Source organism: Piliocolobus tephrosceles, chromosome 1 (genome assembly GCF_002776525.5).
Source record: "Piliocolobus tephrosceles isolate RC106 chromosome 1, ASM277652v3, whole genome shotgun sequence".
Classification (NCBI taxonomy): Eukaryota; Metazoa; Chordata; class Mammalia; order Primates; family Cercopithecidae; genus Piliocolobus; species Piliocolobus tephrosceles.
The window spans coordinates 135,703,060-135,775,148 of NC_045434.1; the positions used below are offsets into that span (position 1 = coordinate 135,703,060).

Sequence of the window (72,089 nt, forward strand, 5' to 3'; positions counted from 1 at the left end):
AACATTTTTGAAATAAAATCGTTTTCCTGTAGCTTCAAACAGGTATGGAGATGCCTGGGTCACCATGTCCTCGGAAGAAAAAAAAAAACATACATAACAATTGACTGAAAATAAATTAAATTATCAGTCATTCAAATTCACATCGGGATTTCACATTTTCAAAAACTAGTTATTTGTTAGGATGGGAAGAAGAAATGTAGAAATACATTTTAATAATAATAGCTAAGCTTTGTGAGCATTTGCCGTATACCCTGTGTCATCGAAAAATCACTAGCAATGTAGACTCTAGAGACAGACTCTAATCCTGGCTGCACCACTTTTTGTGGGACATTCGGCAATTTCTAATTCTGAGCCTCAGTTTTCCCATTTACGAAATGGAATATTATAGGGACTGGCTGATAAGGTTGTGGTGAGGAACAAAGTGAAACACGTGATGTGCTAGGAACAATGTTTACTTCGCACAAGCAAGTATAAAATGTTAGCTACACATTTCATTTCACTCGCTCCTTTGAGGATCAATAAATCTTTGAGGGTGAAACTGAGACTTAGTACAATTCTCAGTGTCTCACAGCAAGTAGTAATGAAGAGAAAAAGTGAATGTGATTTTAACACCTGCTGACTCTTGTAATCATTTTGGGATTATATACTAAGTCAAATTAAATGTAATACTAAATGTTATGGTATTATTTGTTTATTTATTTATTTTTATTTTTCTTAAACTTTGCCAAGGGCTGATAGAAGTATTTATTTTTTGTACAGCGTGGTACTAAGAGTTAGATATAAGAAAATAGCATAATTATATAGTTTCAAATTACACCTAATTTTACTTCTCTAAAATGAAATAGCTACAGTGTTAAATTATAAATGTGTCTGCAGATTCCCTGAGATAGGTTATGACAAGAGAGCAGGGAGAGTGATAGAAGATACTGTTACAGACAGGGGGCAGTATGTCTGTCAGGACTGAAAACCATTTGCTTCGAAAGTGAGCACAGACAGGAAAGAAGAGGCTGAAGACTGAGCCTAGTGAATGTGGGGGACCCCAGCATTCAGAGGTCGGAAGAGGAGGAGCCAGTACAGGGGCCTCAGAAGGGCAGCCAGTGCCTGCAGAGGAAATGAGGAGCTGTGGGATGAGAGTGTTGTAGGGAGGAGGACGTGATCATCAGTGTCAAGCACTGCTGAGCCATCACTTCATATGAGGACTAAGAACTGATTGCTGGACTTGGCAGCATGGTGAGCCCTTGTGGCAGAATAAAGACAGCAGCTCCATAGAGTGGATTCGAGAAAGTGGGAGGTGAGGCAGTGGAGACAGTGAATATAGACGACAACAGGTTCAGAAGCTTTTCTGTGAACTAAAGAGGAATGGAGAAATAGGCAGTAGCTGGAAGTGGACTTCAGGACAAGACAGTTTTGTTTGTTTTAATGGGAACTATTATACAATATTTCTATGCTAATGGAAAAAAACCCAAAAATGTAAGAGAAAAAGGGGTCATTGCAGGAGCAAAGTCCTTGTGGGAACAGACCAGAGTGACCAGACTCCGTTGCCTAGTGGGGGTCGTCTTCGGAGCGGAAACACTTCATCATTTTATGGGGAAGCAGCACTTGGGTATTAGTGCACGGGGAAATCCTGCTGTGCCTCTTCCTAAGAGGTCAACTTGAGGAACTTATTTTACCTCTCTGAGCCTCAGTTTCTCCCTTTCAAATAGTGATAATAATGGTTACCTCTATTTTTTTAAGTGTTCTTAATGATTTACACTTTTTTCTTCTAAAACTCCTGGATTTTTAACACTCACTAGGAGAGTTTAATATTATGTCACTTTAAAAAATAAAAGTAAAAAATGAGCCAAGATCACCAAAAACTTGAAAAGTAGGTATAAAACTTCATATATTAGAGTATTATATTACCATTTGACTTGTGAAATGGGAATTTCCAGTGTCTCCCAGGAAGAATAAGTAACATGGAATGCTCTTGTCTTCCACATTGTAATAGAAACAATACTAAGGGATCTTTGTTTTGGCGTCTGTTCCAGATTTTCAGAAAGTGACCTCACATCCTAATACACACTTAGACTCTCAGGCTGAGAGAAGGTTGGGGGTGACAGTTTATAGGATGGGCTAGAAATTCCTTCAGGACAGGGACCGTATATTGACCACTGGACTTCGAGTACCTGACATAATTTAGATGCTCTGTAAATATTTGTTGAATGAATAAACAAATGAATGGATAAATAAAGTAGATTTGGTAAATGGCAAACTGGTATAGAAGTGCCAAGACAGGCAGTGCGTGGGGTCCTATGCATTGCAGAGACTCCAAAATAACCCTATTATGTACCTTCTCGTGTGTGTGTGCGTGCCCACGTGTATGTCTGCATGTGTGCATGGGCATGTGTGTGTGCACACGTGTGTGTGCGTGTGTATGTATATTTGACGGGGGGGAGAGAGAGTTTCTCTCTGACTCTCCCTTCCTCAGCTTGTGACGTGTACTCACCCTACTAATATTAGCAAGAATGCAGTGGATGGAAGTGATGCAGAGCCATCAGCTGCTCTTGTAGGTAGGGAAATCTGGGGACTGTCCTGCTGAAGCAAGTATTTTACAGGCTGACTTAGAGGCTTCTGTCCCCACAGGGGCACCAGGGCAGAGTCTCTTATCAGCAAGAAGGTTGTTGGAGCAGAGGGAGGAATGGTTGGGAAAGGTGGCCAAGCCCTCGATGAGGTCCCTCAACTCTGCAGATCTGGGACATCAAATAGGAGGGAGTTAGGGACTCTGAGCATTCTATTCACTTAAGTGTTCTTGTTACAGAGAAGGAAATGATGGAAGCCAACTTATCTCACCCCCAACTTCAGGATCCATACTAGAAAGCCAATTTAATAATTGTAGTGAGAAGTACATATCTCAGGAGGAAAACCTCCAAGGACAATGAAGTGGAAGCACTTTGAAAGCTCTAAGCACTATATACTGTAGATACAAATTACAAATTACTAGGGTCATTGAAGATGAATATGGCATCTACATTCTCCTTCTGGCATATTGCTGAACCCCACTGTCTAGCCAGAGACCGAAACACACTGGTCACATGTTTGCTGATGACACTTCCAAATTCAGAAACAATCAAAAACTCACTCAACATTTTAGATGATTGAGAGATTCAAGAGGTCTGAATCTCCCTTTTATCACAGACAGCCTGATTCTCTTTGGGTTAAGTAGGTAAACTTTATGGTGAATGACACCCTCCACTCTGTTCCCATCCCCTACTGCTCCAATTCTCTAACCACACACTCCCGGCAGGTAGAGGTGGTTTTCTTTCCAAACATTATCTTTCTGTATTTGCCTCTGCTTAGAGCAATGGATCTCTGGGGAAATCCTTCTGGGCCCTTGTTCTATTAATTTTCCATCTAGAGAGAGCTGATGACTATATGCACCATTTATTGAGCTCTCACTATGTACCAGACACTAATGCATGCATTTTTAAAGTTATTTTTTAAAGTTCTGAGATAAATTTAGATTAACAGAAGACATGCAAAATATTGCACCGTATTCTTACATACTCCACCCAGCTTCCCTTTATATGCATGCATTTTAAACTTTGATCCTCACAAAATCCAATAAGAGAGATATTTATTATTATTATTCCCATTTTACAGACTAGTCCTCTTACTAGTACAGCACAGCCTCTGGATGTGCTACAACCAGATTCCAGGGTGGTCTTTCATAAAGCATTTCCCTCTTAGTTTTAGCTGTTTGCTGTTGTACAAGACCTTCTTCAATGGTATAGATGCCCCTGCCAGGACAGGAAGTCTTCTTCCTTTCCCTTCAGCTACGTAAGAGGTAGCAAGAAATCCTTGAAAGGATCCCTTGAATTGAGGCTGATAAAATGCAAGGTTTTCTCCCATCAGAGGGTCAGGGTTGTTCTTACATCAGAGATTTGCATCTTGGGCTCCTTTTAGGATCACAGGGAAGGGGGTTCCAATTAGGAGAGTAAAAGGAGAGTCTGATACATGCCAAGGGTAAAATCAGACAAAGGGTCTGTGCATTTCACAGTATCTGTCAAATGTAGCTGGCTCTGCCATACTATAGAACTAAATAATTTTCAGTGACATAATCCACAGCAGTACATATCAATTTATCATTTATCAGTTGCCAACAATGTATCACTCTGAGTTATGTGCATTGCATTTATTATCTTATCTGACACAAGAATCCTAATGGTTAACTTATTTCCATTTTACAGATGGAGAAACTGAGACTTAGACACAAAAATACATGCCAGTGTCGTGCAGCTGGAATAGGGCACTCATGTTCTCTCTGTCACAACATTATGCTATGTTTTAAAAAGCATGGATAATTACTAAGAACTTACCTTTATTTGTTGAATGAGTGTTTCATCTTCTGGCACATTGGGGTCGATTGCAATGACAATGCCTTCATAGCCATTGTTGTTCAGCTGAATGAGTGAATTACTCAGGGCCCCTTCTAGAAGGTGAAGAATCAAGATGAACACAGAACTCCTAAATGGCCCCATTGCTGTACATCTCCCTGTGATTTCTCTCTTTGGAAAATGTGGGTTATGAAGGTGTCTTTCTTTACCTATATATATATATGTAGATATGAAAATAAAGACACACATTTCCAACTTATCATAACAATATCTTAAATTGTGTACTTGTAAATATTTCAATTTGCCTTCAGGTGTGCCAGATGCTGGGGTAAGGGTGGGGGAGCCCACATCCGGTTCCTTGGAAGTCTTCACAGGTGACAAGCAGCTTGGCCATTGATAGGTTTGTTTACTTCTTAGAAATGTTTACCCAGCCGTGGGCACCAACCCACCCAAAGTCACCCCAACCCCCTCCTGCCTAGGAACATCCAGACTGTTCTGTATATTCAATAAACATCTTGTAAACCATACATCTAGTTATCCCTCATGGTGGTCTTTACCACAATGGTGGTTTTATTTACCTTGACATAACCTCAACACCTCTTCATGCTCCCCTTAAATAAGAAAATATTCAATTATATTCCACATCCATTTGTACCAAAAGCATTAGCAAGTGATGTAGATATTATTGAATATTTTATAATGGAGAGTAAAGATAAAATGTGTATCTTACTTTACAAAGCATACTCCTTCAAATTCCTCATCAGACCTCTGCTTTCTCTATTCCATAGCTCCTACCAGCCAATAAAATTCCAATTAACAACATTAAATTATTTTGCCGAAACGAAATGTCCCTTGGAACATGAATTACGGACTGTCAGCAGCTGTATATATTCTTTTTTTTTTTTTTTTTTGTATTTTTAGTAGAGACGGGGTTTCACCATATTAGCCAGGATGGTCTCGATCTCCTGACCTTGTGATCCGCCCGTCTCAGCCTCCCAAAGTGCTGGGATTACAGGCTTGAGCCACCGCGCCCGGCCTATATTCTTTCCATTTGCCAAACCTCAGGTGAACCTCAAATTGGCCCACCATTTTCTTGTATTGAAATACTTGAAATATCTCTACATCCATAACTTCATTTTGTCTTCAGATGGTGGTAAGCATCAATTTCATCTTGTCTGTGCCTTTTCATAAAATTTAAATCAGTACTTTTTGCTAGCATAATCTTAAGCAATTAAAAGGGAAACACTGAAATAGAGTGGAAATACTCAATTATAACGTGGTTGTCCAGATGATCCAAAATATGCTTTTATATCAAAATATGTATACATTTATTATTCATACAAAATTTAAAAATTTAGATTCCAAGTTATATCAGACTCCAAATGTATGTGCCTGGGTTCCCTGAAAAAGAGAGCCTAAGGCAGGCATATGTGCTAAGAGTTTGAGAGTTTAATCCCAGAGCAGTGAGAATGAGGGAATGGGAAATGAGTCAGGCAGGGCTGGAAATCATTACTGAAGGAGGAGCATTACTAAGCCATGCAATGGAGAGACCCAGCAGGCCAGCCCACAGGCGCCCTTGCCTTCCTGTGTGGGATGTCTCCTGAGGGGCTGTGCAAAGAAACCACGCCTTGGAGCAGCCCTTTGGAGAGAGAAAGGAAAAGTGTTTGGCTCCTTCTTATCTTCTGCAGGTGATCATCTCCCCTAGACTTTCTGGCTGTGTCATCCAGCCCTTTCAGCAGTTGCTTAGAAAGAGAGACCTCCATGTCTTGGGGTATGTGAGGAGCCAGGGGTTACAAGAGGTTCCACCTTGACCTCAGGCAGTGGAACTGCTTGGACCTGCAAGGAGTGGATAGTGACTGAGGTGGAGTAAGTGACTGAGTGCCCAGTAGACAGATGGAACCAAGCAAGTCTGAGGAGGTTCAATAAGAAGAGTCTGATATAGTTCACTCTTTGAGCTGCTCAGATTCACTCTTGTACTTTCATGATATCTAGCTCCAGTATTATAATGTAGGATTTGCATTTCTCTGTGTGTGAGCACAAGCTGTCTCACTTTTTCCCTGAGAGAAGGTACAAGTTTAATCATTTACAGAATCTTCTTCAAAGTGGTGGTCAGTTGCAATCTGCTCAAATGCATGAGGCAAGAGGGTTATTGAAATAAATTGCGATGCCTGCTGCTACAGCTGGTCTCAAGACATTTATAATCTCCCTCCTTTATCACCTATTTCCCTCACTTTTACTCAGCATTTTGACTGATCTGTATTGTTTGTTCTCTTGTTGGGGTAATTCCACCTTTCATCCCTGAGTGTGGTCTTTAGTTGTCTTGCCCTTGTTGGCTGCAGCTGCTGCATTTCCCTGTGACAGGGGTCATCTGGTGTGACAAACCCAGTTTAAGTGCTCTCCAAATTTGCTTGGCATTCCCTGTGAGTTGGGTCTTGGCTGCTTGCTCAATGGAGAGTCTTGGCTGCTGCTAAAATTCACACATCTCCTAAAACCAGTGTTTCTTCTTAGCTTTCCCCAGAAAGAGATTCTAGTTTAGCATGGCCTTCACTGTGCAGACTGTGTGGGCAGCTCCTCCATTCTCTCCCGTGCCCAAGTCTGGCTTGAAATGGATGCGCGGAGGCTTTGGCTCAGATAAAGCACTGCACCATGGCACTGAGATCCGGCTTTGTCAGAGGCAGCCCGAATGGGCCAAATAACACAAACCAGAGGTGCAGGGAGTTAGCACCCTAAGGGACAAGCTTTCACCAAAGAATATTTCCAGCATTCTGGAAGTTTCTTTTGCATTCCCTTCCAGTCAATCCCCCCAAAAGATAATCGCTGTTCTGACTTCTATTGCCATATAGGTTAATTTTGCCTGTTTTTGAACTTCATATAAACAGAAATATGCCATATGTACTCTTACATTTGGTTACTGTGACATAACGTTTTCTATAAGAGATTCAGCCAAGTTGTTGAATATAACAGTAATATGTTCTTTTTCCATTGCATTCAATTGTAAAAATATACTGCGATTTACTTACCACCTGTTCTTGATGAATATTTGGACTATTTCCAGTTTGGGGCTGTTATGAATGAAGCTACCATGGATGTAAGCATTGATTTCAGTTGCGAATATACAAAGAGTGACATTGCTGGGTGACAGGGTATACATCTATCTAGCGACGAAGACTCCTTCCTTTGACCAAAACTTAAGTCAGGATCCTGAGTCTTCTCTGACTAGGTCTGACCTTGGGCTTCCCTCTCTGTCCTTGCAGAATCCAGTTTGAGCAAGAATCCTGCTAAGTCAGTTTAGGGAAAATCCCCACCTTTGGTATCTGACCATTCTTAGCATCTTTCCACCATGGCCTGCCTTCAGCAATAACCCTATTGAGTCAGTTTAGCCAGACATTTCCTTATCCTTGATGTTTCCTCTTAGGCATTTTTCATCCACTGACTCCAGCCTTCTCCTTGGTTATAAATTCCCACTTGTCCTTATTGGAGTTGGAGTTAATCCACTCTCTCTCCCCAACTGCAAGACCTTCTTGCAATGGTCCTTGTACCTATCGCCATGGCCCCCACCCCTTACCATCTTTAACAAGTATTTGCATGAAGCTTTTCTTTGATACTAGCTTATGTTGATCTCCCAAATACTTTTCAAGTGGTTGTTCAAGTTATTCCACATTCTGAGTACGTTGTACTGTCAGTCTTTCTAACTGTATCCATTTTCTTGGGAGAATAGTCATATTATTTGGTGGTTTTGATTTGCATTTTCCCTAATGACTAATGTTGTTAAAGACCTTTTTATATACATATTGGTCTTTTGTGAAGTGTCTCTTCAAGGTTTTTTTTACACAATTTTTAATTAAATTGTCTTTTTCTTATTGATTTATGGGAGTTCTTTATATGTTCTGGATACTGAGTCTTTTGTACTGAAAGATATATTGAAAATATCTTCTCCTAGTTTGTGGCTTGCCTTAAGAGTATCATTAGATGAATAGAGGTTTTTAATTTTAGTACAGTCCAATTTAATCTTTTATGTGTAATGTTTTTGTGTCATATTTAAGACAGCTTCCCCAAATTCATGAAGATATTATACAATGTATGATTCTAGAAGCCTTGCTGCTTGACCTTTAACATTTAGGTATACTGATCTATCTCAAAATATTTTTGTGTATGGTGTGAGGAAAGGTTCAAGGTTTTTGTTTTGTTTTGTTTTCCTCTGTGATAGCCAGTAAGCCAAGAGCATTTATTGAAAAGACCATATTTCCCCAACTTAATTACAGTTGTGCTTTTGTTGTGCTTAGGTGACTACAGATGTGCAGGTCTGCTTCTGAACTCTCTGTTCTGTTCCTTGTTCCATTGGTCTGTGTGACTATCCTTACCTTGATTATCTGGTAGTGTAAACAGTCCAGATTTGTTTTTATTGAAGACTATTTTGGCTACATTAGATGCATTTCAATATAAAATTTAAAAGCAGCTTGTCAATTTCATATACAAAAAATCTGGATTTTATAGGAGTACATTAAATTTATAGATCAATTTTAGAAAAATTGACATCTTCATGATATTGTGTATTTCAAATTATGGAGATGGTGTGTCTGTTCATTTTAAGTTTTATTTAATTTGTCTCAACTGTGGTTTATAGTTTTCAGGATAGGTATCTTGTGCATCTTTCATTAGATTTATTCTTAGGGGTTTTTCTTGGTGCTATTGTAAATGGTATTTTTATAAAATTCAATTTTCTAATCGCTTATTGCTAGTATATACACATAAAATAAATTTTTATGTATGGACCTTAAATTTTGTGAACTTATTTAATTCACTTATTTCTAGTATTTGTAGATTCTTTTGGATTTTATATGTATATAATTATGTCATCTGTGAGTAACAACCTATTGATTCTTCTTTTCCAGTATTTTTGTTTCCTTCTCTTATTGGACTAGCTAGGACCTTGAGTACAATATTGAATAGTGAAGAGAATGGATATCTTTTTTCTTGTTCCTAATCTCAGGCAGAAAAACATTCTAAAGAATTCTATATTTTACCATTAAGTATGCTGTTACCTAGAGATATTTTGTAGATACCTTTATCAGATTAAGAAAGTCTCTTTGGGCCAGGTGCAGTAGTTCACACCTGTAATCCCAGAACTTTGAGAGGCCAAGGCAGGAGGACACCTTGAGTTTGAGGCCAGACTGGGCAACATGGTGAAATCCCATCTTTGCAAAAAATACAAGAATTAGCCAAGTGTGGTTCCATGTCCCTGTAGTCCCAGCTACCTGGGAGGCTGGGGTGGGAGGATCGCTTAAGCCCAGGAGAGCCACTGTACTCCTGCAATCCTGCCTCTCACTCTCACTTTGAATAGAGTGAGACCCTGAGACCCTGTCTTAAAAAAAAAAAAAAAAAAAAAAAAGTATTTTTCTATTCCTAGTTTTCTGAGAGGGTTTTTTATTTTTGTTGTTGTTGTTGTTGTTAAATCATGAATAGGTGTTGAATCTTATCAAATGCTCTTTATACATCTATTAAGATGAGTATATAATTTTTCTTCTTTGTTCTGATAACATGACGAGTTACAATGACTGATTCTTCAATGTTAAATCACTCTTACATTCCTTGAATAAATCTTAGTTGATCATGATGTAACATCCTTTTCAATTTGCTAATATGTTGCTTGGGATTTTTGCACATTTGTTCATAAGACTGGTGTGTACTTTTCCTTTCTTATAGTGTCCTTGCCAAGTATCAGTATCAAGGATATTCTGAGGCTGGGCATGGTAACTCACGCCTGTAATCCCAATACTTTGGGAGGCTGAGGCAGGCAGATGACTTGGGTCCAAGAGTTTAAGACCTGCCTGGCCAACATGGCAAAACCCTATCTCTACAAAAAAAAAAAAATACTAAAATTAGCTGGGCATGGTGGTGCAGACCTGTAGTCCCAGCTACTCAGGAGGCTGAGGCAGGAGAATTGCTTGAAACCGGGAGGTGGATGTTGCAGTGAGCTGAGATCATACCACTGCACTCCAGCATGGGTGACAGAGTGAGACCTTGTCTCAAAACACACACACACACACACACACACAAGAAAATTAGAAAATATTTGGAACTAAATGATAATTAAAATATGGTGTATCAAAATTTATATGACAAGCTAAAGCAATAGTCAGGAGGAAATTTAAGAAACTAAAAAATAGTCTTACAAAAACTGTTGCAGAGTGTGTACAGACAGAATATAAATTTTTTTTTTTTTTTTTTTTTTTTTTTTTTTTTTTTGAGACAGTGTCTTGCTTTGTCACCCAGGCTGGAGTGTGGTAGAGCAATCTCTGCTCACTTCAATCTCCACCTCCCAATTTCAAGTGATTCTTTCATCTCACCGTACCGAGTAGCTGAGATTACAGGCCCACACCACCACACCTGGCAAATTTTTATACTTTTTGTAGAGATGGAGTTTTGCCATGTTGGCTAGGCTTGTCCTGAACTACCTACCTCAAGTGATCTGCCTGCCTCAGCCTCCCAAAGTGGTGGGATTATAAACTGTTTTCTAATTTTCATTGTGAGTTCTTTCTTAACATATGAATTATGTGGAAATATGTTGCTTAATTTCCAGAAATTTGGGGATTCTCTTGTTGATTTATTTTTGATTTCTAGTTTAATTTCTCTGTAGTATTAATATGTACTAATATAAATATATTATATATTTATATATATATATAAATATATATATATATATATATAAATATACACACACTAATATATTACATTCCTCTTTCTCCTGTCTCATAATCTGTTTTGCCAGGATGGTAGACAAGCTTCTGAACTCTGTTGGACATTAAATAATGTGCACATTAAATAAATTTGTATGCCATTTCTCCAACTAATCTGCCTTTTGTGAGTTGATTTTTCAGCTGAGCTTCAGAGGGCAAAGGGGATGTTTTGAGAGAGAAGGAAGGAAGAAACCAGTCAAGCAGGCAGTTAGGGTGGGTCTTCGGTTAAATTCTTTCAAACAAAAGAACAACCTGCAGACATAGATAAGGGAGCTTGCACAGAGGGGCTTGCCTAAGACATGCCCACAACCACACAGATAAAAAAGGCTACACAGGTGACTTTCCCAGACATGCCTGCAATGGAAAATTCTGTCTGCTAACACATGCACAGTAAGAGGAACAAAGCAATATGGAGTAACTCAAGCTAAGGGCCCACATGCACACTAGGAGGACAGGGTGGAGCTATCAGAAAGTTATGCCTTATGCAAATGAGACACCGAGCCCATATTGGTTTCTTATGAAAGCCTGTGCATTCAACTGTAAAAATGGCAATCTTCTGGGGCCCCTCTCCACCATTTATCTTCTTCATGTTCTTGCTTCTTCTTTCCTATGGTGGTGTGAAGTAAGATCATGCCAATTTAAAACATACTCCCTTTAGATGTTTGTTCTTTTATATTGCTTTTGCTACACAGAGCTAGGGAAATAGAAAGTAATTTCCCACTGTACTGGATAGCTTCCTTCTTCCTGGGTCCTTGAGGCAACAGTTGTCAGAAAGCAGCTTTTTGATAAGAATCAGCAGCTTGTAGCTGAGAGGGACTGGGAAATAAAAGTGGCCACCATCCAGGTCACTCTCCACCCATTTCGGGAACCATCTTGCTGATAAGAGCTACTCATTCTAAGGGCAGGAGGGATTTTTGGACCGAGGCATGGCTTTTGATCTTTGGGAACAAGCTCTAATCACCCCCATGCCTGTGTGTCCATGTCTTTGAGTGTTTCTCTATCACCGTGTACTCTGTGATGTGTCCCTTTCATACCTTATTTCATCTCTTTTTTGTGCCAGATCTGTGCATTACACTTCCTATAATGCATACATACACGAGAAATTGGATTTTTCTTTCTTTCAGAGCCTGCTGCTCATCTGACTTCCCTCTGCCTCTACTTCCTGTTTCCCTGCATTTTGCATTTGCGGATCTTAACACATAATGCAGCATCCACCCAACTTTGTATACATTCCATCTTTATTTTTCATGAGGTGGATTTTCTACCAGTCTTATACATCCAGTCCATTAAGATGATCCATAATGGATCCATAAAACAAAAAGATGATCCATTTGTTTTAAATGTATTTTTTCTTCTCTTTTGTCTTATCAGCTTTATTTAGATCTGGTTCACACTCTTGTTCTGTTTTCCCCCTCAATAAGGTCACTTTTTCTTTTCTTTGTGTATCAAATATCCTTGCCTCTTTCTCTTCCTCCTTAGAAAGCAAGGTTTCTCAGCCTCAGCATTATTGACATTTTTGGCTGAATAATTCTTTGTTGTAGGGGTGTTAGAGTAGGTAGCTAGGCAGACATGAGTAGGACTGGAGACAGACCCCCCACCCTCCACCAGGAATGTCAGGCAGCCATCAGGTGATGGTCAGGCAGTTGTTCAACTGTCTCTCTGAAATAATAATTGGTTGCAGCCAGCACCAGGAGAAGGTAGTTTCTCAATAGATAGAAAACACCTGAAGGTGGTGATTAGCAGCTTCCCAATAAGATCTCAGAAGCTGGGCAGGTGGACTCAAGCATGTGCACTAAGAGGCAAAATGGTGGAGTTTAACTGGTAAATGACCTTCCTCTAGGAACACGCGACTGGTAAGGAAAAAAATGCCTAAAATGAGCATGCACACAACTTTAGTAAACATACTGCGCATGCTCCCCTCCCAAGTGCTGGCAGGCCACTGTGAATGCAGACAGTCTGTCCCAAGAAAAACATCAAGGGAGGAGAGATGCAAAACCCCGGAACCATGCCAACGTATAAAACCCTAAGTCAAAGATCAAACAGGGCACTTGGATCTCTCAAGTTGCCCACTTGGCCCTCTTTCAAGTGTACTTCTTTTTGTTCCTACTCTAAAGCTTTTTAATAAACTCTTACTCCTGCTCAAAAACTTGCCTCAGTCTCTCACTCTGCCTTATGCCCCTCGGCCAAATTCTTTCCTTCAAGGGGGCAAGAATTTAGTTGCTGCAGACCCATGTGGGTTAACTGCTGTTAACAGGGGCTGTCCTGTGCATTGTAGGATGTTTAGCATATTTTAATTTTAGATATTTTTATTTTATGTGTTATTTTTGAGATAGGGTCTCACTCTGTCATCCAGGCTGGAGTACAGTAGCATGAACATAGCTCACTGCAGCTTTGACCTCCTAGGTTCAAGTGATTCTCCTGCCTCAGCATCCCGTGTAGTTCAGACTACAGGCATGTCTAATTTTTTTGATTTTTTGTGGAGAAGGATCTCATTTTGTTGCCCCAGCAGGCCTCTAATTCCTGGGCTCAAGCCATCCTCCTGCCTACGCCTTCCAAAGTGCTAGGATTATAGGTGTGAGCCACCATACCTGGCCACCATTCTCCATTTTTAATGAGTACTAAAAAAGTCACAATGTGCATCCTTAACTTATCCCAGTCTACTCTGAATTAATATTATACCACTTTATGTATAATAAGAGTACCCTTCAATATTATAATTCCATTTGTCACCTTTATGTTCATTTTGCCCTTATTATCTTATATCATACTTCTTCATGTTATTAATACCACAATATATTGTTTTTATTTCTGCCATAGTTAATTGTTTTTTAAAGGAATTGGGTAAAGCAAACCAACAGCATAGATACTTACCTACCTATTTATAATTTATTTATTTATTTGGAGATGGAATCTCACTCTGTCTCCCAGGCTAGAGTGCAGTAGCGCTATCTCAGCTCACTGCAACCTCTGCCTCCTGGGTTCAAGTGATTCTTCTACCTCAGCCTCCCGAGTAGCTAGGATTACAGGCACCCGCCACCATGCCCAGCTAATTTTTGTATTTTTAGTAGAGACAGGTTTTCACCATGTTGGCCAGGCTGGTCTCGAACTCCTGACCTCAGGTGATCCACTCGCCTAGGCCTCCCAAAGTGCTAGGATTACAGGTGTGAGCCACTGCGCCCAGCCTATAATTTCTAAAAACCCTTCAATGCTGTAGATCTATATTTCCATCAGATATCATTTTCCTTCAGCCTAAAGAAATTTCTTTGGTATTTCTTGCTGGCAAAAATTAGCTTCTACTTATCTACATTTTGAAAGACATTTTTGCTTGAAATCATTCTATGTTGACAGATTTTCTTTTAGCACTTTAAAATGCTATTTTATTGTCTTGTGGCCTCAGTTGTTTCTGATGAGTAGTCAGTTACCATTTGCATGATATGCCTAGGTGTTTTCTTTGTATAGATCCTATTTTAGGTTCACTTGAACATCTAAGATCTGTGGACTGATAGTTTAAATCAAATTTTTTTTTTTTTTTTTCAGATTGAGAGGATGCAGGTTTGGGGACTTTCCTCTTTGTGGTTGCTTCTTTTGGGATTTCCTTCCTCAATTTCCAACTATTCTGATACCCAGATAGCTTACTTCTGACTTGTCAACCTGGGAAGATGGCTGCTTTCGGCTTGAGCGCTATCCAGATGTTCTGAGCAAACTAGGGAGAGACTTTGGGGAAAAATTTGGTTAAATGTGGATCTCATCTCTATTTATTCTCCCCTTTTAAGGGTCATATCTCCTTCAGTTTCTACCTACTTTTGTCAGTGTCCATTGCTTCAAGAATTGTGTTCTACATTTTTTTTCCAGAATTATAATTATTATTTGTAAGAGGCTTAGTTTGATATGAGCAGCTTCACCACCAGTGTCACATTAAGTTTTAAATGTAAGCTATATCTAGGGGTTAACTCTTCTAAGAATAATTGCATTGTAATAAAAGATAAAGCATACACAACATTTTTTTTGGAAGACTTTCTGTTATTAACATGCAAGTACAAAGGTACCTTTAGGACAGTCGACGGTGTCCACATAAACAGTGACCTGCTCAGTGCATAGGCTGTATTAGCAGCTCTTAAAAATCCTCCATCCCTCACTTTTGTCTCTCTTCCATTGAGATTTAATCTTCCTCTACTATCCCTAAAAGAAGAGGGCAAAAAATGGGGGGATGTTCTCTTTACTTTCCAGAACAAATTTCTATCTACTACATAACAATGACTATTCTGGAATTTGAAAATAGTATCTGCCCATATTGCTTAATTCCATAGACTTCTCTTCCCTCTCTCAGATAACTATGCATCTGGCCCACAATCTTCCTCCTCTGGCAATCTTGGGTCAAATTGCTAATGATGTCACATGTATTGACATCATGGTATTCCACTAGTGACCAGTGAGCACATCATAGTTTTTCATTCTTTTTGGCCAAATGCCCTATTGTTTCTATTTTTGTTTTAATCAGGTATACAGAATCAACAGGGCATTTACTATGACTCTATTCTATTGATTGTTGGAATCTCTAAATCTGTGTTTTCCTACATTTACTATATCTTTCTTTTTGTTTAATATTTTCACTCCTTACAACCACTGAACAGTGTTTACCCTATGTACTTCATGAGATCACTCTTTCTACACTGTTATATTTGTTTGTTACTTTAATGTCATTAGAATCCCTTAATTTGCCTCTTACACTCACTGATTTCTGGACTTAAGTCCATATGTTCCATTCCTGTACCCACAAAATGGAAGACAAACAACAACAACATCAACAGCAAAACCCACCAGGTTTCTTTAAAGCTAGATCTGCTGTCCTGCGAACTTATCATGAAACAGTTAAATATCTCTAGGTAGAAACCCTGGCATCTGCCCACCCCTTCTTAAATAGGAGTAAAGGAGTAGTCTGAGAACCTGGCTCTTCCTTTGTATAGCTTTGCCATTAACAAGTATAAAACTTTGATTTTCCCAACCTTCCATTTTCCTGTCTGTAAAATGAGGAAAATATTCGAGAACTTGAAACCCACTACAATCTATCTCTGTGTTTCACTAGCCCAGTTTGAAACTAGAGAGAAGCAAATTCCATGCTAGCAAGTATAATAGCGATAGAGGGAGGAAGGACTGACTGCCAGCTAGGAATTGAGCTGCAAGGGTCTTGAAGCTTTCATCTGTGAAAATGCAGGCACTGTGAGACTTAGAAAGTAACAGGCCACACCCTGGATCAGTATAAACTACAAGGAGGTGGCCTGGGTAGAGAGAGTTGCTGGTTGTTTTTCTCCCTAGCACTGGTCTGAGTCTCTCATTTAGGGCTTCACACTGTCTCTTTCTTCCTGTCCCAATTCCCCACATTTCCCTCTCCATCACCCTAAAATATAATCTAATTTTTATTCTTAATTGGTCCTGGTTATAAAACTTAGATCTAGTCTACATTATTATGTATATTCTTCAATAAAGTTTTAAACTCTTTAATTAAAAAGGCAAATGATTTTATTGTTCGATAATCTTTTTAAAAAATAAGAGGAAGGAGTAAAACTAAAGAGGAAAGATGATTTTTATTTCCTTGTGAACTCTATTTCCCCCTTCCCCTGCCCTTGGTAAGTAACTCTTGATGGAGAAAGGATTCAAGACTCTTATTTAACCAAAAACCAGAGCCAGCTAATCATTTCCAAAGGTTGGTATCTCTCTGCTGACCTTTTCTTTGGTTGAAATTGAATAAAACTATATGTTCATATATGTATTAAAACAAACTCAGAATAACATCTTTTCTTCCTTAGTTAAGGCATTATAAGGGCTATAACTGTCATACAATAATACCCAAGGCAGTAACTTAGAAAGCTGCTTTGATGGGAGTAGAAACTTATAAACAAATAAATTCAATAGACCTTTTTTACAAAACTGGTATGAAGAGACAAGGGTAATACCCATTTTTTAAAGGTTACCTCTTACAGTGAAAAAAAGATCTCTGAGCACTAGCAGTGAGATTTCATCTGTAATATATGTAACAAAATAGCAAGAAGTAAAGAGCTTTGCAATAGGGGCTTCATATAGAAAATATAGCATGATCTTCAGTTGTAAATAAGCAACCTGTTCTGTGTAGATAAGGAGAAAAGAAAAATTAATCAAACTAACTAAATGATTGCTTCACATAGACAGTTATAATGCAGATCTACCCTCCTTTTCTCTACTTGGGGCTATTTTTCCACCTCAACAAAACAAACTTTTCTTGACACTGGTCCAACTTTACCCTTGCCTTTGCCTTTAAAGACATTACTTTAAAGAATAATTTTTATTATTTGTTCGTAGCCAAAGTCTAAGGGTTTTCTAATCTCCCCCCAAAAAGAATTGTTGGATCTACCATGTAAAAATCTTATCTGTATTGTACGAAAACTCAATGCATTTTAATACAGTTTTGATATTAATTTGACGTTGTTAGTATGTTTTTGTAGTCGAAGGCCATGGGTCTTATATCTAAGAAGGAAGACATTTTATATATTTGTTTATAATAATTTTGTTCCATTCTCTTTCTTATCTTCTCTCTTTTTCCTGTTTAAAGTATGATGTGTCACAACTATAATAAGGCAAATGATTCCTATCAAACCCATTGCTGTTAAAACTCCTTTCAATATAAGATAATCTCTGGCAGGTACAGGATCAGAATTGGGGGGAGTAAACAGAGATGCCTGGGCAATGTTAGATATAGCAGACTTTAAGGAGTTCCTATCCATTGCTCGTATTGCAACATAAATTCTGTGGCTTTCATGTGTTTCTCCATTTGGCTGATGTTCAGGTCCATTTGTGGAAATTTGAGGTGAGAACGTAAATATCTCCCTGATGCCAGCTTGCTGAGGATTTCGCTTTGATGTATTTACTAAAATAGCATTGTTAAAGTCATCTTGGATATTCTCTAGACTTTTACTCATTCTTATTTCATAGCTTGTAGCTGAAATTAAAAAACATAAATAGGAAAATTAAGTCACTTTGAGTATATTTTCTAGTTTATTAGAAATTACTAATGAGAACAGCAACAAAAAGTCAAAATATTTAGAAATAAACATAACGAGAAATATGAATACAAGCAAAACTGTAAAACACTACACAAGGACTCATTAAAACCTGAGGACTTTTTTTTCTGAAAAGCAAGATTCAACATAAAAGATGTTATTTTTTTCCTAAGTTATTTTGTAAATGTTATGTGATTTTTTTGTTGTTGTTGTTGTTTTTGTTTTGTTTTGTTTGAGATGGAGTCTCACTCTGTTGTCCAGGCTGGAGTGCAGGGGTGCCATCTCAGCTCACTGCAACCTCCTACTTCTGGGTTCAAGCAATTCTCCTACCTCAGCCTCCCAAGTAGCTGGGATTACAGGCATGCACCACCATGCCCGACTTGTTTTTGTATTTTTAGTAGAGACGGGGTTTCCCCATGTTGGCCAGGCTGGTCTCAAACTCCTGACCTCAGGTGATCTGTCCACCTCGGCCTCCCAAAGTGCTGGGATTTCAGGCGTGAGCCACTGTGCCCGGCCTGGTATGTGATTTTATTTAAAATCCTTCATTTCTGCTTTACTAGTCAAATTTATTGTAAATTCATATGGAAATTAAGCAATCAAATTGAACATATAAAGTCTAAAAATAGCAACGTGAAAAGACTAACTCTACCAGATATACAAATGCTATAATACCTCAATAATTAAAACGCTGTGGTACTTACTGATGCATGAATAGACACATCAAAAAATAGGCCAAAACACATTCAGAAGTTTAGTATATGATAAACGTGGAATTCAAATTAATGGGGGAAAAATAAAATTTCTGAATAAATGGTGTTGTGAAAATTGGGTAAAAAATTTGGAAAAAGACAATGGAGGTGGAAGCCTGAAAGTTAACATAAGCCTTAGAAAAGGGAAAGTAGAAAAAGGTACTCCGTCAGTGTTTGCCCAAGCAAGAATAAGAAAGCCCTGAATCAGGGGACTGGTCCCAGCCTTCCTAACAAAAATAATGGCCAGAAGTAGGAAACAAAAATGCACCAAGGTTTGCATGAGTTGCGCAAAAAATTCCCTGAAGCCTACTGATAAGTATATGAATAAATATTTACTACCCAACTTTCAGAAACAAATCACTTCCAGTACTGGGAAGCACATGCTCTGTAGTGCAGAGCCCATTTCTACTAAACAGATACCCACAACACATGGTGTTTATGCTCCTAGTCAAGATTTCTGAGTGATTAGTATCAGTGAGTTAGCCAGGGCCTCCTCACTCCGGGGGTAGGCAACACACTGTCCTTCTGGGACTCCAGGATTTAAAGCCTTATCAGCAACTCAGAGCTTTTCACAACAATCCTCTGTACCTTTTTCAGTTCTAAACCTCCAAAGCTATTTTCACTCAACTAGCCCCTGACCTAGTTATTAGAAATGCTGTCTTATGGAAAAATAGGTAATGAAATGAATAAACCTACCCTGGCCCTGATCAAAGTCTTCTCCGGGTGCTGTCCAAGATAGGGTCAATTCCTCTTCTACGTTTACAGCTTCCAGGTCAATAATTTTGCATGGTGGAAACACATCAGGGTGGGGGCCAGCTGGAACTCCCAGCACTGAAAAGGAGCCTCCTGAGCTGACTCGGCTAAAGCCCCATTTTTGCTCCTCCTCATTTCTGCCTACTGATTTCCTTGGAGCATTCATCTGAATATTACCTGAGACAAAAAAGAAAAAAAAAAAAAAAGGCAAAACGACAAATTACAAAGCTTCTGAATAGTTTGTTCTTGACACGGTGACACTTTCTTAAACCTTTTTTTATTTACTACATCTTTAGAATAACTGAGTATATTTGTACAATCCTTTGCTCACTAATTCATCCATTTATTCACTCAATAATATTTATTTTATTTTACTTTATTTTATTTTGAGACAGAGTCTTACTCTGCTGTCCAGGCTGGAGTGCAGTGGTATAATCTTGGCACACTGCAACCTCTGCCTCCCAGGCTCAAGCAATTCTCCTGCCTCAGCCTCCCAAGTAGCTTGTATTACAGGTGCCTGTCACCATGCCCGGCTAATTTTTGTATTTTTAGTAGAGATGGGGTTTCACCATGTTGGCCAGACTGGTCTTGAACTCCTGACCTTGTGATCTGCCCACCTTGGCCTCCCAAAGTGCTAGGATTACAGGCGTCAGCCACTGCGCCCAGCCTCAATAAATACTTATTGAGGGCATTTGTGCCAATAATTACAGACAAAACAGTATCCCTCATGGAATTTATAGTCATGTTAATCACATTAATAAACACATATTTACAAAGTATGATAAGTGTAAGAAGGAAGGAAGGCAGGATGCTATAAAAGAAAATAAAGTGGGTCTATAATTTAGAGTGGTATCAAGGAGGTAACATTGAAAGGCTTCCTAAAGGTTGAGTGGGAACTGACCAGGTAAAGAAGAGAGGGAAGAACATTCTAGGTAGAGTGAACAGCAAACCCCGAGGTAAAAAGAGGTTGCAAGTTAGAAAAGCTAAATTAAAAGCAAAGTGAATCATTTGAGATGAGGCAGGAGAGAAGTTTACACAGGACCTCATGGTCCAATGTGGTTTTAGATTTTAATGTTACATGCTGTAGGGAAGCAGGGAAGTGATAAAATTATATTTGCTTTCTAATAGAACACTCTGGCGCTTGGTGTAGAATGAATTAAAGCACAGCAAGCAACAAGGTGGCCACTTACCCATTCAACAGTCCAGATGAGAGAAGATAGCAGCTTGGGATGGGAAATGGCATGGAGAGGGGGGCAAGAAAGAGGCAGTTCAAGAGGTCTTCTGCAGAGGTCAGGCAAAAGCTGGTGATGGATATGAATATAGAATGGTGAAGAAGAGAAACCTGGTTTAAAATGAAAAAAAAAAAAAAAAATTCCAGGTTTCTAAAATGAGTAAGCTGGGAGGAGAAGCAGGCTAAGGAGAAAAAGACCAAAAATTAAATTACAAGGTTTGTGATTCCTGTAAAACATCTAATTCAAGATGTTAATGAGCCATGTAGATCTGGATTTTAAGCTTAAAAAAGAGATTTTAGCTAAATAATAATTTTAAAGTTATGAATTTGGAGGTTATACACAGATGGATGTTATTAAAGGCATACGAATTAATGAGATTAATAATAATTATTACTGTAATGATAAGTAGTATTTACTGAGTGCCTTCTATGTGCCAGGCACTTTTCTAAGGCCTTACATGTATCAGGTATTTAATTTTCCCAACATGGCTATGAAGAGGGCAATTATTACCCTTATTTTTTTAGATGATGAAACTGAGACACACAGAAGCTAAGTCACTTGCCCAAAGCCACACAGCCAGTAAATGGAGGAGCTGGGTTTCAAAGCCAGGCAATCTGGCTCCAGACGGGAAAGTAAAAAGGTTCAGACTCAGCCAACAGACTCAGCCTGGTAGAAAACGAGGAGCTGGAAAAAGAGCCTGATAAAAAATTCTGGAAAATGAGGTAATTAAGAGAGTGAGGTATCACAGAAACCAGAAAATGGCAAAAGAGGGATCAATTGGCTGTGTTTGATACTGGTGAGGTCAGAAAGAATGAGACTGAAAAGTAAACAAAAAGGATAGAGTCATGTTATGGAATAGTCCAAATGATTAGTTATAACTTTTTAAATACCTGAATAATATTTATAAAGAATCTGCATTTTTGGACATACAAATGCTTAGAAGTCTTTTTTGAGATTGTTTTCAAAGACTATAGCATGATATATTTCTGTTTGTCTATTATGCTTTAACCACTGCTTCCTATCAGGAACTATTATAATGGTGTTAAAAAGATAAGTATCTTCCATTTATTTTGCATTTTTTTCTTGAAGGAAAACAAAACATCTTCAGGAATCACTTAGTTGTCTGTAACATCCAAGTTCATATTATTTAGGAACTCATTTCCTGTGTGGACTGTTTGGGCTGTTGGCCTCTTTCTTTCAACTGCCAATAACTTTTTGCCTTTCTCTTGCCTAAACCTCTATAGAGGAAACACAGAAGCAGGAACTGAGAAATTAACTATTAGTAATTCTGATGAAACAAGAAAGAGGTCAACATAATGACTAAAATGAAGGTAGGTATAATCTGTGGACATTACCTATTGCCTTCCTGTTACTACTCCCCTACCGGGAATCACTGAGGACTGAAGAAACAGTCAACAAATTATGTATGGACTTAAGCATAAAGACTTTTGAAATTTTCTCTTTGTCTCACTCCCTGCCACCCCAGTACACACATACCCATCAGAGATATGTACATGAAATGATGTTACTCAAATAACAGTGCTAATGGTTCTTACCGTTTGCTGTGTAACCTGGTACATACATAGCATGACTCCCTGGAATAGAGTGGGCTAGTGTGCTTATGCTTGGAGAGTGATTGACATGCACTTTCAAGCTATATCTACCATTTACAGCAAAGGAGAAAAAATACCTCGAGTAAATTCCATCATTTTTTATAACATCAGCACCTGTATATATAAAAAACACAGTGTCAACACTTGTTATCATAGTAGATTACTAATATTTAAGTCATTAGAAATGAGATTTACTCCCCTTATTCTTTCTATATAAGGTATATGATCATGCTCTTATCTACTTTTTATATTCTCAGGTGATAAAAAATCCAATGGATCCATAATTGCTCCCTGTAATTTCTTACCTCAGAAAAATGATTTTCTAAAGGCGAATAAGTTGTACCATGCTAATAAAACATTTAATCATCACCTTTAACATTCTTGTTCTTATCACTGAAAATAATACCAGTTTTTTTAAGAAATCAAGCACATTCTTCAGGTTGCTTATAGTCATTGACCCTTTTGAGATGTTAAGAAAAGCTATTTTGTCCCTAGGAAATAAATATATATGCACACATACACATTTTCCTACAGTTTCAAGGGTTTATGAATGCCTTGAAGTCACTTGATTAAGGACCTTTAATAAATACAAATTTTGGTTGCTTATAAAATAGTGTGAAATTACTTAATTTCCTCGTTAGAGGGTATCTGGAACTGTTTTTCTAGATTCTAGGGGGCTTGATGACCTGGAGTTTGACAGAATTTGGTAGCATCTACTGTGCCTTGCTTCAGGGGGCATTCTGAAAGGTTAGCCAGTGATGTACTTCCTTCCTTTTGTGTTGATCTTCAGAGAGCAGTTCAACTCCAAGCCAAATTCATGACCCAGTGGCAGGAAGGCCGAGACCCCAGGGCAGCAAAGGGAAGTCCAGCTTAGCCCAAGTATAGATCACTTTTGCCATTCAAGTACAGGTGGTCAAACTGGGCAAGCAGCTTGTCCTCTATCCTAGAGCTCAATTCAGTTTTCATACCACACATACAGCACTGCACACCAGCAGTGTATCGTTGCTAAAGTGTCCCCACCATCTCCCTCTTCCCCACTGCAGAGGCAGGGCTCCTTAACATAAGAAAAACAGGAGTATATTTAAATGAAATAAGAAGTGCTAAACATTTTATTATCAAGGTAGATTTAGAATTCTTTTTTGTCTGTTGTAAGAAATCAAATCTTGACCATCCTGGCTAACACGGTGAAACCCCGTCTCTACTAAAAATACAAACAATTAGCCGGGCATGGTGGCGGGTGCCTGTAGTCCCAGCTACTCGGGAGGCTGAGGCAGGAGAATGGTGTGAACCCGGGAGGCGGAGCTTGCAGTGAGCTGAGATTGCGCCACTGCACTCCAGCCTGGGCAACAGAGCAAGACTCTGTCTCAAAAAAAAAAAAAAAAAAAAAAAAAAAATCAAATCTTGGTATTTAGTGGTTTAATGATTAATAAGGTTTATCTTTGTTGAGAAATTACAAAGAAAAATCTCTCCATATTAAAGTCACCACTGCCACCTCTTTTAATCACTGAGGCAGAAAGAAATGGGGAAAGAACATTGGCTTGGGAGACAGAGGAATTGGTTTGAAGGCCTGCATCTGTCACTTAGTAGCTATGAGGCTTCATATCTCTGAGCCTCAGTTTTCTCATCTATAAAATGGAGATAACTTATCTTGCAGGGTTGTTGTGATGATTATTTGCGAATATGCATGAAAAAGTACATTTTAAATCATTTCAGAGGTATAAGTTTTATTATAGTTCATTTACTGAGCAGATAAATACTGCTTCCATTATAAAAGTAAGTATTAAAAAACTATGTACATACATGTTAAGTATTGATTGGAGGGGAAACAATTTACATTTTGATGCCTGAGCAGTATTTTTTATTGTTTCTTTTTTTAGGGTATACATTTAGATAGCAAACAAATAAAATAGTTCCAGGGAATAATATAAAAGCCTATTGAGCTGAATCAGATGATTTTCCCTAGGAGAGTAGGCTCTGTTCTCCAGGCCAGCCCACAGGGTGGGGCAAGAGAGAAACATTCTGCAAAAGTGCTTTTTTGGACCATAAACAAAAATGGAAAGGTATAACCATGGATAAGCCATCAGAGCATGAGAAGTTCATTTGGATCCAATTCAATAGGCAAAACAAGAAGACTTCTCTGGTATCCCCCTGAGGTGGACTTGAACAAAAACCCTTTGAATGAACTTTTGTTTTCCTGCACATCATACATGATTGCCATGGCAAGATACTAATGGGCTACCGAACTTAAGACTCTTGAAAAAAGATTAACTTTGAAACAACAGGGCAAAAGAATATAATTTTGTTAGTAGATCAAACACTTCGGGCTGCCAACAGAGGCAGGTCTACTGCCATTCTAAGAATATAGTTTAGGAAAATAACCAAATAGGAAAGATGGAACAACAAAGGAATTTGTTTTTCAAAGGAGCCCAAGTGCTGCTGTTTACCTGGCTGGATGCTGTACCATCTATAATGTATGATGACCAGACTCTGAACACTGTATGTGCAAAATGAGAGATTTTGTCTATTCTGATTCCTCTAGGCTTGCAGGCTGGGTCTTCTTGGGACCAAATCACATATGTAAAAGGCAGTGGCTATGCTAGAAATGAGCTGTGCCCTCTCATCAACCCAGCCTCTTGGGTCTAGGGTCATCTTATAGGTCACAAGTTCAGTTTCCAATTTTTTCTTCACATCTGGGGTCCAAAGAGAAAAAGTGGGTTCGCTGTCACTGCACCTCCCTTCTGATTTTCATTTCCTACTTTAACAGTCCAGTCTGATTACTTCAGTGAATAATAAAGCTGGTGACTCTTAGAGGAATATAAGTATGTCATAAGGACATAGAAGCCTGTTCCCATATGACCTCATCAAATGGAAGCCAGGACCAAAGTGTCCAGCGGCTGCCTCCCACCCTTTGCTCAAACATAGACACTATGAGGAGCCTCACGAGGACTCTCTTTTTCCATGCTAACATGGAAATATCAGTGATTCTATGAGAATTTGAGAATATTGTAAGATTAAGAAAAATTACTGAACTGAAGGAATCTTACAGATAAGCTTAATATTGATACTACCACATCATATCACAAGAGCTGTTGAGAACATGATAAAATGTCAAGACATTCCTTGTTACCTGCTCCATCATCGAGAAGTCTCAGTGTAACAGGATCTCCAGTCTCTGGCTCAACTGTGGCAGTGACAGTGGCATTAAGAATGGGATAGAATCCCTGTCTCACATTGGCATAAATCATCACGGGCTGGGGAAAATGGAGGCTGTCTCTTTCCACAAAGGCTTCCACAGTGGCTGGGGGCACAGCTAAGTTGGAGGCACGAGAGGTCACTGCCACTTTCAGGGCTTGCAGAGAATGGTGGGTATTGTTCACTGTGTAAGTCCAGTGCCCAGGCTGTAAAACAAGTCTTATTGTTTTGGAAAGTGTGAAAAAAAATCAACCCTAATTCGAAAGCATACATCTAAGCTGCTGGAGAATTTTGCTCTTGTTTTGTTGATGTTACACTTTTAAAAATACTACAAAAAGATGCCAGGAAAAGTAGCATTGGTTAAGGGACGAACAAATTCATATTTACATGGCTTTCATAGCATAAGTCACCTTTCTTTCTAGGTGATTCTTTAGGAATTACACCTCAGATTTATTTGGAGTGAGGGAGGATACATCTTGATTCCCATTTTTAGAACATAACAATAATAGTGTCCAGCTTCAAAGTACTTTACAGATATTAATCTGAGCCCCTTCCCCAAAAAGGAGTTTAAATGTTTTTCATTTCTTTTCATAACTGAGAAAATTACATCAAATTAAGTGGACCACTATAATTTATGTGGATACTGTGGACTAAAAAGGCAACAATATCCTTCTTTCACTCCACTTCCCACAAAACTCCACACTCAGAAATCTCAATCAGCAAAAAACACATACACTCTTAGGGACCAAGAAAAGGACCTACTATTTTTAATAGGTCAGGATTATACAATATCTAATTTGAGTAATTTATAGAAATACTGTTAAACACCACTTTTGCCTATCTGCCTGGGAAAAACCGACAAAAGAAAATCTGAAAGTAAAAGACTAAAATTATAATATAGAAGAAATTCATCCTTTTGATTAAGCTATACTTTATATTGCTTTTTCCTGACTTCTGCTGCTGCTCCTTATCAAACCCCCAGAGGTAACAAGAGAAACACAACAAAGCAGAAGGAAGAACAGAAAAGCAAGGGGTTGTAGTGTAACTCAGGGTGGAGAATTAAGATGCACCACACCTTAGCCATCTTTCTTCATTGGGATTCATGAGCTTTACCATTTTCCATTAAGTCATGTTTCAAGCACCATGTTTTTTGTTTGTTTGTTTGAATCATAACATTAGTGACAGATGGATGGCAGGAACTTCCACATCAAAAAGTTATCTGAGCGCAATAAATGTTTCGATACAGGACATCTAATCCAGACCGAGAGTTCAGGCAAGGGGAGCAAGAAGTAGGTAAAGTTGTCCCTGGCCCTTATACACAGGTGTGAAAAGAATATGATGAATTTGGAGAAAATTTCAATAGGAGCAGAGCATCGAAGAAGTTAAGAGAGGAGCTTGGGTAGAAGCCAAAACATGAAGCGTCTGGTATGTAAGAGTTAACACTTGGATTTTATTCTGAAACCACCAACGAGGTTTTGAACAAGAGACACACTAATTTGTGCTTCAGAAGGATCGCTTTGACAGAGGTAAAGAATGGACTGGAGGATGGCAGTTTAGAGTCAAAGAGGCTAGTTAAGGGGCTGTCAAGAGGGTAGCAGGCATGGTGGCTCACACCTGCAATCCCAGCACTTTAGGAGGCAGAGGCAGGCAGATCGCTTGATGTCAGGAATTTGAGACTAGCCTGGCCAATATGGTGAAACCTCATCTCTACCAAAAAATGCAAAAACTAGCCAGGCATGGTGGCAAGTGCCTGTAGTCCCAGCTACTCGGGAGGCTGAGGCAGGAGAATCGCTTGAACCTGGGAGGTGAAGGTTGCAGTAAGCTGAAATTGTGCCACTGCACTCCAGCCTGGGTGACAGAACAAGACTCTGTCTCAACAACAACAACAACAACAACAACAATAACAACAACAGTGGTGAGTGGGGCAGCAAGTGAGGAGGCACTGAATTCAGGCAGTGCAAGAGTGAATCTGATCAACTTACAATTCTCCTTAGAACCATTAGTGGTTTCCTTTCATTTCAGGATTCAAGCCCCTGTTCACTTTACTGTTGTGCAAAGCTCTTGCTAATACAGCTCCTGTTTATCTGTCTAGCCTCACTACTCCCCTCTCCTTCCTTTGCCTACATCCCTACCTTATCGACTACCCTACCCTATTGAACTACTCTAGTTCTATGAAGTCATGTTCTTTTTATCTGAGTCTTTCCATGTGCTGTTTCCTTTGCCCAGAATGTCATACCCACTTCTGGCCCCGTTATTTCTTATATTTCCATTTTGATGTCTTTGCTTCCAGGAAGCATTCTTCCTCCCACCCTCTTGTGTGTTCTGATAGTATCCTGTTTATACTCTTACCATGACATTTTATTGCAAAGTACCTGGAACAAGACCCAGCACACCCAGTAGATGCTAAAAACCATATGCATTGCATGTATTCATATTATAAATTCTAAGTAGAGATTTTTTCTAAGCATATAGAAAAGTGTGTTTATATGGATTATGTAAAGAAACATGTAGGCTAGAAAAAAATTTAATTGTAATACTAGTGGAAATACTAATTTTCAGTGTTGAAGTATTTGATATCTAATATTTAAAACTGAGAATATACTTTAGTTATTCCTCTTAAATTTTTAAATATTCACAAAATGGCCTCATAAATTTAAAGTAAACTTTGGATATATTAAAACAAGATTTTCTTTACACAATACATTTAATCATGTGATTCAACTGAAAATCACAAACTTGGCAGAATGTTGTCCTTAGGAACAAGCTCATAACACCTACCTTAGCTGTTCCTGGAATCCAAAGACTAGCTGTCCGAAAAGTTAGATTGGTGATAAAATTATTTGTGTAGTATTTTCTTCCATCAGGATCAAATAACATAATCTCAGGAGGACCACTGGTCTGCCACGTAACTAGAAAGATAGTGTCATTGCCGACAGTGTTATCCACAGTCACCATGTTTTTCAATTGATGGTGAGGTTTAACATTTTCACCTGTGCTTTCAAGCTGTTAAAGAGAAGATATATATTAGAGTTTCTGGTGTATGCATAATCATTCCATCTTTTTCTTTTATAACAAACAACAATGAATTGGAAAAAATAAAAATAATTTAATTCTGACAGGTACTATAGTTATACATCATTTTTCATATAAAAATACTTTGCAAAGCAAAATATTGCATGTTATTTAAGTACAGTAGGTATAAAACATTTTTTTGTAGTTAATGGAAGTGTCATTTCATTATTCTTTAGTAAGAGCTTTTAGTTGTCCTCATATTATCTCTTATCCAAACCAACATTGGCCTCAGATCAGGAATTATAATAAGTTAGCTTTTAAAAAGTTTCATTTGTGAATATGCTTAAATTTTATTAATTTGTATATAATTTGTCCAGATCCTTTTACATATTTTGATAAGAAATACAAACTTGGGTTTTGGCTTGGTTTTGCCACATTAAAAATTTATTTAGGCTGGTCATGGTGGCTCATTTCTGTAATCCCAGCACTTTGGGAGGCTAAGGTAGGTGGATTGCCTGAGGTCAGGAGTTTGAGACCAGTCTGGCCAACACGGTGAAACCCTGTCTCTACTAAAAATACAAAAGAATTAGCCGGGTATGGTGGCGTGTGCCTGTAATCCCAGCTACTTGGGAGGCTGAGGCAGGGGAATTGCTTGAAGCAAGGAGGTGGAGGTTGCAATGAGCTGAGATCATGCCACTGCACTCCAGCCTGGGCGACAGAGTGAGACTCCATCTCAAACAAACCAAAAAAAGTTATTTAGCCATTCACAATAAGCCATGTGTTTGCACATGCATGTGTAACATGTACAGAGTACAAACGTTTGCCTGGCACTGTGCTAAAGGCTTCACAATCTTACTTGATCCTTATAAAAATCCTCTGTGATAAATACTATTGTTATCCACATTTCAGAGATGAGAAGAGTAGGCTTGGAGAAGTAATTTGCCGATGTCACATAGCAAGGAGGTGGAACTGTGATAAAACCCAGTGGTCCTGACACCAGAGCCCCTGCATTTAATCACTATGTATTTCCAGTGGCTACAAGTCTCTAAATAACTTTGAAAATTTACATTTATTAAACAAACACATTAGTAAAATTGCTGAAACCTGCAAAGCATGTAAAATTATATTGGTGGATAACAGCAAAGGCATTGTGAATTGTTTGTTCAAGTCAATTCAAGAAATATTTATGGATTGCTGACTTCTGTGCCACATGCTATGCTGGGCCCTGGGCTGTTGAAGGGGATTTACATGTAGTTCCCACCTCAGGCCAGTGGGGCTAATGACTCCAACAGCTTTTAGGGAGGGGGACAAGTTTGGGAATGTTAAGGCTAATTTGATCCCATACGATAATATTTTGTTAAATTTGTTTTTTACTTTTTAAAACAATTGTTTTTATTCCATATTATCGAAGAGGAAGTCACAGGGCATAAAGATTGAGCATTATCAGAAGAATCAATTATAGCCTAATCTGTACTAGATATTGTCATTTGTAATTCACATTTTTACTTTTTATTATGGAATTGTGGTTATTGCCTTCACTGTGTAAATATAATCTTCATGTTAAATATTTCCTAACAAGAATTGACAGGCTGCATTGGTCACATCAAGCCATTAACTTGGCAGGTACACTTGCCATCTGTGAGGAAACTATAGATGAAATTTTGTTCAAAACATTATTCAGTTATGTCCAAAATATCTTTAAAGTACTTTGGAAAGAAAAAAAAAATGGCCCTATAAAAAATAACTTAACTAGAGGAAGCTTTGGTGAGCAAAATCATGTAAGTTGTGGTAGTCAAAGAGATATTTAGATATTTGTGATAGTTAGAATAGTTGATACCCCTTATACAAGGAAGAGCTTCAAAGACGTTGAAGAAGCAAAAATAAGATGAATTCTGATTGATGGAAAGTTACTACGACACTAAAACTAAATTCACAGTTCCCTATTTATCTTCTGCACTTTGCCTCTGCCACACCCCCATCTGCACTTTGAGCCACAAGGAAGGAGCAAGCTCCACTCGTAGACTTTGAAAAGCTGAGGTGGCAATGGTGGTAAATGGCTCCTAGGGCTGAAAGCCTGGCTCTGGTGATGCCAAGCAGCCTTTTAAAAGCCTTTCATACACAGGCTGTTACATATTCAAGTAAGGTTAATGAAGCAAGTAGCACAATTTTGTCAATTTCCTTGTTTCCTTCTCCCTTCCCACTCCCCACCTGGAAATATAACATTGAGAAAATTCTGACCTGAATACGTTGCTGGAAAACGTCTCCAGTTCCAGAGGAAATTCTACTGAAAGCATCAATCATGTTATTGGAGTTTGATATATCTGGAACAAAGAACTTTAAACCTCCTGAAATACATGATAGGGATGTTCACTATTAAAATGGGTAAAATAAAACAAAAATAAAAATGTTAGGCCTTTTCCAACAAACTTTCTTGGATTAAAGTAATTTTAAGATAATTTAGGTTCATCGCTATTTACATCCATATGTTTACATTTATATTCTGAAAACTTTGCTTTTAAAGATAATTCAATAGAACCTTTCAGTTGTCAAATCAGCATGCCCATTTTTTATTGAATAAGGAATATAAGAGAAAATTATTCTGTGCCTCATTTAGTATAAAAAGATATGTATCTTAAAACACTGTGTGTCACTATTATAGAAGGTAGTGCATTTAATCTTTTTTCTGTTTTGAGATGGGGTCTCGCTCTGTCACCCAGGCTGGAGTACAGTAGTGCAATCTCAGGTCACTGCAACCTCTGCCTCCTGAGTTCTCGTGATTCTCCTGCCTCAGACTTCCGAGTAGGTGGGATTATAGGCACCTGCCACCATGCTTGGCTAATTTTTGTATTTTTAGTAGAAGTGGGGTTTTACCATCTTGGCCATACTGGTCTCAAACTCCTGACCTCAAGTGATCTGCCCACCTCAGCCTCCCAAAGTGCTGGGATTACAGGTGTTAGCCACCGTGCCTGGCCACAAAGCATCTAATCTTAAACATATGTTTTAGCTCCATGATTATGCATGTTCAGACTGGCTTAACACAGAATTATAAAATATTATTTTTTAGATGTATAGAATTAGAACCTTTAGGGAAAATGTCAAAAAAAAAATCAACAAAATGTTGACAGATTTTAGCAATATGTGTGTGTGTGTTTTAAAAACAGTTTCTATATTTTCAATTAAGCCATATAATGAGTTTCATAGTTGTGTCTTGGATATTCAAGTTAAAGGGAAATGCTCCAAAAGGTATGTTTTTAAAAGTTTATTACCTGTAAGACGTGATAATTCCTCCAGATTTGGGGCTGCAGATGAACCCAGGGCAATGGAGTGAATTGTTGCACCACTGCTGAGCACAGTGGGTAAGCAATTGCCAATAAGCTTATCGTCTCCACTGGTCACTAATACCATCACAGTGCCATAAGCTTTTCCATTCAGTTTTTCAACCACCTGAACATACAGAATTAGTCATTTGGAAGGAAGTGTAGTTCAAATTGTTTTATTGAGCAAAAGAATTCTCTGTCATCCAAATTCCCACTGTAGCTCCTCCACCCCACGCCCATCCCCACTCAAGTTTTACCTCAGCCCATCACAGCACTTGTCACCCTACATTCCACTGCCAGTGTGCTTGTGAGCAAGGACTTTTCCTGCTTGAGTCATCAAGATGTCCCCATAGTTTAGAACTGTATCATAGAGGATATGGAATACATCATAGTGTGAGAGGCTTGCCTCTGAGATCCAGCAAGTGACCAATAAGAGGGCCTAGAGCAATGGTCCTCAGTCTTGGCTACACGTTAGAATCAGATGGGGAGACTTAAACAATTTTAATGGTCAGGTCACATCCCAGATCAATTAAATCAGAATCTCTGGGGGTGAGACTCACGCATTAGTATTTTTTTAATCCCCAGGTGATTTCAATAGATAGCCAAGGTTTAGACTATGGGCAGCAACAGCCATAGGCTGATGTGTCTTGTTTGCTATCAGATAAGCATCCCAGATGCTGAATTCAAACTTGTGTTGATTTAAATAAACTCTGTCATTTCTGAAACACAATTCTGGCCTTAATTGGTTCTGATATGCTTGAAGTCTAGAATGACTACAGACAGAAGCCAGACATGCTAATTTTGACAAGAAAATTGAAAGGTAAAAATGGCCACAGCCGAGACAGTCCCAGAATGGCTAGGAACAGTTTAGAAAATGCCCAGATGTTGTTTAGGTCCTCTAGTCTTGTCCATTGTATTCATTTATTTGCTCATTCTGTCAACAAGCATTTATTAAGCAACTATTGTATGCTATGTACTTTGCTAGGCACAAGGAGTACAATGGTGAATAAGGCACGGCTCCTGACTTTAAAGATAATCCATCATTACTTTCATAGTTGAGGCGGTTATGACCACCCTGTAACAGACTGCCCCCCATCAGAGGAAACTTCGTATACCAAATGAGGGAAAGGAAAATGATGGTGATCCAAGGCTTAGGATGCTCTACTGTACCTCAAATCCTTTCTTAAGCCCTGAACAAATGCTGACTTCTGTTTTAGCTGATACAGTGGTGGGCAGATATGAAACCAGCAACTTTCGATCATCATTGCTGTTAATTTGATGTAGCTGAGCTCTGATCTCTCCTTTGCTATCGAAACTGGCAATGCCCACGAAGGTATGAATTTCAACAATCTGCATCAAATAAAATTCTGCGGCTTGTTGTAGTTGAAGGAGTCTGTCAGCCTATGTCCCAAAAAGGAAAAAAGAAAATGGCAACATTTGGTTGGTAGACAAAAGTATGATGAAGTAACTCAATTAGCAAACATCTCTGCTAATTCTTTAGAGATGTTGTATCATAATCTTTTGAGCTTTAAAGAGTAACATAATATTAGAATATTGTTTGATTAATTGCAGGCTCAGAAATGCACACTTTCAGGGAAGAGGGAGTGGCTTGGGGCTCTGCCCCAACAAGATGTTCGTAATTTACCACTCTCTGTTTCTCATCGTCCCCACTATTTCACTCCAACCCAGAATTCAAAGATCCATGAACCCAGCTGAGACAAGATTTGTAACTGCTGTTTTAAAAATGCAGTCCAGGTAAAAGGAAACATTGCAAAGAGACCTTTGCTAGAGAGGAGTGGCAGTCAGAGGATCCATGATCTGCCCCAGCACTACCCTCTGCTATTGTGGTCACCTTAGGCTGGGTACTTCATCTGTAGGGTGAGGACGATAGCTTTCTTGTTTATTAAATTAGAACTGCTGTGAGGATCAAGTGAGATACATAAATGGCAGTACAGTTAAACCACGAAGGGCTAACCAGGTTTAAAGTAATATTAGTGACCAATTTTGGGCAGGTGATGCTATTGATTAATTCACTAGGGTCACTTGTTTTGAAAGCTCTGGGAAAAGAGAGGAGCAGCAAGCTAAGCTTCAATGACCACCCACTCAGGGATGACCCTGATCTCTATCTCCAACTCAGGCATCTTCCTGGGTGGATCTAGACCTGAATTTCACACTTCTTAGGACACAGGTTTCTGGCTTAACTAGTTGGGAGTGATGATTTGACGACCATGAAGATGGCAGCTCTACACTTTGAATTCAAACTGTTTCTCTTACAATACTGGGAAGTAAGTTGTAAAGGGGGTAAAACAAGGTCTTAGAACTCTGCCTTCAACTTTTGCTAATTATGTGATCATAGTAAAATTACTTTTTTTTTTTTTTTTTTTTAGCTTCAGTTTTCTCATCTGCGAAATGTATACTGAGTAAGCACTCACAATAGAATAGCTATTGCCATCTTCATGGCCATCAGGTCATCAACTTCGAATCTTGATCTCTACTCCCAGCTAGCTAAGCCAGCAACTCAGGACTCTCTTACCATTTCTGTTACCGGCCTCCATATTCTTGAACAGGTCCCATCGACTCAATATCTTAAATTTCTCTCAAATCCACACCTATGTCTCTATCCCATTCGCCACCTCTCAGACCCATCCAGTGTCATACAAATGAATGCCCTTCCCTTGAACAAATCCTTCTTATTTTGCCTCTTGGTCACTGCACACACTTTTCCCTTCCCACAAATGTTCTCTTTTCTTCTGTTTCCTTACATCACCCAACCTAGGAAGCACCTAGTTGAATCCTTCAAGATTCAACTCCAAGTTGATTCTCTCAGTGAAATCTTCCTTGACCACTTTCTGCTACAGCACCAGGTGCTGTCTCTTCAGTGCTCACAGAGTAACTCACATCTCTGTGGAGCCTGGTCACATTGTGTTGTATCTATTCACATGTGTGTGCCCTGTGTCCCTCATTAGCTGTAAGCATTTCAAAGCAGAGATTCTGTTCCTGTCATCTCCAATCCCTCAGGCCAGCGCAGCGTAGGCACCTGATAAACGAATGAATGGCAATAATGGTTCAATGACTGTTGTTGGCAGGAAAAGGGAGGAAAGTTTGGTTTGCCATGAGTTTGTTACTTTGGGCTTATTTCTCTTCTACATATTTCCGGTCTACTCTCAAGTACCATCATCTTTCCTCTTCACTCCATCCATTCTTGCTCAATACAGGCAGATAGCCAATATAAATTACTCTGAGACCATATTTAAGAAAAGCATGCCACCAGGCACGGTGGCTCACGCCTGTAATCTCAGCACTTTGGGAGGCCAAGGCAGCAGATCACTTGAGGTCGGGAGTTTGAGACCAGCCTGACCAACCATGGAGAAACCCCGTCTCTACTAAAAATACAGAATTAGCCAGGCATGGTGGCACATGCCTGTAATCCCAGCTACTAGGGAAGCTGAGGCAGAAGAATCGCTTGAATCTGGAAGGCGGAGGTTGCATTGAGCTGAGATCGTGCCATTGTACTCCAGTCTGGGCAATAAGAGCAAAACTCCGTCTCAAACAAACAAACAAACCAAAAACATGCCCTAGTTAACTGCAGGTAGGCAACATAGCAAAATTATTCAAATGCTGGCTATATTAGTGGAGTTTTCAGTTTTTCAGATATCAGCCAAAAAGGCAAGTGTTCCAGGACTATTGATCCACAGAGCACGAGGGGATAAATTCTCTCCTTGGACAAGTTACTGTTAAAATAAACAGCTACCACTTATTATTTATTTTGAACTAAAAATATCATATTATCTCATTTACTCCCCCCTCAATAACCCTATGAAGTAGACGGTGGTATGCTGGTAAATGTTTAATAACAGTTTTCTGATGAAGAATAAAAGAAAGGAAGGGAAAAAGGGAGGGAGAGAGGAAGGTAGGCAGGCAGGCAGGCTTGACTCGTAGCAAACACCAGTTTCTGTGGGGTAAATATTCTTCCATGTGTGAAACCATGGTTGATTTCCTGCTGTTATTGTGACGTCACTGAGTGCACAGTAAGGATGAAATTGTAGTGGCACATCCATACAAATGCAATAGACCAGAAATAACCTCAAGAATTTAGCTCAGGGATCAGCAGAAGTTTTCTGTGAAGGGCCAGATAGTAAATAATTTAGGCTTTGCTGGCCATAAGTTCCCTGTTGCAACTCCCCAACTCTGCTACTGTAGCAATAAAGTATCCATAGATAATATGTTGACAAATGAGCATTGCTATATTCCAATAAAATTATTTGTGGGCAAATTTCATATAATTTTCACATGTCATGAAAAAGCCTCTTGATTTTTTTTAACCATTTAAGATGTAAACCTGTCCTTATTTTGTGAGCCATGCAAAACAGGTAGTGGGACATAGTTTGCTGACCCTGGGCATAGATAATAGTAAAAAATAGTAGGAAAAATTAAGAAGTGATGAGTTTTGAGTATTTCGTATATTTGTTTTCATATACTTTATTGTAAGCTTATATAATTTAATTGTTATCAATAACTACGTTTAATTACTGGTTTGCAGATTTCCTAAAACTTTAAAAGCTGACTCTCATAAAAGTAGGCGTTATTATCCCTGTCTTACAGGTGAGAAAACTGCTTCAGAGAGGCCATGATGCTCTTTATAACAAAGACATATTACACAGTAGTGAAGGAGCCAGGATTAAAACACAGCTGCCTGATTGTGGAGACTAAGACTTTAATCAGTTAAAGCAGCTGGAGGCTGCTAGATTGCTCGATGACCGAGATATGGTCTGCTGTACACAATGATGTGGAAAATAGCCATATAATGAACATTCACTTTCACTGCAAATTCACAGTCTACTTCCTCAACCAGGGATATTTACCTGTAAGTAGAATGTAGCCAGCAGCAACTTTTCGTTATATATAGAATTTTGGATCGTTATAGGTAAGAATTTGGAAAAGGATCTTGGTTGGAAAGAGTTTCAATTAGTAGCAAAAATAAGGGTTAGAAATTATCTGTGGATTTCATTTATCTGCATTATCTCAACTTTTGGTCTGAATTTGTTCCTCCCAACCCCCGAAAAGTAGAATGTCCTTGACTCTTCCAAACCTTTTGCCTCCTCCAACTCTCACCCTTACCTCCTGAAAATAAAAATAATTAAAAACTGATAGAAAAGGCGTGGTGTCCCGCGCCTGCAGTCCCAGCTATTTGGAAGACTGAGATGGGAAGACCACTTGAGCCCTAGAGGTCGAGGCTGCAGTGAGCTGAAACTGTGCCACTGCACTCCATTCAGCCTGGGTGACAGTGGGGAGGGCGAGCATCAGGATAAATAGTTAGTGCAGGCGGGGCTTACTACCTAGGTGATGGGTTGATAGGTGCAGCAAACCACTATGGCACACGTTTACCTGTGTAACAAACTTGCACGTCCTCCACATGTACCCTGGAACTTAAAATAAAATAATAAAGAACTGATAGAAAAAATGATGAATGTTTACATTCATTTTCGTTCAAAATGTTACCTCTGCCATCTTGCTGGACACATCCAGCACTAAACAGACCACTCTGTCACCAGCCTGTACAAGCGAGAATGTGGGAGGAGGTGGAAGCTCCGTCCCATTCATGGGAAAGCTGTGGTGAAAGTCAGCGGAGTCTGTGATTACATCCCATGTACTTCTGAGGCTGCACATCCGGTTCTGTAGGTTTGGTGCTTCTTGGTTGTGGGTACTTGCATTACAAAATTCAACCACCTGGAAAGAAAAAACATCTTTAATAAAGAAAGGAACGTCCCCAAAAGCAAATATAGTTCTCATTCTCAAGGAAGTATAGGTAAAAGAAAAGGTGAACTGAAAGAAAAGAAATCAAAAGTGGTACAGTGATATACCTCTTTCCTTCAACAATGACATCAAATTTACAAATAAACCTTGGCTTTCTTGCTGGAAACACTAGCACCTTTGCGGTCTGAGAGCAATCTCTATTAAAGTTTTTTGGTATTAGATAACAAACCATGTATGTGTATATATACACATAATCTTAGTCTTGAAAAACAAAACAAAACCATCTCCCTCCTCCCTTAGCACAATATTGTGTTAAGAAAACAGCCAGGAGAAGTTATCATGACCTACTCCTATTCCAAGCCTACTCCTTGGAATAATATTTAATGACCACTGTGCCTTTATTTGTTGATCAGTCAATATATATTTTTCTACCTCAAATATTGATCTCTGTAAAAATAGATAAGGAGATAAACAAATTTACTTCCTGATGCCCCCACCTCTCACTCAATTTGGAAAATAGATATAATTTACAGAAATATAGATATAATTCACTGAATGATACTGAACCTATGTCAATCCCCCACTTAAAAATGTGGTTTGCATTGCTAAGTAATGCATAACCATCTATTCCCAGTGGCTCTATTCCTACAAAGAGTCGATACTTCCTGTTAACACAGCCATGGAAATTTAGAGCTAGAAGCAACTGAATAGCCTCTCTTGTCTCAGCTCTAATTCCATAGAAGAGAAAGCTGAAGCTTTGAAAGGTTGATAACTGCTCAAGGATATGAGTTTCTTAGGAAGGTGTGGGGACTGGAACAGAATCTGATTTTGCTTTGCGTTGTTTAACTCTTTTTCTTCCATTTCATGACTATGGTTATGGGATTGTAAAACTTTTCTGACAAGATATTTATGAGTAGGTCTTTCAAAACATCGTGAAGATAGTGCCTAGTCACAAATAATGTGGATCAAATGCATTAGGTTAGTATCAGATATTAAAGCTATAAATAAGAAATATAATGGATGGGGCAAGAAATATGAAAAATCACCTTAAAATTACAAAATAACTCCTAGTCCTGACTAAACCAGAGTGAAATAAAATAGCATGTCAATCCAAGGGGCATTGGTCAGCCATGGAAACAAAGAGAAAACTCCACAGAGGCATGTGTGGGCTGTACCCCCAGATCTGTGAAGAGATGATCCACAGATGTGACTTACAGGTTTTTGTGAACTTAGAGAGATATATCAGGTCATGAAGGCTGATGCTACTAACCTCTGAATCACCTAACTCCCTCCCCTCTGATTCCATGCTCTCTGACCCTGCATCTGGTGAGAATTGGCTGTTCCAGTCTGCTTCCAGAGAGAAAATAAGTTGGCCAAAGGATGCACGTATGAGATCCCCACGACAGAGTATGCTTTTTAATTAATAATTTTAAAAATAATATTCTGGATTTATATGCTAGTCTCTTGTCAGTTAGTTAGCATGGAATATTGACAAGGTCGGGTTTCTGCAAAGCAGAGTTGGTTGACTTCCCCTGGTGATACCTTACCTTAAGTTCTAGACTATTCAAACCAAAGTAAAGAGATTTAGGAAATGCATTTCAAATACAGAGTGGCCTGCTACCTCAAACGAGAGAATTATAACCATTTGTTATATCACTCTCATTAACCCAATGTAATTGCTTATGAAAGGATACAAGAACACCAGCATATGAACAATTTATTTTGTGGTCCCCAGAGTCCCCTTGTTAAACCTCCCAGGAAAGCAAATAGTCACTTTCCTAAAGGTATCATTTTGGTAATTATCTTGGGAGCTTCAATTTTTAAATCTGTAGAATAAAAACTAGATGAACTCTAGGGTCCCCCAAGTTCTAAAGTATAGTGCATCTTAATTGTCTTATAATTTAAATACTTGAAACATGGGAAGAGAAGGAATCCTGCAAGAGTGTGTCATTCCGAGGGCATACTTACAGAAGATAAACTTTGCATGAACATTATTGATGCAGTTGCATTTTGGGTGCTATTGTAGATAAAGGTGCATCCTTCTTTAAAAAGCTTACTAATAATACAGTTTTCTTGGGGGCAAGGACCTTTTTCACACACAAAAATGCCTGTGATGTCAGATGAACACCTAAAAATGGAAGAGAAACTGGAAATTAGGTCTATTTTAGAAACACTTATGTTTCTTCTTGACTAGCTCATATAATTGTTTCAAGGATTGTAGCCTGCTAGATATACATACAAACCTTTAAAAACTGCTCTGCCGGCGGGGCGCTATGGCTTATGCCTGTAATCCCATTACTTTGGGAGGCTGAGGCAGGTGGATCGCCTGAGGTCAGGAGTTCAAGACCAGCCTGGCCAACATGGTGAAACCCCGTCTCTGCTAAAAATACAAAAATTAGCCAGGTGTGGTGGTAGGTGCCTGTAATCCCAGCTACTCAGGAGGCTGAGGCAGGAGAATTGCTTGAACCCAGGTGGTGGAGGTTTCGGTGAGCTGAAATTGTACCATTGCACTCCAGCCTGGGCGACAGAAGCGAAACTCCATCTCAAAAAACAAACAACAACAACAACAAAAACAAACAAAAAACTGCTTTATTAAGAAAGTTCACTAATTTAGAAATGCACTCTATTTTATTTTAAAGCATTTTATCTTGATGGAGGGGCTCTGTGTTAACAAGGGCTTTAACAACTAAATAGAGTCAACGCAAAAGATACCAGGAAATCCAGATGGACATGAGTGGCAAGATTCTGGGTCAGCGCTCCTTTGAGTTCATTTCCACTTGGTATCAGGGAAAAAAAGAGAATGAATATGTAATGATGATATTTAACAGGATTCTTTCCTAAATAAGCAATCTCAAATATTGTTGATGGGAATGAAAAACAGGGCCACTTTTAGGAGAAGAAGCAGTCAATAGCTACCCAAATCACCCTTTGACCCAGTAATTGTTGATGGGAAACAACCCATGTGTCCATCAAGAGGAGACTGGTTGGATAAATTATGGTACAGTCACATAATGGAACCCTATGCAATTAAAAAACACAGAGCGAAGAAAAACATGTATTTCCATTCATTTGAATTTGCCTGAAGAAATACTGAAAAAATAAACAAGAAACTAATCACAGTGGTTACTTAGAAGGCATGAGGGGAAACAGTGAGGATACTGCTGCGAGCAAGACAGCTACAGGCGTCACTTTTTATATTGTTTTGATATTTGAACCACATAAATACCAATTGAAAGAAAAATGCCATATAACTTAAGAACTGAAAAATGAAAGGATCTCTTTCTTGTCAACTTAAGTTTTCGCTGCAATTAAATTGATTGCTTAAATTAGGCAATAATTTAATTGCTTAAGTTATAAGCAATTTTAGAGTCAAATAAATAATGAATTATAACATGAAAAGAAGTACTAACCTTGTCACTTTAATTTGATTTCGCCCATTTATATAGAAAGGTTTGTCATTGTTATACTCATCAAACACACCCCAACGGAGATGGGCCCATTCGTGGACAAACACTCGGCCTGTGGAAGAAAGAGCTTTTGCTTTTGAGTTTCTAAAATCTCAGCAATGTGCCTTGCTAACTAGTGAGGAACATGTTTTGACTACACATACTCATTCCAAAGAGTTTAAGTTACTTCCCTCTCTCCCCTTTTCATCTCCCCTATCCTATTCATATTTCCTCCTACTTCACCACCTACCACCATAAAAAAGGCAGCATGAAAATATGTTTGGTCTTGTAAATGCAGTAATTTACTTGTTGCACATCTATTTGAAGCCAGTGAGTAGTCCCACATCCTCTCATCTCCCCAGTGAAGCTGCCCGACAGGTTTCTATTCAGCTTCGTAGAGGCCTCTAAGTTCAGGGTTTGGAGAAAGGGAAAGAAGCATATCCAGATAGGCAAATAAAGCTTTCCTAATCTTCTGTCTGAGCTATCAAAGCAGACCTGCTTTTTTTCTGGCAGATAATTCTTCTATCTAGAGCAATAGTTGAAACCTAGGAGCTAGGGAAGGAGGAAGGAGCAAAAAAGGAGACTACAGAATGTTCTCTCCCAGGGAAGGACCAGCCTGGATGGTCCTTTCTCTTTGATTTTATCCCTTATTCTCTACGTTTATGTGTATTTTACAGCTCCTAGGTCAGGGAAACCCCCATCCTCAGCATGAGATCCCTTAGAACTTTCTCTCTCCCTAAATCTTACATTCCCTTCGAAGTTCAGACCATAACTTTCCCATATAAGCTTTCCAGATGAACTCCCCTCCCAAAGCACACATTTCTTTTTTCTGAATTATTTTAAGTTCTGGGAACTCAGGAAGCGTGTGCTGAGTTGACTCAGGCTGTGGCATATTGTGTAATTTTTGGATCTCGAGACAAAGGAAGGGAGGGTAACAGTCCAAGCCGTGAGTGTTGAGGGAAAGATTGTGCCTACTCATGAAATTTAGAAGTACTGATGAAATCATGCTTGAGCAGAGATTATCAGCATCTCATGGTTACCAGGAAAGAAAAAAAACTACATTTTTCTAAAGGTTTATAAAGTGTTTTGTAAAGTGTATTTTGTGGAGTGTGTCACTCCATTTCCTGCTAACTATACAGAGGATAACAAAATCCTCGTTAACAAAACCCTAGTTTAGATTTAACTAGGGATAAAAAAGAAAATTAAGACATCACTTGAAAGGCACTACTGTTAAGTTAAATCAAAAACAAAAAGTAAAGATTGGGATAGATAGTCCTTGACTGGCAAACTGTGCTCACTATTTTCTCCTTCAGATCTCACTGACTAAATACCAGTCCCAAAGCCTATAACCCTGGCTTCTCTGTCAAACTCCAGCCATCAATATCTAACCACAGGCTGAACCACTTTCCCTGGCATAGTCTACTGCTCTTCACCATGAACTTGCCTAGATCCAGACTTGTAGGATTTCTTCTCTAAGCTGGTTTTTTTCCATGTCTGACAAAAACCTGGTGTGTGCCTTGTTCCTTAATGCTGTCTCTACATGCCTCTTGCCTTTCCTTCTGTAGCGGTTCAGACCTCTTTTTGTTTTTTATCTCTGGAATATTTCTCATCACTTAGAGTTGCTAGAATTCAGTATGATAACATTTGAAAAGCAAACCACAGAGCGGCAGCACATAGGACATCCTCATTGTCCTTATTACTATTCTTCCCATCTCACAGTCTCCACCCATTTTTAAGTCTTGTGACCTCGTATCTCCAATTCTCCCAGTTATTCTCCTGATACCCAGTTTCTCCCTCATTGATCAGAGGAAGCCAGATTAATCTTAAAACACTGCTTTGATGGAGTCACTCCTGTGCTTAGAAACCTTGAGTGGTGACTTGAAAATGTGGCCATTTTAGTGCATCAACTGCCCTCATGTGCATTTCAGCATTTTCTCCCACTGCCCACAGTCTCCCTGCACCATCATTGGGGTCTCTGTCTCTCCTACATGATTTTTCTGCTGCCACAGTTTTTGTCATAGTCTTCCCACTATTTTCTCCCTTCTTTCCATTTATCAAAATGATGTTCAACCTTGAAGACCTTTTCCTTTGTGAGGCCATTTTTGACCACCCTTGGCTCTAAATGACCTTTCCTTGACTGAATTCTTATAGCACTCCTCTCTGGGCCACTAATCTGATGCTGAACTCTTTCTGGTTCACTTTAGCCCCTCATCTTTGCATGGGCATAAGGCCTATCTCCCCATTTGAATGATCAGTCCTTGACAAGTTTCAGGTTTTGTGAGCGAGTCCCTTTCAGCACCAAGCACAGAATATTACAAGCAGTACCATTCAATGGCTATTGTTTTATTGGTCCCACTTACCTCGTGATCCGTAGCCAGCTGTTAAGTTATCATTCAGTAGGAAATTAGGTGTGAAATGAATGTATTTTCCCTCTTTTCCACATCCTCTGTACTGCAGGGTATATGGATCATCTCCATGTGCCCCATGCCAGTCAGTCACTATGACATTTGCCTACATTAAAAGAAATGCCTCGTAATACTTTCTCAGCTCTGATGTTCATGACACAAATGTATACATTCATTAAAGCACTTTGAACTGTACACTTAACATATGTGCATTTTATTGTATGTAATTATACCCCAATTTAAAAACAGAATTGAAGAAAAATGCCTTGTGGATGGAGTTTAAAATGCACCCACGCCTACATATCAATAAAATCACTTGGGACTTCCAAAAAGGTCTATGTTATAAAAGATTAGCAAATTTTTATGGAACTTCATTACTTCCATTTGATCTTTCCACATTCCAGATTAAAATATTCTCAAAAGTCAATCCTATAAAAGTCTGATATAACAAAAGACTATAAAATGTAATTAAAATATTTGAAGAAATTCTAAAAGCATTTATACATCATTCAGAACCACTCAGAAGGCTGTAAAATGTTACAGCCTTTTGTGAACAACTTTCTGTGGGTTATTTTACTGGTGTAAGACAATAGAACATTATTTCTTTGAAAATTTGTCCTTTATTTCCTGTAACCAATTAGATCAGCAAAATGATCATTCCAATGAAGTTATATTTCATCTTATGGCCCGACCACTTCCATTACTGTTGCTAAAACATATTTGAAGTCCCAAACTGAAATATCTACTCATACAACTATCAAGACAATAAAATGTTATACATAACATTGTTTCCTTTATTTTTAGGAAGAAAGATAACATATTGTTCTGGGTATGCCCTTAAAAGTTAAATATGCTGTTAAGTTTTTTAAAAAGCTGATTTTGGAAAAATAGATTTAATATGATCCAATATACATAATTATCACTTTATGTACAATATGTATATATGTTGTGTGTGTGTATGTATGTGTGTGCATCTGTGTCTGTGTGTGCCACTGAGGAGAAGAGGACAATAATATTTTTATTTTTATTTTCCATATTTCTACATTATTTAATTTTTTAAATGAGCATAAATTACTTTTATAATAATTAACATTTATTTTTAGAAAGATAAGAATTCAAGCCGAAGTTATTACAAGGAAGTACCTACAGAAAAGACTGAAGAGGTCATGCTCTTGGAGAGTCCTCACTTGGATAAAACCTCATTCCTATGTCTGAAAATTTGTCCTGAGGCCAAAAGGAAAGAGTGCCCTTCCTGGAATGGAATACTCAGATGCTGCTTGGGGTTACCTTATATCTTATAAACCGCAGTAATTTAGCTCTTACCTACTTTTCCTAATCCTTTCCCCCTTCCCTGATTCCTGCCTACATCACATTGTAGACTTGCAAGGACAGGAACTACCTTGTTGGTCCTTGGGTTCTCTGCAGTGCCTGGCATGGCCCCATACATAATGATCATTCACTAAGTGTTTGCTTAACTGACATTCTGAGGTTAAAGAATTGGCATCCAACAGATATATGAACAGCATTCAGTGACTATTGTTTCCTTTGGTCTTTCCATTCACTCATATTTTCACTTTTGCTTTACTTATTTATTTCTCTCCTCTCCATTAGGATCAAGAGTATTACCTATGGCAACGTGGTTTTGGTGTTTGTTGTCTCCAGTACTTCTTAGTTCTATTGAAGGCCAAATAGATGCATGAAATCTCTATCGACAACTAGAGACAACAAAGCTTAGTGCAAAAACCATGGGTTTTGGAGTCAAATAGACATTCAAATTATGGCTCTGGAATTTACCAGCTGTTTGATTTGGGACAAAGTCCAGACCTTATTCAAGCCCCAGTGTTTTAATTTGTGATCACAGAAATTAATTTTAAGTTATGTGATAATTAAATAATATATGTTAAATGCCTGGCACTTAGTTGGAGCTTAAACACTAACTCTTCCCAGTTTACCCCAGTTCCCCCACCTATCCTATCTTCATGTGCAAGCATTCTCAAATGCGTTCATCTGGTCATAAGTCAACAGCTTTTCACAGGCTCTTTAACTTCTTCAGGACATTGGGGTACCTATCTGAATTGCTATACCATTCAATTTCTGACAGAGTAGCTTCGAAGGAGAGCTAAGGATGAAACAGACTTAGGAAATTTCATACTGAGGGTCAGAAATAAGGAAAGGGAAAAGCTGTACCACATGTTTGAGTCATTCTGTTAGAGATGTAGCTACAGTCTCAAACCCACTCCATGGCTGAAACCCTGAGCTAAGTTGTCAGTGCCTCTGCTTCTGGTCCTTCCAGTAGCTGCGACGGACTCTTGTTCACAGTTGACATCAAACAGTGATTTACCATTTATATTATTTATCATTTATTTTCACTGTGCATGCTAGTATGTACCAGACATCATCATGGGTGCTTAATCATGATCTGCAACTTATGAGAGCTTTTCAAGGTGAAGTTCTTCTATAGGTGGAAAAAAAAAAAAGGTAGCCATTCCCCTACTCACCCACATCCCTACATCCTTCCTTCCTTCCTTCCTTCCTTCCTTCCTTCCTTCCTTCCTTCCTTCCTTCCTTCCTTCCTTCTAATCTCCATATTCCCCTAAAACAATATCCTGGACTTGAGTTAATGTGAAATTCTGATAATCTACACCATGGCATGAGATGGCAGTCATATTTTTAAATGCATGGTGGTTTATATTTCTGTCTGGACATGCATGTTTATTCCTCCTGACAGGATGGTAAATGGGTATACTCATAATTGGAACTGTTCCCTTTGTAGCTCATCCTCAGTGAGATAAAACTAGTTATTGATCCTTAACCAAACTTTTCAGAAAGGACTCCGTAAGTTACAAAATAAAGAAATCTTCTGAGAAACTACTTAGGCAACGGCATTTGACTCATTTTTTACTCTACAATTTGCATTCATTTATTCTCATGTATTTTGTTGATAACATTCTGCCCAATAAAATTATTTGTATTGTTAATACTGATGATTTGTTTTTACTTAACTTCTCACTTTTATAGTTTAAGCACAGTATATTTTGGTGTTTGTTTTCCCCTTCAGATCATTGAGTAAAATCCTGGATTCTTACCTTTTCATATGATTCTTGTTTTATTTTGCTGTAATTATTAGCTTTCCATGTGGCAGGTATTAAAATCTTTATATCTCTGAAAAATACTCTTCTCTTGGTAGCATTAAATAGGTAAAATGAAGCTTCAGTTATCATTTCCTATAGCCAGACAAAAGAAAAACTTTCTTTACCACTTGTAAATTCTGTATGTTTTGGTTTTCTGGTATGCTTAAACAGTAATAAAAATATTGAAATATTTTGAAGAGACCTAGACTTTGGGAAAATATAGGAGCAAATTTTTAAAAAAACTTTAAATGACCATCTGGAAGATTTTAGGACACTAATTATATGTCTGTGCTTGCCTTCATAGTTTTCCCAATTTTGAGAAAGGCTTTTAAGCTTTTACTGAACAAATCCTTTTCATGTCACACCTGTGTGTACATTCAAGACCACACCTTATGACGACACTGATTTCACTAGAGCAATACCAAAAGGAGGCTTATACATAATAGAGCTATGATCCTCCCTTGCCATATTAAAGTAAAAATAGTCAATTATGTTACAGCTTATTCAAGTGAAAAGAAATAATTTTGCTTTTTGGCCCACCATACAGACTCTCACCCTTTCTGCCTGAGAATTCTCACCCTCAGGATGAAAGCAATATGATTTTAACAAGCATCTCATTATCATGCTTATTCATTAGTTAAATATTCAATCTTTGTTGCCACAATGGGTTGTTATTTTTCTAAGTTGCTACCCCAAAAATGGTCATGTAGGAAAACAAAAAAGCTGAAATTAGTAGCAACCAACAATAACAAAAGAGAGGGCTAGATCAACACTTTGATGAGCTGAGACTACACAGAATTAGATGAGCAAACTGGCTTAGTTAGCCATAATCATAACGCTGTGGCACTATCTTTTAAAAATGCTGTTCTCTCTACTACTCAAATACAAACCAGGCAGGGTAGTTAGCTTTTTAAATAAGGCTACAGGTCTGATCAAATGGTATACTAGTATCAGTTTCATAATTTCCACTCACCTTAATGTTTGAGATGAGGTTCTGATTCTCAGGTACCTGAGGATTAATTGCAATGAGCAATCCATTATACCCATTGTCTTGAAGTTGTACTCCAGCTCCCAGGAATGGAAGTTCTGAACTTAGGGCAACCAGGAGAGTCACAAACTTCAGGTCGCAAACAGGACCTGCAATGCCTCTTTGGGTCATGTTGTGGAGAAGCCTCCAGTTCACTCACACTGAGCCTGCTGCATACATTGTGTCAGGTTTTCAATGTGGATGCAGAAGGTTTCTTCCTGGACTTGCAAGGTTTTAGAATACAAGATGAAGGAGGTGTCTTCTTTGAAAAGTCTGGGGTGGATCCATCTGGGACCTGCCTCTACTAGTCCTTTTCCTCTAGGCAATGCTACACTTGCCTGTTCTGTGGCTGAGCTGCCTCCTGAATCATGGTTGGGCAAGAAACCTTCTGCTCCTCATTCATTTTATAACTTCTCAGAAAGAAGAGAGAAATAAGACCAAAGGAGCTTAAAAGCAGGAAATCTGGCTGGCTGGGCAGGAAATTAGTATACCTGGACTGTTCAATCCCCTTGCAGTAGAAACACAGAAATCTATAGTGATTTTCCTCTCCTCGATTCTCATAACCTCCTCCATCAGTTGGCACAACTACTTTCTACTGCCCTCAAGTCATTTTTCATTTGGTGTAAGATTTCCTTGGCTGTTTATTTTGAAGATTTAGAAATCCATTCAGCAGCCCAGTCCCTAGAGCTCTTGGGTCAGAAAGTCTAGGCAAGCTCTCAGCTAATGGCTGGCTGGGGGTCAGGTATCAGATATCCCCCAGGGAGGGCCAACTGCCAGGAACTTGGGTACCTGTGCAGGCCTTTCCCTCTGGCCTTGCTACCTTTTCTCTCTGCATCAGGAAGAAGAATAGACTTCTCCTTCAGCTGTCTCCTAAGGGCAAGGTCCCGCTTCAGTCAACCTTCCATTTCTCTAGGACCAAAAACAGGATCTAATCTACAGTAACCTCAAATATTTTATGACTGTTTCATAATACCTGATACTTACCTCAGGCTTTAAAGTTTACAAATGAACTTACTTAAATATCAATACTCTGATGCAGGTATAATTCATACTTTTCAAGTGACAACACCAAGTCTCGGAAATTCTGATTATGAAAATTAGCCAATGAGAGAAGAAACTAACATTTATTGAGTGATGGATTTTATTATACCTATTTTATGGGTGACAGAACTCCTGTTCAAAAAAATCTAAGTAACTTGTTCAAGGTTGGGAGTATTATTATCATACTAGAATGAACCAACTGACTCCAAATTCCAGTTTTTCAATATATCATGTTCTGTCTTAGCTACTAAATTATCTTAGCAACCTCGTTTCTCCCTCTTCTTTGTGTTTAAAAACGCCGCACAGTGACAGCTATTGTAAAACTAAAGAAAAAGTGTTATTCGCAGCGTCAGAGCTCCACAGCAAGCAAAACCTGAGACTCTTCCCTGCTGTGGCCCCGTCTCTGAATGTCTGGGGAAGGAAGTGTAGTAGTTAGGAAAGGGTCTGTCCCTGCTCTCAACAGGGATTTCACCAACATTGTCTCTTTTCTGCTCTACTGTCCATCTTCATGGGCAGTGTGATGTCACTCTTCTTCACACCAAGGTTGGAGTCTTCTGAACCTGGGCTTCGATATTGCACTGCAATGTTGACAGATGTTGGGATTTTTTCCCCTTGCTGTCTTGCTTGAATCCTATTCTCATGCCTCTTCTCACCTGCTTTTCCTTCAAATTCCAGCTGTGTCCTGGAAGCCTGGCCTGAGCTCCATAACTAGGTCGAATTCCCTTCTTTCATGCTTCCATAGCATCAGATAACTCACCTTTGCAGCATGATCATGTCAACAGTGTCACATTTATATTGTATAATTGATTGTCAGCTTCCTGCTGTATGAGGGAAGGGATGGAGTCTGTTTTTATTCAGTACTTCCCCAGCACCTAGCTCAGTAAACTCTCTGTTGAATGACTGAATGAATGGAGTCAGGAGAAGTAAATAAAACCAGATAGTGAAGGAGCCCTGGATTATAGTGTAAAAATTATTTCCCCTACTCTTGTTTTCCAGAAGGCATCTCTTCTGTTCTAGAACAGTTTCCCTCTTGCTCCCTCTTGACAGGCAGTGCTTGGGCATGGCGCTCTCCCTTGAGAATGAGATGATGCTGGTCATTACGTGGCTGCCCTAGTGTCTCACCCTATAGTTCAAAGGTCAGCTTAGCTGCCTTTTCTCCCGAACTGAATTCCCAGCCCTGGTTTTGTTCTGCTTGTTCACTGTGTCTTTCAGAGTAGAAGGTCAGAGGTGTGGCAGCTCCAAAGGCTCTGTCTGTAAATGTGACTCATTGAGCAGAACAATGCACTTCATTTCAAATATCCTTGGCAGTTTATTTTCTTATGCCAACCTCTTGTGATTTTAAGAATAAAAATATTCCCGTCGATAAAGCAACATGCTCAAAAACTAAACTCGTAAGCACACTGCAAGAGTGACTTTTTGCCAACACCCAGGGAAATTTTTCTTGACACTTGTATAGGTTGTTTGCTGTGGGAGGGAGTGATTGAGGACTGACATTCAGCACTCTCTCCACTTGTTTTTATCATTACGATGATTCCCTTGGGATGTAAGGGTGGAGAATATTGGCTAGAGAGTATATGCAACTTTATAAAGAACAGCCACAAATGAACAATTTTTGTCCAGCTTCACTTGGGTTGAAACCTGAACAAGCTCACTCAGGCTTTGCTTAGCCTGGGTTGAGAGTCTAGGCATGATATCTACCCTTGTCTATCTGCTTTTTTTAAAACTTATAATTCACAGCCCTTTTTGTTATCAGCAACCAGGCCTGGGACTGGGCCAGTTGAAGGTCTCTTTTTACTGCCTTCTTCTTTCAGCAGGCTGACCTTACAACAGACAAAACTAAAAAGGCGGAGAAAATGAAATTGACTAAAGGAATTAGAAATTATACCTAGCACAACATCTTTTTGTGAAGTGTGACTTTGTCAATAAAGTGAACTTTTTATCCTTTCATTAAACAAAAATTAACTGGTCATAGCCGTAGATTTTAGATTTTATAATATCTGAGAAAGAAAATATTCCTAAAGAAAGGAGGAATATAGTTTTTAAGTGTTTATTTTAATGTTATATAAACTCTAGGAATCTGCTTTGCTTTTATTCTGCTTTCAAGAAAATAAGGTTATTCAATTTCAGTAACTGAAGAATCTAAAGCACATCTTTGTTAATTGTTTGACTCTGTAGTTCAACCTGGCCCCAGAAGGGTCTATTTTTTTCATAGAGTCAGCTGATACAGACCCACAGTCTAAGTGAATAAAACATCCAGTTCGTGTCAGAGAAGTCAGGAGATTTGACATCCTGGGGAAATCAAAGAAAATTTTGGATTATTTCCTCTCAGGTTTTGGTTTCAACAATCCCATTTAGAAGAGGAAAGTGTAGTACACTGTACGGTTGGGCTACACAGCTCATGGGCCATGTTAGTTTATGTAATCCCTGTGAAATAAATCGGAAAAGAAGTGAGACAAATTGTCAAGACTAAGAATTTAAACAAAACACAGAGTTTACCAAGGGCCGAGATGGTACATTTCCTACCTCCTTTATCCAATTTCCTTCAAATTTAGACTCATTTTCAAAGCAAAGCAACAAAGTGGATGGTCCAGATAGGGTCTGGGAAGCCATTTGTGTTGCCAAATCACCGCCATGCCAAAGCATGGAGATCAAGAGCAAAGGTGAAACACAATGAAACATAAACTCATAATTGAGCATGTCAGGATAAACCAGTTGGTTTCAGAGAGAGATGCTTGAGAAACTGATGGTGAAAATATTCCAAAATTGAACAAAACAGGGACTGTCTCACATGGCAGAAGGAGGCACTGAGTTTGGATATTGCAAAGACACTCAAAGCCCTTCTTAATCATACTGTATCTCATGAGTCACAGGAACTTATAAATTCTGCTTCTGTGGAAGTTAAAGAATAGTAAGAGTAGCTATCTTTTTTAAAGGACCATTTAGGTGAGATCTGTCTTGCACACAAGGTTAAGATTTAGCTCACAGGTTCTCTAAAATTTATTTCATGCATGTCAGTAGAGTGTACTGTGTAATGTAAAGAATGAGAGATACTGGTTTTATTCACTTGCTGTAGGATCCAAGTCACATCACTTAAACTCTTCAGGCTTGGTTTTATCATCTTCAAAATAAGGGGGTTGATTTACTTAATGGTATTTTTTTCCCCTCACTTTCCTCATTCAATTCACTGTGGCAATAACTCAACAGATTATCTTGTGTGCAAACAAATACACCCAAACCCTCCAAAATTTGCCAAAATGAATAAAAAACAAGAAATACTTTTAATGATAACCCAATTAAAAATTGGGAGGAAGTGTATGGAACATTTATCATTTGCAAAACAGCCACAAGCTTGCCTTTTGTAAAAGACTGCTATATCTACTATGTACCAGAGAGTATATAGCATCATGTGGATATAAGGTATTATCATTATTACTACTGTTACTTTTGAGAGGAAAAAAAAAAAGAGAAAGCAGAAGTGTAGGAAATTTATTAAAGAGATGAAAAATAACCAGGGAGACTCAGAACAGTATACAGAAGTAGAAGAACAAGATTTCGACTCTGTTGCTCCCTAGTTTCCCCTCGATTGCTTGGTGCTCTGACAGTGGCCTCCATATGTTTCTGAGACCCCAGGGATTTGCCAGATTCTCCTCTTGCTTGCAACCCCACCGGGAAGGGGTAGCAGGTATTTTTTTTGTTCTCTTTCCTCTATTTCTGCTGCTTCTAATACTCCATTTCACATTGCCTGCCCTGTGAAGAACAGGAAGTAACTATAACCAGTTTTTCAACTGGCAACTGGGGGATTAGGGCTCCCCCTTCTGTTCTTGGGGTGCTGGTATCTGGGGCTATGAAACTCTAAATAAATTCTCAGCAACACAATGGGCCTGCACACACTTCCCTTCCAAAATGTACCAACAGCTGTCTAGAACGGTGCTTTTCAAGTTTTATTATACCCAAGAATCACCTATTCAAATGCAGATTCTGACTCAGTGAGTCAAGATGAGACCAATATTCTACATGTCTATTAAGCTTCCATTATGCTCCCTTACATTTCCAATGCGAATGTAAATTAATTTGTGACTTATGCAGCCTTTGTTTTATTTTATAGTTAACACTAAAATATGAATTGTGAATTAACAGGGAATTGTTAATTTCAGCCAATCAATGACATCTTTAATAAGTGAGGACTGCCCATAAAGAATGAATAAATCATTATGACAAACATTAATAACTTACGCTAAACTCAACCTAATAAATGAAATATATATTGGAAATTTATTTATGTGGCTGGGGCCACTGGTCCTTGGGCCATACTTGAAGTAACCTCTGGGTCAAGAAAGGTCCTGGGAAATATCTAGGGATTTATTTCGCGATTATAGCCTTTACACCAGAAAGAGGTAGTGTTTACAGTCTTTAAACACATTTTTACCTTCTATGGAAAAGGCCTGGGTATTCTTCAGAACTCAAGAGGAAAACATTGCATTAGTTATGCATTTCTATGGTGACACCATAGTTTAAATATTCTTTGTAAAGAAACAACTGCAAAGAACTGCGATTTCTTTTTTAAAGCAAAACCAAACCAAACAAAAACACTGATCTGTAGGTTTTGAAATCCTAAAATTCACAATCACTTCTCTATTATTAAAACCCTGCCCTGCCCCTCTCCCCACCCCAGTTCAATCCATCTATTTTCTTATTGATCATATGTGAGGCATGATAAGATTGTTTTAATGGGCACTTTAAAAAAAATTTTTATGCTTCCTCAGTGATCTCCAACACATAGCCTCAAACAAGTAATTTTCAATGATTGCCTTACTCAGCAGGGGACTGCTCCGTTAACTTTTCTTACTCTCTCTTTTTGCACACTCGTTCATTCATTCATTCAAAAGTAAAATTGTGTCAAGTATATCTCAATAAAGCTGCTACAAACAAAACTATGTTCCTACTAGATGTCAGGCACTTTTCTACATGCTGGATATGAGTGAACAAAACCAACCAAGTCCCCAGCCTGATAGAATTTACATTCCAGAGAAGGGAGAGAGACAACAAAGAAATATAATGTAGCATCTAGTGACCATATTGTGGGGAATAAGAAATCAGATAAGGTGGGGAGGCAATGAGAGGGTGGAAGTTGGGGTTTCCTATTTTATGTTAGCTGGTATGAGGAAGGCCTCACAGATAAGATTATCAGGAGTGAGGGGAGGAATCATGCAACTACCCTAGAGTAAAACAGAGCAGGTAGAAAGGCAAAAGGCTGAGACTGGCTGGTGGTGCAGTGGAGTGGGCACAAGACAGCAGAGTGAGAGAGGAGGTGAAATCTCTGGCTCTGGAGAGGCTAAAGCATCCAGGTGGCCTCTGGTGCATGGATCGTGCAAAGCTTGCAACTTTATGTAAAGGATTGGAGTTTACTCTGTAAAATGGCGAATCAGTGGTGAATGTGGCGGAGTGATATAGTATGACCTTCAGATGTTCTTTTTGTAAGGACCACTCTGGCTGCTGAGTTGAAAGTCAGTGGGAGAAGGCCGCAGGTGGAGTGGGGGCTAGTTGGAGGGTGTAACTGTAATGCCAGTGAGAAAGGGAGACAAAGCTCAGACAACAGGTTGGGTTGTCTTCATCCTCCAACTTGCTTGGAATTTCCTTTCCCTTCCCTATTAAATATTGTTGCTGTGTGGGTGAAATAAAAGCCCTTCAGCTTATAGGCTTATTAAGAGGAAGGATCATACTTCTTTGCCTGCCCAAATGGCCTTAACGTAATGCTGACTGACAAGAAATGAGATAAAATGAGAAACAATGACAAAAATAACCTGAGACCTAGAATCATTGGTAGTCAAATGACAAAAATGTAGTTCAAGTTTAAGCTTGTAAGGCTGTGGTTCTTAATGTCTCATCCATAAATGCCTCACAAATGGCAGCTGATTCTACAGTAATTGTTAATTAGTATAATTATCAGTATTGTCAGCTGGAGTTCTCTTACTCCTCAGAGAAGTAGGTATAATTGACTTTTGCCTTTGTCAATTTCATGGTCTGTGGAAGATCAAGCCCCTCCTAAATTTCTGCAACTACCCTGGATGCTTGACTTTTCAAAACTCCTGCTTCCCAGATCCACACCTGCTGCTTCTGTGTTTCACTACATTGTCTTAAATGCAGTATTTGGAATTTCTCAAAGAAACATGTATATATTGTGTTTGCAGCATTTTAGACTTTACTAAAGGGTTTTTAGGGAAACTAGAGCAGTACTTATATCACAGAAAAAAATAAAACGTTAGCAGTGAAAATGGCAACATTCCTGTAAGGGAAATAGCTGCACTTTAGTCAAGAGCAGGCTGAGGTGGCCTTCTGGTGCAGCATGACTCAGTGGGTTTGGAGCGCAGGTGCACAACCCTGCATGTTATGTAACCACATGACATGAGGTGCATTAGGTGATCACCCATGTGGGCTCAGAGCCATTATTGTCTGTAAAAGGTATAATTATCCTGATAACACTTTACATATAGCTTGCCTGCGTCCAGAGAGAGAGTAGTCATATCAAAACTGTCTATGTTTCCTTAAGTGTTTTTCCAGCTACCCACCACTTGCCCACCAACTCCCCTCAGAGCTCAGTTAGAACCTGACAATTGGCATCATGAACAGGATCCTGAGGAGAGTGAGCCTTTGGTCTCCCATTGATTCCAGGTTGGCCATGTGGCTGAAACATGGGTTGTGGTACCCCGTGGCAGCTGTTCTGCTTGGATGGGTTCCAGTGGAAATCTGGGCGGCAGTAGTTGGGTCCCCCATGAGCATGGAGAAGGTGCTGAAGCAGCTGGAAGCACAGACACTGAGGAGTGAGCCTTTGCTGGCAGAGTTGGATGGGCATTTTTGACTGCACTACAAGAAGTATACACCCAGTCCCTGAGGGATGCAATGCAGGTAAGGGCCCTCCAGGTGCAGGCAGCACACCTTGAGGCCTGGCTACACAGCTCAGAAAAAGAGTTAGAAGCTGCCATGAATGGGGACCTCCAGGTGTAGGTGGGGTGCCTGAAGTGCTGGCTACAGTGCTTGGAAAAGGAATTAGAAGCTGCTGTGGGCCAGGTGGGGTGGCTCAATGCCTGTAATCCTAGCACTTTGGGAGGGCAAGTTGAGTGGATTACTGAGGTCAGGAGTTTGAGACCAGCCTGGCCAACATGGTGAAATCCCGGCTCTACTAAAAATGCAAAAATTAGCCAGGTGTGGTGGTGTGCCCCTGTAATCCCAGCTACATGGGCCGCTGAGGAAGGAGAATTGCTTGAACCTGGGAGGTGGAGGGTGCAGTGAGCTGAGATTGTGCCACGGCACTCCAGCTTGAGTGACAGAGACCCTATCTCAAAAAAATAAAATTTAATTTAAAAAGCTGCTGTGAATGCAGGCCTGGGTTGGTTATCTCAGCCAGAGACCCCCACTTGGTCAGATACCAAGAAGGAAGAACCCCTGTTGTGGGCTTACCCAGTGGCCCATCAGAAGGTAGATCATGAGCAGCCACTGGGGCCCCAAGGGTAGGCTCATGGACCCACCACCATAATGCAGCATACTTCAGATACTACCTACACCCTGAATGAGTTGTGGGAGTTAGGCAAGCAGTGCCGTCAGCATCCAGGGGAACCTCTGCTCATCTGGATGCTTCGTTTGTGGGATGAGGGAGCAGATAGTATCTCCTCTTCTGCCTCTGAGATGGAAAAGATGGTCTCTATCATGACTCACCCCCTCCCTCCATCAGCAGTTGCAGGTTAGCTGGTGGCTGACACAAGGGCAAGGTGACCACACCTAGATTGAGTGGCTATGGGCAGCCATACGGACTGTGTGGAACAACACCAGTGAAATACTTGAAACCATGAGTAAATGGCAATTGTATGCCAATTTAGTGTAAGTCACCTGGGAGATGAGTATGCGGCAGACTATGTGCATTAGGGTTCTCTTGGACAAAACTAATAGGATATATATATATGAATGAAAGTTTATTAAGTATTAAAACTTAAACGATCACAAGGTCCCATAATAGGCTGTCTCCTAGCTAAGGAGCAAGGAGAGCCAGTCCGGGTCTCCAACTGAAGAACGTGGAGTCCAGTGTTCTAGGGCAGGTGGCGTCCAGCATGGGAGAAAGATGTAGGCTGGGAGGCTAGGCCTGTTTTCTCCTTTTCATGTTTTTCTGCCTGCTTTATATTCGCTGGCAGCTGATTAGATTAAGGGTGGATCTGCCTTCCCCAGCCGCCTGACTCAAATGTTAATCTCTTTTGGCAACACCCTCACAGACATACCCAGGATCAATACTTTGTATCCTTCAACTGAAGCGAGTTGACACTCAGTATTAGCCATCACACTATGTTTGACCTGAATACCCAGGGGGCCAGACGACGAACATTTCACCCCCCACATGAGGGATCTGGTGTTGGGTTCTGTGCTCCCAAGTGCCTTTGGCTTCCTAGCTGCTGTCCTCACCCCATACCTAGGGTGCTGCATACATGAAGTGACTACTGCTGTGGCGGCTCTTGGAGAAGCAGAAGGCCATTGGTGGGACCTAGGGGTCCCATAAAGAAGGGGAAGACGTCTTGCCCACAGGGGCCCACCATGGGAGAAAAGGGGGCCGTAATGAGTGACATGCTCACAGATGTAGATAGATTTGATTTTGGCCGGGATTCGATGAGAGAAGCAGCCCAATGAAGTACTCTTAACTTTGTGAAGATAGTTGTCTTCAGAGCAGCAATTCCAGAAAATGCCCAAGGGGGAGAAAGATGTTGCCGCACCACCCGGTGCCACCTGGTCCCACCTGGGTGCTTTAGCTCAAAGACTACTTGCTGCAGCCAGGTGGAAATGTAGAGCCTTTTTCTGTTTGATTAGGGAACTGGCTGAGGTCCTCGGCTTGTGGGGACACTAGATGACTGGAGGCCACATGTGGAATTAGCGATCCACTGCTCCCCCACCAATGTACAGCGGGTGCTGGCACTGGCGGATACTGGCATGGATTGCAGCCTTGTTTATGGGAACCTGGATAAGTTTTCAGGCAAACCTGCTTACATTGACAGTTATGGAGGCTGATCAGTGAAAGTGAAGCCTGGGTGGGCATACAGAGATAACTGAGACAATTAAAAAGCTGGAGGAGGTACAGATAGTGTGTGGTACCTACAACCCCTACGGTTCTCCAGTGTGACCAGATAGAAAGCCTGATGAAACTTGGTGGATGACCGTGGACTAGAGGGAACTAAATTAAGTAACACCCCCTTTGCATGCAGCTGTACCATCAATAATGGATTTGATGGACCATTTGATGACAGAACTGGGACAGTACCACTATGTAGTGAACTCGACCAATACATTTTTCTCCATAGACATCACTCCAGAAAGCTAGAAACTGTTCACCTTCATGTGGGATGGGGGACAATGAACTTTTACAGTGTTGCTACAGGGCTATGTGCATAGCCCCACCATATGTCATGGTCTGGTTGCCACAGATTTAGCCACCTGGCAATGTCCAGAAGGGGCCCGCCTATTCCATTTTGTTGATGATATTATATTAACCTCTGATTCTCTTGCAGATTTAGAAGTGGCAGTGCCCCTCTTGCAGCAACATTTGGCAGCCTGCAGTTGGGCTGTCAATGAATCCAGGGTCCGAGGGCCTAGATTATCTGCCAAATTATTGGGAGTTATCTGGTCGGGTGAGACAAAGGCCATCCCAGAAGTTATCATTGATAAGATTCAGGCGTATCTCCGCCCCACCACGGTGAAGCACCTGCAAACTTTTGTGGGCCTCCTGGGATATTGGTGGGCATTTGTGCCCAATTTAGCTCAAATGATAAAACCATTGCATTGGTTAACAAAGAAGGGAGCTACCTTGGATTGGAATGATGTGGCTGAGACTGGCTTCCTGCCAGCCAAGCAGGCTATTCAGCCGGCACAAGCCCTGTGGGTAGTTGTAGTTGACCAGGGGTACCCATTTGAGCTGGATGTGCATGTGACCACAGATGGCAGCACAAGAAGCGCTTGAGAATGCCATTAGGCTTTTGATCCCTATGGAAGGGAGCTGAGCTCTGGTATTCCTTGATAGAGAAACAGCTAGCAGCTGTATATGCCGCCCTATACGCTTGTGAGAGTGTGACAGGATGGGCTGCAGTCATTGTACGAATGACTTACCCAATAGCAGGATGGGTGCATCATGGGTAATGACCCCCCGGACTGGGATGGCACAGATATCCACCTTGGCAAAGTGGGGCACCTACTTGGAGTGGTGGAGTATGCTGAGTACAAGCCCCTTAGCAGCAGAGTTGCAACAGGTCTTGGGACCTGTAGTCTTAATGCAAGATAAGGCCCGAGGCACCCCTAGACCCTGAGCCTTCACCATTTAAGGAAGGGCGTCTCCCAATTCCCGATGTGGCATGGTACACAGATGGGTCTAGCCGAGGTGCTACTGCTGCCTGGACTGCTGTTGCAGTCCAACCTAGTACTGACACTTTATGGTTTGAAACTGGGTATGGACAAAGAGGCCAGGGTCGAGCCGAAGTGTTACTGCTGCCTGGACCCCTGTTGCAGTCCAACCTAGTACTGACACCATATGGTTTGAAACTGGGTACAGACAGAGGCCGACAGGCTGAACATAGAGCAGTATGTATGGTGATCACCAAGGAGGTGAAACCTGTACGGAATCTGTACAGGTTTATCTGTAATAATCTGTGGTAATCTGTACGGATAGTTGGGTGGTCTATCAAGGTTTAACCTTGTGGTTAACTACCAGGAAAATACAGAAGTGGCCTTTGGCCACCCCCAGCAATGATGAGGCAGATGTCTTGGCCAAGGTCTGATGGTTAGAGTTGGCACCTACATGAGATGTGGTCATGTGGCTACACCAGAAACTGGGACGTGCGGGAGTAAACTGATATCACAGGTCAATATGCATTGGGATCTGTCCCTGCCCATGCAAGATTTTTGGGAGGCTTGTCAGAAATGCCCAGCATGTGCTCAGACATAGCCTAATCAGAGGCAGCTGCCCAGTGTTACACAACAGTAATGATAGGGCAAGTGCCCTTGATCAGGTGGCAAGTAGACTACATTGGGCAACTGCTGAAGCTCCTAGGTACACACATATGCTAACAGCTGTGGACATGGCCACAAGCCTATTGTTTGCCTACTCTTGCAGGGTAGTCACCCAACAGAACACCATTCAGGCCCTGCAACACTTATGTGCCCTGTGTGGTTACCCTTTGGCCATTGAGAGTGATAGGGGAACACATTTCACTGGACAACAGGTACAAAAATGGGCACAACGAATGGGCATAAAGTGGGGACTCCATGTGCCATACAACCCACAAGCTGTGGATATGATTGAGTGATATAACAGGCTCCTGAAGAATGCGTTAAGCTTGCATGTCACACCCCCATCTTTGTGGTGCTGGAGTTCAAGGCTGGACCTGGTGCTCCAAACCTTGAATGGATGACCACCGAAAGGCGGCCCAGTCCCAGTGGAGGCTTTGTTACACTGGGCCACTGTCCCAGTAAGTTGCAGATATGTACCAGGGATGACCTCCGCTGACCAGATACGGGGACGAACGGTAACCTGTTGTTGCCTGCTCCAACACCCTTGAAGGCAGGAGAACAGAAAACCTGGCTGTGGGTGTGGATCCTCCAAGTGCCCCCCTGCTGGTGGTTGGCCATCACAGCTCCCTGGGGGGAGGGCCTGCAGTGTGACTTGCGTGTCACTCCATGGGTGTTTGATGCATGGCCCCCGTGGCTGGCTTTCAAGGTGGGGCGGCCAGGGAAGGAGCCCTCCTTGGGGGACACATGTACTGTCTGTGTGGCCTATTGTGAACTCCCCCGTGACTTTGGCACTGATACAGGACTCAAAGAAACCATAGGGAGCTGAGAAGGTGTGGTACCATCGCCCAGGGCAAAAGCCCTTGGCGGTTGCATTGTTATCCAGGGATGAAAGGTTAGCCTGCATTTTGCCTGAGGGACGTGATTTACCCCCATTAGCACCTGTGCTTGCTCTGTCACTTCGACATAGGTTAACATGCTCCAACTGCATTGTGGACCTATGTTGAGGTGAGCAATGTTTTCAACTGTTGGATCTGCACCACCCTTCCAGCAGCAGCTGCAGATAGCTTGCCTTGGCATATGCATCCTACATCTGCAGAGAACTGGACATAGTTGGAGACTTGGGGTCCCATGGCTGACACCTGGAACGCAAAGTGGCAAGCTTTGTACAAAGGATGCTGCAAGACCCATGGTGCGCTCACCCCCGGCTGGCCTGTAGCGTTTATGACAGGTGGGGCTGCGTAGCGGGGGAACATGTAGTACCCCTGGCCCAGGCACTGCAGTGCATAGAGCAACATTGGGGTAACACCACTGTGGGATGGATGGGTACCTGTCATGGCCTGTGCAAACATAACATGTGTCACCCCACCGAAGGTAGGATGGAACAAGCGGTCCCACCAAGGTCAGGCCCCAATGGACTTTTTGCCCCTGAGACTTGATGGATCTGTGGGGACACAGGGTGGCCTTACCTACCAGTTGACTGGATTGGATGTTGTACCTTAGAGTGGCCTTATGTACCTGCCACTGTTCTCTCCATGTTGCCCAGATGTCTATGTAACTGGGAGGTGCTACGCTCTTGGTTTTTGCAAGTGCGACGAGCACCCTGGTGGTTCTACCCCTTGGCAATGACTATCCCTGGAGCGGGTGTCATAACTGTAGAAGCACAAGTTACTGCTCTAGTAGAGCACACCACTTGGGCTCTGAATTACACCTGAGTGGCCCTCCTCCTGTTAACGGATGAGGTTGATCAGATCAGAAAGGTGGTGTGGCAAAACCAAATGGCCTTAGGCATCATAACTGCTGCCCAAGTGGTACCTGTGTCCTTTTAGAAACACAGTTTTGTACCTTTATCCCTGACAATCAGCAGAACTTAACAGCTGCCCTGCAAGGGGTCTCATGGGAGACTAAGGCAGTTGAGAGCCTTACTGATGACCCCCTGCGGAGACCGTGGCATTCCCCAGGCTCTGGCCTACGCTAGGCCCTAATAGTCTTAAATAGCATAGCTGGGATCCTAGTAGTGAGCTGTTGCTGTCTGTATTGTGTTTGTGGGATATGGATTCAGTATCCCATGGTCATGACCCCTATGGTCATGTATCCCTGCCTGGAGGAGGCCCTCAGACTAGGGGGTGGAGTGGAAGTGATCTGGCTGCACTTTAGTCAGGAGTAGGCTGAAGTGGCTTTCTGGTGCGGCATGATTCAGTGGGTTTGGAGTGCAGGCGCACAACCCCACACGTTATGTAACCATGCCACATGAGGCACATTAGGGATCGGAGGCACTATTGTCTGAAAAAGGTATAGTTATCCCGCTAACACTATCCATATGGTTCACTCATGCCCAGAGAGAGAGTAAAGCCACGTCGAAACTGTCTACGATTCCTCAAGTGTTTTTCTAGCTACCTGCCACTCACCCACTGACTCCCCTAGGACCTCAGTTAGAACCTGACAATTCTTTATTTATTTTTTAATTTATTATTGAGACAAGGTCTGGTTCTATTGCCCAGGCTGGAGTACAATGGTGACACCTCAGCTCACTGCAACCTCCGCCTCCCAGGCTCAAGCCATCCTTTTACCTCAGCCTCCTGAGTAGCTGGAACTACAGGTGCATACCAGCATGCCTGGCTAATTTTTGATTTTTTGTAGAGACAGGGTTTTGCCATGTTGCCCAGGCTGGTCTCGAACTTGTGAGCTCAAGTAATCCACTTGCGCAGGCCCCCCAAAATGCTGGGATTACAGGTTTGAGCCACCACACACCTGGCTGGCAACATTCTTTAAATAATTTTCCACAAATGTGGATCTTCCTTGGCCCCCAATTTGCCTCAGCCTCTTTCTATCCTGAGGGATCTTCACCTCTCTTCTCTTCTCTCTTCCTCACTTTGAAAAGTAAAAGCATCCAACCAACCATTAACAAAACAAGCCTTTCCTGGCCTCATACAGAGCCCGTGCCTTACTCCTCTGAATCCTAAGAACCACTCACTCAAAACCCAGGCAAGATAGGAGAAGTAGAAGAGCTCCCCTCCACCCCAGACATTTACCAAGTGCTCTCCCCAAGAGGGATTCTTCAATAAGAGCTTTCAAAGACTATTTTGGCAAAGGCACTCATCTTCCTGGGGCCTTCAAAAGGGACTCGAGTTCACCTCTATTTATTCTTTTCTGAATTCAAAGTCAGAGTATTTTCTCCTCTACCATTCTTTTTCCTGTGACATGTCAGCTTTATTTTCTAAAGTTGCCATTTTCCCTTTAACTAGCTGGGCATAGCCAAGGTCTCAGAGTAAGGTCTCAGGGTTCTTCCTATATCCCACCATACCTAGCATTCTACTTTGTTCCTAGCTTTCCTGAATAATCTCCTGTTTTGATTATTCTGAGTTTTGGCTGTGGCTTGCTTGAAAATTCTAATGAAGGTTCTGCTTAAACTAAGATCACTTTGATCTTATTCGTCATTCCTCGCCAATTCTTTTAGTGTCTCCCATATGAGTACTTTCTCCTCTGCCTTTTTCTATACTCCCCCACGAAGGGTAGGAGACAACTTTTTTTTTTGGAGACGAAGTCTTGCTCTTGTCCCCCAGGCTGGAGTGTGATGGCGCAATCTTGGCTCACTGCAACCTCTGCCTCCCAGGTTCAAGCGATTCTCCTGCCTCAGCCTCCCGAGTAGCTGGGATAACAGGCACCCAACACCATGCCCAGCTAATTTTTGTATTTTTAGCAGAGACAGGGTTTCACCACATTGGCCAGGCTGGTCTCAAACTCCTGACCTCAGGTGATCTGCCCGCCTTGGCCTCCCAAAGTGCTGGGATTACAGGCATGAGCCACTGTGCCTAGCCGGGAACAACTTAAAAAAAAAATTAGGCCAGGCATGGTGGCTCACGCCTGTAATCCCAGCACTTTGGGAGGCTGAGGTGGGCAGATCATGAGGTCAGGAGATCAAGACCATCTTGGCTAACACAGCGAAACCCCATCTCTACTAAAAATACAAAAAATTAGCCAGGCGTGGTGGTGGGCACCTGTAGTCCCAGCTACTCAGGAAGCTGAGGCAGGAGAATGGCGTGAACCCGGGAGGCAGAGCTTGCAGTGAGCCGAGATTGTGCCACTGCATTCCAGCCTGAGTGACAGAGCAAGACTCTGTCTCAAAAATAAATAAATAAATACATACATAAATAAATAAATAAGTATGTATCTTTCACAATATATCTGTTTTTAATTTTTTCTCTATTAGAAAGTAATGGGATATTTTTGAGTAGAGATTTTTTAGAGTCTGATAACTAGGAAAAAGGAAAATGAATCAGTTATTTGATGTAATGTTATAACTGGTTACTAAAAATGCAATAATTTCCAAAACAAAAGTGTACAATATGTAGTACATTTTACCCAAGATCAAATTTCATATTACAAAAAATATTGAGTCTTTTAAAAACAATGGTTACGAGTAAGTGACACATTTTTTAAAAGAAACTTTTCAAGCATATTCTCTTTTTAAAGAATAAAAGAGTAAATTTTTTAGTGTCGTAACTTATCCTAAATGTTATTACATCACATACATGCTTTATCTCCATTTGAATAACTTAACATAATCTAGATTATAGCAATGAGTCACACATTGTAGATTACTTACTAAGAAGGCAATAAAGCCAAAAGAATAAAATTCCAGAGTACAAGAATATATCAAAATTTCCTGCCACTTCTGTTTTCCATTATATGAACTTTTATTGGCCTTCATCTGCTAATCCTGTGTTATCACAATCACGTGGAAGCAGTGGTTAAATGGTTAAATGATTGGGCTTTGAAGTTAGTCTGCCTGGATTGAAATCCCAGCTCTGCTTCTTACTAGCTGTGTGGCCTTAGCTAAGTTATTAAACATCTCTATGCCTCAGTTGATACATCTGTAAAATTGGTGTAATAATTGAGACATATAGTGACTAAAACTATGACTAGGCCAGAGTAAGAGTTTAATAGATATTAATCTCAATTAATTTATTGCTGGTCTCCCATGTGTGTGGCCTCTGCTTAGGTTTTGTTAATGCCTATGAATCACCAGTCTCCTTCCTTCTTTCTTGCTGGCAGAACCTGTCTTCCATGACAGAGGTCAAATGTCTGATGCTCATTTTTCCAAGCCCCCCTTATACTGGAGCATGAGTATGTGGCCTGACAATAGGATATGCTAGCAAGAGGGAGGCACAATAGAAGGAGGTGGTGGTTTTGGGATCATTTAGAAAAAAGATTTTTCTCCCGGAAAAGAGAAGTCTGGAAAATCCCCATTCTTCTTTCCTATCATGGTGTCAGAAGCTGAGGGAGGCTCTGTGACTGTCAGGTAAAAGGTGTGAGGGCAGTCAAAAAGCAAAGGGTAGTAGAGCTGAAAGGTAGAAAGAGCTGGCATCCCTGATGATACTGGTAACTCAGGAGCCAACCCAGGAGCATCTAACTCCAGACTTCACTGTGAGAAGTCATGAAAGCCCCTATTCTTTAAGCCACTTTAACAGTTGGGTATCCTGTTATTTCCAGCTGAAGCTGATAACGATTGATAAAGGCACTTCAGAAAATAGTATTGACATTTCTAAAAAGTGTCAATCAATCTTTGGAAACATGTACATAAAGTGGTTTAATCTGTAAGCTATGTAACATTTTGATGAACATATTATTATTATTTTCAGCTCTTCTTTTCCAAATAAAAGGATTGTTTAGCTTAATAAGCTAGCGGGGGAAAGACCTATTGAAAAATATCCATCCAAAGTAGACAAGCCTATGTTAAAAAGAAAAAAGGGAAAAAGCAAAGTAATTTTTGTTTAGGTTTTAAAAGCTTTTCTTAAAGTGTGTGCTAGACCACACATGTGCTAACTATGGCAGTTTCATATTTGTATCCCTGGATTATTAAGCTTCTGTGTCCAAAGGACCACTTTCTGTCTTCCTATAAATGTTTTTCTTTATACTTGGCACCTAGGAGTTCATCATTTTCTGAGGGTTCTTTAAATAGTTTACTAGCTCTCAAATTAATTTCTGGTTATACGAGTGGATTTTTCAAACAATACAAGAATAGAAAGTGTCTTAATTTCTCTATGACCACACAGCATCTTTATGCCATGAGACTTAAGTTGCTTACCTTACCTTTAAAAAGCCCTTAATAGCTAATGAAAGCCAAGTGATAACATAGTTTAAAAGGTAAATTTTACACTTAAGCATCATTTCCCTTTGGTCAAACACTGATGTCCCAGAGGACAGAATATTAAGCTTAAAATACAAGGTTAAACAGTGTTATTTTCTGAATCGCATTTAAAATAAACAGATTTAAAAGCCGGTTATGTAATACAATGCATTAAATGTTTAATACCTGACCTAATTTCATTGACTGTAGACATTGAACATATGCTGCAAGGTGGGCTAAGTTTGACAGTAACTATTTAACCGGTCAAACATCCTGGATTTTTTTCAGGTTATGGTAATTACTGGAATCATTTGTAGTTAGAGGGAAAACTAGATTCACATATACTATTACTCTCCTTTAAAAAAAAGGCTCATGTCTGAAGACTACAACTTATGTGGAAAATATCTGGATGAAAAGAGACAAACATTTTTGATTGTGCATCATGTACTTTGCACCTTAAAACAATCATTGCCAATACCTACCACTTATAGAGCACATATGATTTATCAGCGATAAGGCAAGGCATTCTACAAATATGGCTTCAGTTATCACAACAATCCTATCAGATGGGTAGAATTATTCCTTAGTTTTTTAATAGAGAAGCCTCAGAGAAGTAAAGTAATTTTTCCAAGACTTCTTGGTAGAAAACATGAATACAGGTTGGTCTGATTCCAAAGCCCTTGTTGCTAATTACTGTGTAATTGTAACAACCCATTTCACCCTTACCCCAGGCCCACACTTAGCCCTACCTCCACAGGTTTAGTTAGTGTAGTGCTGGGGTAGTTAGTTCCTTTCTGGATGGTTTCTAGTAAGAACCTCCTTTCAAGGTTCAGGGTAGCATGTTGTCCTTGCTATGGATTGAATGTTTGTATCCCCCACTCCCCAAAATTGATACGTTGAAACTATAATACTGAACGTGATGGTATTTAAGGATGGGGTCTTTGGGAGGTGATTAGGTCATGAAAGTGGAGCCCCTCATGATGGGATTATTGCTCTTATAAGAAGAGACATGACAGTGGGGAGGGCACGGTCAGTAACTGTAGCACTAGAAAGTCGGCAGAGCAAGAGCAAAGAAAAATTCTTCAAAGAAATCTAGTCCTCAAAGCCACTCAGTCAAAGTGGGCACTTTATAGCAAAGAAGGAGCAGAGGAAAGGAAAAGGACTCAGGTTAAAGTGACTGGAATCATTCCTATTTGATTCTTGGCAGCACAAATGTGACAAGCTGCAACTCAAATGACTAGATGTAAAACCTTGTGCCTTGGAACAACCAGATAAACACTCCTCGGCCTTTGTTGTATGCATTCAAAGGATTAATGATGTGAGTTTATTGGTGCAGAGAATCGTCGTAAGACTGCCTGAAGACATTTTTCAGTGGTGTCTTTGTAGAAGTCACTCCCTCCCCACCCCTCCACCTTCAGCCAAGAAATGCTACATATAGTGGAACATTACGTGACCTGGGGATTTCTAAATCTGAAGTCTCTCCAGGAACTCATCTCGAAACGTGGGCAAGTCAAGGTCAAAAGTAAGCCCATCCCCTCTGGCAGACAACACAGTTATCGGGGAGCACCTGGGGAGGTTTGGCATTATTTGCTTGAAAGACGTCACTCACGAAATTGCCTCCCTGGGGAAGTATTTCCAGAAGAGCTCATTGTTCTTGCACCCTTTCCACCTCTTGGTGGTCTGTCATGCTACCAGGAATGATATGGTGGGCTTCCTCAAGGGAATGGGCTCACCTGGCTATCAGAGTGAAGGCATGAGTGAGGTCATCCACAGCTGAACTAGACCCAGAATACCTGAAAGCACAGTGTATTAGTGTATTGGAAGCATGTGTTTTTGCTTTTCAGAACTGATATCAAGTAACTTCAGAGAAGATTATTTCCTGTTCTATTGTCAAAAACTGAAGGGAAGGGTCAGGGAAAAGACAGCAGGTTATGTTCATGGCAGGCACCTCTCGGCACAGTCCAGTTCTAAGGAAACATTTCCATGTTCTCCATACTGGCTGCCACATCCTCTGAAATCAGCATAGGCCATGGAGGAAGGAGTCCTGCTTTGTCGCATCTTCTATCCTGGGGTTTAATATTCATGAGTGAATAAGCATTTTGTATACGACACCCTAAGACTCCTGCAGCAGTACACCAAGCCCAGGGGCATACTTGAATCTAGGGGTTCCTGAGGCCTTATTTTTTAACTGACTTGAAATACAGTTAGGAAGAATGGCACAAAAAGAACTTAGTTGTCTCTGCTGTGTGTCTATGTTCCAACTTTTCACTGATGGCTCTGAGAGCTCTCAGACTTGGCTGACTCTAAGTATAACTGGTGTCTTTTGTATTCTAGCCTGCAACTGGCTTAGTCTTCTTCTCTAAAAGCTCAGGATTTGAGAATGAAAGACCTCTTCAGCAGAAAAACATGTACACACTCAAAATTTTGCTTGCAGTTTTAGGCGTTTAGACCCTTCTCCTCAGGGACCTAAGCACCTTATGTGAGGAAGTCCTGCTCTTATCAGGACTGGTCACCCAGGCTCTGATGTTGATCATTTCTGGTTCCATGTCCTGTGGAAGACCAAAGCTTACCAAGATAGCTTTTTCTCTTTACATGGCAGATTGTGTTGCCCCTATGCCTCCTAGAACTCTGGGAAATGCCCACCGTTTCTCTCCTGGGCTTCAGGACAGAATTTCTTGACTTCTCTGATGATCAGCACTCTCATCAAAATGCAGATCAGGAAGGGATGAACCATTTTCTTGGTTTGGCCTGGATAAAGTTAGCACTATCTGGCTTTTTAGGCCCCAGGCAGGCAGCCTAATAAACCTTTTGCTTGAAATTCTAGTCTCCAAAAGTATTGCCCTTTGTCCTGCTGGTAATAATGTAGGAAACTAGCAACAAGGCTTCTAGGGATTTCCTGAAAACAATGGCTCTGATACTGCTTGTGTTTTTCATCAGTGTCCACCCCCAAGTGGATCCTCGCACTACTCCCTTCAATCCTACAGCTTGCCATCTGAGCAACTGACGAAGATGTGCCAGACCTAGGTTAAACTTTAAAACATGCTTGACCACTGTATTTCCTGATCCTTTCAGAAAAGCATTCTACATTTTGGCTTATGGGGCCCTCAAATATAGCTGGAAATTGAGTTAGAGGTATAAGAATGCCTTAAAACGTGCCAGCTTATGAGGCCATCAATTAGGTTGGCTGGCTCCAGAGTTAACCTGCCAGGAACAGATACTATAGATGTTATTCTTACACTGTAAAACACTGTGAAATCAGATTACTTTAAATGATGTATCACAAAGTCATGGAAAAAAGCAGTGGTGAATATGGAATCCCAGGTCTTATATCCCAGCTTTTATACTAAAAATGGCTACAGTGTTTTCACTCTGCCTGTAAAATGGGAGCTAATATCCTCCAGTCTGCCCACCTCACATTGGTTAAAAGGATTAAGCAAAATAATAGTTTGTAATTTATAATTCTATACAAAGCAAAGATCTTATTATTTATAAAAGAAACATGAAAGAGCTTGCTTCCCTCCTATCTCTACTACGTGGGAGTAAAACAAGAAGGCATCCTTCTGCAAATCAAGAAGAGGGCCTTCCCCAGGAACCAAATGGCTGGCACCTTGATCTTGGACTTCTCAGATTTCTGTTGTTTAAGCCACCCAGTCTATATTTTTGTTATAGCACTCCAAACTAAGATATGCGCTGATACTCTATCTTGTAAAAGCAATGTTGTTCTGTTTCCCTAAGACTTTGCTCAATTCTTGTCTGACTTACCCTGTGGACAACCATCTTTGTAGTAAATGGAGTCTACCCAATTTTAAGACTTATATAAAACTACAGCAATCAAGAGAATGTGATGTAGGCAAATGTTTCGATTATAAATTATTAGAATGGATTGTCCAGAAATAAATACACACACACATATAGTCTGATCATTTTCAACAAAAGCACTAAATTAATTCAATGGGGAAGAGAAAGTCTTTTAAATAAACGGTGGTACCATATTGGGTATCTGTATAAAACAAAGTGAATCTTGACTCCTTACATCATTCCTAAAAAACTTAATTCAAGATACGTCATATACTTACTTACAAAAGCTTCAAATAATAAAACTTTTAAAAGAAAACATGGCGACTTCACAAATGTGGAGTTGTGGTACATTAAACTATAAAAGAAAAATACTGGTAAGTTAGATGTCTCAAATAAAAATTTTCTTCTCTTCAAAAGATACCATTAAGAAAATAGATAAGAAATAGGAGGAAAATATTAGTTACATATATCTGGCAAATCGTTTTTCAGAATATGTAAACAACTCCTGAAAATCAACAATAAAACAACAATCCAACACAAAAATGGGTAAAAGACTTGAACACTTCATAAATCATGTACAAATGGTCAATAACTGAAAGGTACTGAACATCATTCATTACCAAAAAAACACAAATTGAAATCCACGTGAGCTGCCACCTCACATCCCCTAGAACAGTTAAAATAAAAAATACTGCTTTACTAAATGTTGGCAAGGATGTGAAGCAACAGGAAGCATCATATACTGCTGGTAAAGTTAAACATACTCCTAGATAAGAAAAATGAAACCATATGTTAATAAAATGCCTTTTAAAGAATGCTTATAGCAGCCTTATTCATAATAGCTAAAAGCTGCAAACAACCTAAATATCTATCAACAGGAGTGCTAATAAGCAAATTGTGGTACATTTACACAATGAAATACTACTATATAGTAGGCTGTTCTTACAGTTTTAGTTTCTAAAATCTCTTGATTTTAGAGGATTGAATTAAAAGGATTTAGGGAAGGGGGTAATGAAGAGAGGTTGATTAATGAGTGCAGACATACAGTTAGATAGAAGAAATAAGATCTGACCTGGGAGAAGGCTTTCATACCAAAAAAGTGCAAGATTTTGCTTATTTATATTGGCAGAAGCCTATGGAAAATAATGAATTCCAAGTGTGGCAGACTAGGGATGAAGGAATATTTTGATGTGTCCAAGATACTAATATGAATATATTTACCAGAGACTATAATTCACTGTGCTTGCTTTGAACATCTGGGAGTGGCTGTCAAGGTTTGCTCAGTTGGTTGGTTGAAACTAAATACAGTTGAGATTTTAGAAATGTCTTGATTTTAGACGACTGAATTAAAAGACTTAGGGAAGGGGGTAATGAAGAGAGGTTGATTAATGAGTGCAGACATACAGTTAGATAGAAGAAATAAGACTCAGTGTTTGACAGATAAGTAGGGTGACTATAGTTAACAATAATCTATTGTATATTTCGAAATAACTAGAAGAGAACAATTTGAATGTTCATAGCATAAAGATAAATATTCAAGGTGATGGATATCCTGACTATCCTGATTTGATCTTTACACATTACACATTCATATAAATGTATCCAATTATCACATGTACCCTGAAAATATGTACATCTAGTATGTATGAATTTTTAAAGAAGACTTAGGGAATAGTACTCTAGGAATAGATTTATCATGTGTGACCCAGTCATCTCCTTTCAAAGGTGTTCTGAGAGGGCCAACGGACCTTCTTTTTACTAAAGCATTGAGAAAATATAGGGAATGCCAGAATCCTTTAAAAGCTCTGTAGCTGCTATTCTATAAGCCTGAGGACGAAGATGTTGCCATTGCATGAAACCCCTAATTTTCTAATGGAAATAGTAAGATCCCAAAGGGATAGAGGCCAGGTGATACTACTGAGCCATCAGAGATGAGATACCTGTTGTTACCATGATACCAGCAGGACGTATCACGTTGTTTGACTAAGGGGGGATCTTTAGGAGTTGATAATTAATCAGTGTCCCTATAATGGAAATGGATAGTCTACTAAGATTCTACTTAATTTGTACAGCAAAAAATTTACCAGAACTAATGAAGAGACCTGAATGTCATAACCTTAAAGGAGATTTACAGCATCTTGACATTGACTTTTTGACTCATGGCTATTATAATGGGAAGACAAAGGGGAAACCTTTCGAACTGCCCCTATCTACTAAAAGATTAAACCAAAGGCAATACCATACTCCTAGGGGAATTCCAGTGATTAGTGGCACTATTGAAGAGTGCAAAGACGTAAAGGTGGTGATTCTCCATCACACT

At 40.0% G+C, this 72,089-nt stretch overlaps 2 protein-coding genes across 2 annotated transcripts in view; both read right to left on the minus strand.

Annotated features, from left to right (window-relative positions):
* LOC111539472 (calcium-activated chloride channel regulator 1) overlaps positions 1-4,628 on the minus strand; it is a 33,321-nt gene extending 28,693 nt beyond the window's left edge. The window contains exons 1-2 of the mRNA XM_023207308.2: positions 4,356-4,628; positions 1-69 (exon numbers count right to left, since the gene is read on the minus strand). The exon at positions 1-69 is cut by the window's left edge and continues 72 nt beyond it. Coding sequence (XP_023063076.2) covers positions 1-69; positions 4,356-4,622 — 336 coding nt within the window. The 5' untranslated portion in view covers positions 4,623-4,628. The remainder of the gene's footprint in view (positions 70-4,355) is intronic.
* An 11,976-nt stretch (positions 4,629-16,604) lies between these two features.
* Positions 16,605-48,010, minus strand: LOC111539479 (calcium-activated chloride channel regulator 2). The gene is made up of 14 exons (XM_023207315.3): positions 47,719-48,010; positions 46,701-46,838; positions 43,570-43,720; positions 41,174-41,282; positions 39,732-39,891; positions 37,509-37,736; positions 33,180-33,410; positions 31,959-32,136; positions 30,931-31,037; positions 28,459-28,683; positions 25,616-25,886; positions 22,432-22,602; positions 19,587-19,820; positions 16,605-18,080 (listed from the first exon to the last, which is right to left on the minus strand). The coding sequence occupies exons 1-14, from the start codon at positions 47,902-47,904 to the stop codon at positions 17,638-17,640; spliced, it is 2,832 nt and encodes a 943-aa protein (XP_023063083.1). The 5' UTR covers positions 47,905-48,010; the 3' UTR covers positions 16,605-17,637.
* Between the last annotated feature and the right edge of the window lie 24,079 nt (positions 48,011-72,089).

Excerpts from the sequence above, each read along its gene's own strand:
- LOC111539479 (XM_023207315.3), bottom strand. The coding sequence starts at position 47,904 with ATGACCCAAAGAGGCATTGCAGGTCCTGTTTGCGACCTGAAGTTTGTG. Across the intron at positions 25,887-28,458 it reads GGATTCCAGGAACAGCTAAG|CCTGGGCACTGGACTTACAC; the intron begins GTAGGTGTTATG and ends CTTGTTTTACAG. Across the intron at positions 19,821-22,431 it reads ACCAGGTTACACAGCAAACG|GTAATATTCAGATGAATGCT; the intron begins GTAAGAACCATT and ends TTTTTGTCTCAG.